Source organism: Lathyrus oleraceus, chromosome 2, assembly GCF_024323335.1.
Source record: "Lathyrus oleraceus cultivar Zhongwan6 chromosome 2, CAAS_Psat_ZW6_1.0, whole genome shotgun sequence".
Taxonomy (NCBI): domain Eukaryota; kingdom Viridiplantae; phylum Streptophyta; class Magnoliopsida; order Fabales; family Fabaceae; genus Lathyrus; species Lathyrus oleraceus.
The window spans coordinates 24463092-24533822 of record NC_066580.1 but is presented as its reverse complement, the minus strand read 5'-3'; the positions used below and the strand labels follow the sequence as shown (position 1 = coordinate 24533822).

The following is a 70731-nucleotide window of genomic DNA, read 5'->3' as shown; positions in this document are numbered from 1 at the left end:
GTTGTAATCAGTTAGAAATATTCTGTTTTCAGTTTGCTTATGTTGTAGTGATGTTTGTTGTGAACCTCGTTGTAACAAAAACTTAATGATATATAAAAATTGAAGGTTTAAAAATTCAATGTTACAAAAAGATTATGACCCAGATGATGCTCCTCGATTGGGACAGTTGTTCTTATTGTGTCCTGGTTGACGACATTTACTACATAGTCTTATCATTTTATATGCCGTATCCATTTCTGTCCTGATACGTGTGTTATTTGGCCGTCCTTTTTTCTTTTTACGCATCTCGTCATTGTGCCAAACTATGTCACATTCATATGGAGGCCAGTATTCCTCCATTGGTAGCACCGAGAAGCTTTTGTTATAGACATTCATGATGGTGATGGCCTTGTAAACATCAGATAGATGGTTGTAAGCGTGCTGACGAGTATGTGCGCATGCTGCAATGACATGAGAGCAAAGAATGCGGAAGGCCTGGATATTTCCATAGTCGCACCAACTTCTGTTTAGTTTCACAGCATAGGCTAAATTTGGTCTCCCCTCATTTTGGTCCATTGTTTCCTGCACGCTGAAATTTTGCCTATGACAATCAAAGACGGTTACCACGTATGTGCTAGCTTTGATGCTCTCCTCTTTCGTTACTTTCATGCAACACTCACTGGATATTTTCCCAGACATTAACACCGCACTCCATCTTTCACTTCTGGTTACGAAGATAGAAGCCAACTCATAATAGGTTGATTTGACCAAGGCGGTTATTGACAGATTTTTAATGCATTTGAATACTCCGTTCATGCATTCCACAAGGTTTTTTGTCCTGTGGCCCCATCGACAGCCTCCGTAAAATGCCCTTGTCCACTGCTCTACTGGTATGTTATTCAGCCATCTTATTGCATCTTCATTAGACAATCTAATTTCATCACGGTAATATTGAATTGACGGTTGAGTTAGAGCATACCCAACATTCACCACTTTCTTGCGAAGGTTCTTATCTTTTATTGCATGCATGAAGTTTTGTGTGATATGTCTAATGCAATAGACATGGGTAGAAGGAGGATCATGTCATTCATTGTCATGGTTATTATAAGCACTCTCAATGGCAGCATGACTATCAAAAATCAAACAGAGATTGGCTTGTGGAGCCACGTGTGTTCTGAGATGTCAAAGAAAGAAACCCCAACCACCAGCAATTTCACCTTCAACCAGAGCAAAGGAAATGGGAAAGACATTGTTGTTGCCGTCTTGTGCAACCGCCATAAAAAAATCACCATTATATTTGTCGTATAACCGTGTTCCATCAATTTGAATAATAGGTTTGCAGAATGCAAAACCTTTGATGCATGGGTCAAACGCCTAAAAGAGACGGTGAAAAATTCTATTACCAGTAACACAAGTTTTGTCTGACGTCATTGCTGACAATGTCTCTATAATTGCAACAGTTCCTGACACATATGTTTTTAGTGCCCATAAAAACCGTGGCAATTCTTTGTATGAATCCTCCCAGTTGTCAAATACGTGTTCAACAACCTTTGTCTTTGCAATCCATGCTTTCTTGTAATATGGAGTATAATTATATCTTGTTATGATATGAGATGAAATTATACTCACCTTCACTGATGGGTCTTTGTTAACAAGCGGCAAAATGTCTTGACATACCAAAGTACCACTTAATTTACGGTGATCTTGTTCAACGTTAGTTGCAATGCAACTGTGAGGTGGGTCTATTGAAGCTATCTCCCAAGAGTTGCTTTTCTTTTTGTGAGACGTAACCAACTGAAACTTACAAAGGATGTTACAATATTCGATGACATACCTTTTCGAATCAATGCGTTTCACTATGAAATCAACAGAGTTATTCATGTGAAATTTTTTGATAGCTCGCACACATTCTTCTTTAGTGCGGAACATGTCTCCCACCTTTAACTCGCCTTTTGATTGTGGATACGAGTTATAAAAAACACTGTTTGATGTTTCATCGTCATGCAGATCCATGTTTGTCATATGTTAAGGTGGATTGTAGACATGACTTGGAGGTAATGGCGACGGTTGATCATCATCTTCAATGTCATTATTCAACATATGATCGACCTGTATCTCGGTCTCTTGTTCTTCTTCATCAACGACGTTGACTTCTGCTTCTGGGTCGACGTCATTTGAGTATTGTGAATCAAATTCATCCTGACTAGTTATTTGAGATTTCTGAGATGGTATACTTGGTTGAAGAGTAATATACAACTCAATACAATTGCAACCAGAATGTTCGTGACTAACAAACATGTATTCAATATCTTCATCATCCCGTACCTTTAGCGGGAAAAACTTACATTGACTATTCTAAAAAAATGGATTTTGACACGTGATCTTTGACATAATACCAGATCCTATGCAGGATTGGATTCGTTTTTTCAAATGCAAGAAATTTGCATTTCTCTTGATCGTAAGTCGAATGGTATCGGTGTTTTGAAAATAAAACCCGTGTAACTCAGACTCGTATGTCTCACCATTGTAGTGAACATTGACACTATATTTCGGTGAAGATGACATTGTAATATTTCTGGTGCAGATGAAAATTAATTTCTTGTTGCAGATGAATGTGTGTTGATTGTTGGATGTTGATAGTAAGACACTTAAATAGGTAAGTGATTTGTCTAACATGCAAGCAAGTCCTAAGTGATGTGTCTAACATGCAAGCTAGACAAAAGTGATGTGTCCCGCATGCAAGAGAGAGGAAAGCCATGTGTTACACATGCAAGCCCTATCTCCAAATGAATTGGCGCCTCCTTGCAATCCTTGCACATGGACGCCATTCCATTTGGCGACACCATGTCTTGCATGCATGCATACCTCGTAACCAAGCATGCAGAGCTAGACGTGTCATGCATGAGCATAGGGAGGTGCCAATTTGAATGGCGCTAGCATGTAGAAAATGCACATGGGCGCCAATTCATTTGGCTACCACATGCAATCATATTTTCCAAACTTCCACACTTTTGCATATAAATAGGAAGGTGACTCTAACATTTCTTCCACACCATCACTCACTACTTCCTATACAACATCAAATCTTTCATCTGCAATAACCTTTTTCATCTACACCAACCTCTTTCATCTTCGACAAAATGTATATCCTCACAATGGGCGAATCGCACAGAGGAACAGTTACAAACATAATAACTTATGTAACCGTTTAATTCTTTTGTTATTTGTCTAAAGTACCTTTTAATAACATATCAACTTAGTAAAATATTTTGTTATTTGTTTTATAGGATGTTTCAAGGTTCCATACTCGGGTCCACGAATATGTCCACATGGACCCGATGATTCAACCGTATGTCAAACTCGACGGTTTTTGACATATAAGCAAAATTATGTCTTGGTCGGTGGATAATAAATTCATTCTTGCGTTATATGAAAGATGGCGTCCCGAGACACACACATTCTGGTTTCCAACCGGTGAGTGTACCGTGGCGTTAGAAGACGTTTACATGCTATTGGGACTGCCTATTGAAGGTAAAGTTGTAAATGGTAAAACCAACTATGCGAATTCAATTTGCATGGACCTCTTGGATACTGATTTGTTAGATGATAACTCAAGAAGTCAAGGTATACTCCTTTCACGCCTTAAGTCATACTATAACAGTTTACATTTAGATGAACATTCTATCGAAGAGGCTCAAATAATAAAAACTAGGTGTTACATTATACTTTTAATTTGTTCTTTTTTATTTCCCGAAGGTAGTGGTTTTAGTATGCATGTTATGTATTTACCTTTACTAAGACATGTAGATAGAATAGGAAGTTACAATTGGGGATCCTCTTGTCTGACCTATCTTTATAGCTCTTTGTGTAAAAATTCACACAAAGACACATATACCTTTTCTAGATGTGCTGTTTTTCTCCAAGCATGGGGTTGGTCAAGACTACCGTCCCTAACGCCCGTCAACAACAACCCTTTCACATTCCCGTATGCACACAAGTAAGTTGTTTAAAATGCTATATATTTACTTACTTTAACGATTATTATCTCTAACTAATATTTTTACCTTTATGGTGCATATGTTCGGCACATGGTATGAGTTATAACATATGTCCTATACACGGTATTACCCAGTATCGCAATCTCTTGGATCACCTTCGACCGATAGAAGTATGGATAATAACTTAATTATTTCGTAATAATTTGTTAATTTCTTCTATCAAGTTTATAATCTAACATACATTCACATTTCAGTTCATTTGGCGTCCATACCTAAATTTGGACCATGACCATGAAATCAACGAAGAAGACGCAGCCGTATGGACTACATGCACACCGATCATAAGATTCACAACTGTGGAGATGCACAACAATGATCGTGTGAAATTGCAGTTCGATATGCTTCAACACATCCCAAATCCCCCAACAAACCTATAAGAGTGATATATGCGCAAAGTTAACGACCAATGGAACTTCAACCCATGGCAAAGCTTCGCTAGATCTGAGCGTCGCAAATGGAAGCACCGCCATGACCATGTCTTAACTGACACAATGATGCCAAATGAAGAAAAACCAAGTCGTACTTATATGGCTTGGTACATATCGATTGGTTTTGAGTTCATCGCCGAGGATATGTACCTATACGACCCACACCAACAAACTTACACACCAGACGCCTCAACATCTAACCCCCAACAACATTGTCAGACCGGCTACACACAACCCCCTATCCGTTAAACTTTCCGTTCCACAAACACACAAAAATACAACCCTAACATGGCATACACCCAACCACAATACCAAGAGCATACCCCGTACCACCACCAACAAATAGATCATCAACTAGAGACCCAACATCACTTTGCATCCAACATATCATTCTACCAAAGCCGCCTTAGCTAGAACACTCAACGATCATTTAACACCAACTGTCCCTCCTCCTACCATAGCCAAGAAGCCCAAACCTCACAAAATCGAAACCTTCAACAACCCTATCTCTACCAAACACCACAACAATCTTTCCAACCTTTCCTCGATGCATCATCCACACCAATGTCTCCCTTCAACCATCCCGGTCGCCCATCAACAAGTCAAACACAACCCAACTACTTTGGCATGAGTCATGAGCTCAGTTATGGCGGTACACCTTCGATGCATACTCAAGACTACGCTGATTTGTCTGACTATTTCAACAGGGTATCTCCTGTAGTTGGTAGTGATGTACCTGGCCCCTTAGATGGTCAAACACCAGTGGTGAGTCATCAACATGGGTTAAGGCCACAGGTTCGGGTAGCTAGGGGATATGGGACCAGAGGTCGGTTAGGTGATCCCGGTCATCAACATTAGTCTTTTTTGTGTAAACGAGAATTTATATGAATATGAATTGGTCCTATTTCGAAATTATGTATCACGTAGACTGCTTTTGAAAAAAATGACAAAATACACTGAGGTGCCAATCCAATTGGCGTCTCCCTTTAACCCATACACATGACCGTCAATTGAATTGACTGCACCATGTGCCATAACCAATCCAATTGAGGTTTCCTCTCTAATTTTAAAAGGAAACGCCAATTGAATTTGCATCTCCTCCTAAAAATGGGATAATTTATAATTTTTTTTAAAATCAAGATTATTTTAAAATTTTCTTTGAAAGTTAAGGATATTTGGATAAAAAAATCCTCCGGTGAAAAAAAAAACCTCTAATATAAACTCAAATAAGAGCTTTTTCTTTTTCTAATACATTTTTTCTAATACATAGATTCAGAGACAAATAGTATTGCATCCTCCTCGAATAACATTACAATTCTTAAACATGCATAAATCCTTCACATTGCGGTTCCTAAACGGAAGACTCTCTTTATGGGCCCACATGTTTTAAAAATGAGAAAATACAACATGTGAGGGCGCATGATATCCAATAGAAGTCCCGCACGCACTCGATTACCATCTCCGAAATATCTTCTTCTTTGTTAAATTAAACCATTTTCATTTCTCACAAAACCCTAAACCCACGATTCCATCTTTATTACAGTGTTAGGGTTTTTCATCCTCCGCCATCACCATGATTACCGCTATTCTCCGAAGAGCTTCTTCAACACTCTCAAAGCGTGCCATCCCCGCCGCCGAGGCTCTCCTTTCCTCCACCGCTTCCGCCGAGCTCCGACAACTCACCGTCCTATCAGCCAGGTCCTTCCACTCTAAATCAGAACCCTTGCTATTTCGCGCCTCTTCGGGTTCTCGTGCTGGTTACGCCGCTGAAGCTTTTCCATTCGAAGAACCAGCGAAAGCGAACGGCGATGATGGTCTCGAGATCGCCAAGCTTGGGATTTCTCAGGATATTGTTTCTGCTTTGGAAAAGAAAGGAATCACTAAGCTTTTCCCCATTCAGGTTTGCTTCCTAGGGTTTTGGAACTAATCGTTTATGAAATATGAAAATTATGATATTTGATTAATAATTAATAATTAATAAATTCAGTTAATTTAAGATGTTGTTAACTTTAATTATTGATTTGTTGAATTTTATAGAGGGCTGTGCTGGAGCCTGCTATGCAAGGTCGTGATATGATTGGTCGTGCTAGAACAGGAACTGGAAAAACTCTTGCTTTTGGGATACCAATCATTGATAAGATCATTCAGTTTAATGCTAAACATGGGTTTGTTATTTAATTATTGTATCATATTTAGTTGAGTCGGTGTCCTGTTTTTTGTGTGTGTGTGTGTTTTTGAATTGAAGTTATACATGGTCTAATCGATGTATTTAACTGTGAAAGTTTATCTTCTTTTGTGGTTGATATGGCAGGCGAGGAAGGGATCCTCTGGCTTTGGTTTTGGCTCCGACTAGAGAACTTGCAAAGCAGGTTGAAAAGGAATTCTATGAGGCAGCGCCTACTTTGGATACTATCTGTGTTTATGGAGGTACGCCCATCTCTCAACAGATGAGGCAGCTTGATTATGGTGTTGATATAGCGGTTGGTACACCTGGAAGAATTATCGATCTTCTTAATAGAGGTGCTCTGAATTTGAAGGAAGTTCAGTTTGTTATTCTTGATGAGGCTGATCAGATGCTTCAAGTAGGCTTTCAGGAAGATGTGGAGAAGATCTTGGAGAGGTTGCCTGCAAAGAGACAAACTCTTATGTTCTCTGCAACCATGCCTACTTGGATAAAGCAGTTAACACGGAATTACCTAAAAGATCCCATAACTATTGATCTTGTAAGTTATTTCTGTTCTAATTTTGGCACTGGGATAATGCCTTTAGGCATTGAGGATATGCATTGTTGAACTTTCGTCTAATGTCTAGTTTACTTGAATAGTCACCAGCCATGATTAAAATATTGAAAATTAACCTGTTAAGTGTAGTAGTAAGCCACATGATGAAATACAGTGGATATTGTAACTTTTGAGCAATAAGTTTATTATTATATGTAAACTATGGGAAAGGAGTGTCTAAGCGCGTCAATCATACACCAAAAAATTGGGTTTCAAGGAAGTTGTTTTCATCCTTCATCAGAAACATGTAGGTTATATATGCATTTAGGAAGCTATAAAACATGTCTATGGTCATTTAGAAGCTCAGGAAGTCATACTGTTTGAGATCAACACAGTTGGTCATTTTGGTATGTTTATTATTTAATTGTGAATTTATTTATACATAGGTTGGAGATTCCGATCAGAAGCTGGCAGATGGAATTTCACTCTTCGCAGTTGCATCTGATGCATACGTCAAAGCAGGAATTCTTGTTCCTCTAATAAAAGTATGTCTTCTGATACTATCTTTCCTTGAGTTGTGCTGGTTCTATTAATGATCTAAATTTTGCTGCAGCATATAGATATGTTTAATGCAAATATCTATTTAAAGAGCCTCATCTTGTATTTATTTTGTTTTTTCTTCGAAAAATTTATCGTATTGTAGGAACATGCAAAGGGAGGAAAGTGTATTGTTTTCACTCAAACAAAACGTGATGCCGATCGATTATCACATGGCATGTCAAAAAGTATTCCATGCGAGGCATTGCATGGAGATATATCACAAGCTCAGAGAGAAAAAACTCTTGCTGGATTCAGAAATGGTCATTTTAATGTCTTAGTGGCAACTGATGTTGCTTCACGTGGGCTTGATATACCTAATGTTGATCTTGTAAGTTCCATTTTACCATTATTCCCGGTTGAAAATCACAGTCCCAACAATTAAGAAAAGTATTTGGATTTAAATCATGTTGACAGTTTTGTTATTGCGTAAACTGGATAATTTTTTGGAAGTTCAGGGCAAGTAACTGGATATTTATTGTGTAATATATCACATGCATAAGCAAATACTCTGTACTTCAAAGCAATAAAGCTGTTATTTTATTTTCTATACATTTGTAAAGTTTGAGCCTTTTTCCCTGTAGGTAATTCATTACGAGCTTCCCAATAATTCAGAGATATTTGTTCACCGATCTGGAAGAACAGGTCGTGCTGGTAAGAAAGGAACTGCTATTCTCATTTATTCAGAAGATCAATCCAGGACTCTTAGGACTATTGAGCGCGATGTAGGCTGTAAATTTAAAGAGGTACTCACTCTCCTTGCATCCTATTAATTGAAGCTGTACCTTGTTTATTGCTAGTTTTCTGGTTGTGTAAATTAGGCTACATTAAAAGGGTAGCATATCACCCTGCCTTATTTCCCAGCCTGCCTGTTGCTCCCAGTGGCACTGAACCTGTGAAACACTGTACTGAGAAACTATAGTTACCGAATCATAGTTTTGTCTGGTACTCGTCAAGTCTCTAGTTATAAAAGTTCCTCCCTGTTTTCACATTATATTCTGTCTGTAACGTTTAAAACTACTAGCTACAGTCTTTTAACACATTCATTCTTATTGGTTGAAATTATGACTTCAACCAATAAAGAGAGAGCCTCTTAGATGTTGTGTTGCTAGCTTTTCTCTTAAAGTTTTGTTCAGGGATTGCTGAAAACAATGCATCACCTAAACAGAACTGTAAAAAGAAAGTAATAGCACTGTAACAGCCTAACAGGGTCCTTGTATATCTACGTAGCTGATTTACACTGTGGACTGTTTCTTTCCCTCCTTGTAATGATTAATTTGTTTTTTTCATCTGTCTTGTGAACTTATGATAATGATCACTCTTATTCACGTTTAACAGTTACCAAAGATTGCTGTTGATAGTGGATCAGTGTCTGCATTTGGTAGCATGGGTGGTGGCCGATTTGGTTCATTTGGTGGAGGTTCGAGTAGCCAATTTGGTGGTGGAGGTTTTAGCCGCGGTAGCCGTTCTGGGGGCTACGGTAATTCAGGTGATAGGTTTTCTGGTTCAAGACCATCTGGAGGGGGGTTTTCAGGCAATTCATCCGGTGAAAATAGATATGGCGGATCAAGCTCTGGGCGTTTTGGCTCCTTTGGTTCAGGTGATTCAGGTAGTAGATCTGGTGGATCATCCAGTGGATTTAACTCTAGCCGGCAAGGTGGTTTTGGCGGATTCGGTGGTTCTGATCGCTCCAGTGGTTTTGGAAATTTTGGGTCGGGTAAATCTAGCGCATTTGGGGATCGTCGTGGCAGGGATTGAAATGATAGAAAAACATTTTAACTTCATGAAATATCATAATATCACCATCCTCATTTCTTGATGGTTTTAGTTGTAAAGTTTTTAGCATTTTAATTTCCTCTTAAGTTTACCGGCATGTAGGTTAATCTTATTCCTATCACTGTGGATTGGAGGTTATATCATAGAAACACAAGTTCTATGGGTCCTACTTTCGTTCAGCTTCAGCAGTATTGGATTATGCTTCCATCTATCAAGAAGAAAAGGAAAGGAGGGCTTTAGAGGCAAAGCTTTGATGATGCAACCTTTCTGAAGTGGTTATTCAAGGAATAGGCATATAAAAATTTCTTAGAAAGGTTTAGGGTGTTCTATTTTTTATTATTACAGTTTTGTGGAAGAAAACTTCATATATTATGTAAAATTTACCTATTATTAATTTGTTTTTTTGCACTGCCCACCCTTCATTATTTCTCGGGGTCAAATAAAATAAACTACTGAAAATAGTTTCTACATTTTGTTTGTATTCTTTAGGGAACGTTTTACTGCTCAATTATTGAACTTTTTATCTATAATGTATGACAGAAGAGCTCTTAAAAAAAGAGTGATCACAAGAGCTTAAAATTATGAACAAGATAAAATTACGAACAGAAAGTATTTTTTCGCACATGTTTATAGTTTTTTTAACATTTACTTATATAATAATTAAATAATTTAGTTAAGTTCTCATTCAAAAAGTAATTTGGAAAACAATGTCAAGATAAAACTTGAACTGATATGATTCATATTATAGTCAGATTGTTTATATATTGCAATAGAGTTTAATCTATTTTTTTAAATATATGAATAATATTATAAAATTGTAAACATAATAATTTAAATGAAAAATAAATTTAAAGAAAAAATATGACACGAAAATTAAGTATTCCTTTTACACACTTTTTATATCTGAGTGTAAATATTATTATTATTAGTAGTAGTAAGTTATATATATTTTTGATTTTTGATTTATTTATAAGTATCAATGTATTATTAATATTATTTATTATCAAATAAGAAAATATAAATAAATACTGCAATCAAACAACTGTACATATACTTTGATCATTTTGATTATTAGAAGTGGTGGAACTTTTTTGTTGTAATTTTGACGACTACTTCAAACTCTATTTATTTTGTGAAGTAATCTATTACTACTATTATGGGCATAAGATGTTCATAGTCAAGGTGATGTCATTGTCCTGAGAAGCTTATTTGGGGCATGATGAAGGTCAGCGTGCTTCTGGTACTAGTCACACTTCTTAACAAAAGCGATACTACCCTTCATCAAATTGAGCCAATAGTATCACGCCCTTAATAATTTGTGGGTGACGGATTTTTCACCGATGTGACTGCCGCAGGTTACTTTATGTACTTCAACAAGTACTAGGGCAGTTTCATGCTTGCCCAGACATCGTAGCGTTGGAGAAGTTCTCCCCATTTTATAAAGCTTTATCGAGTGAAGGGTGTACTTAGAAGTATACTTTTAAATTATCCTTGCTTCCCCCCTCGTCCAGTAGGAGTTCGTCTGCCTACAGGTAACGCAATATGAGTGACATCCAACTAGACTCACAGACAACTTCCAAGGAGTAAAACTTGTTTGCCTCAATGCTTGGGGAAACGAGAGTCTTTTGGATCACTGTTATGTTTGTTGTCTTCGAGGTGGCAAGTTTGGACAAAAGGTCTGCTATGAAGTTTTGTTTGCGGGAAACATGTCCTATTTCAAAAGAAGTAAAGCGAGAGGATAAACTTCATACCTTTTGCGGATATCTTATCAGTTGGGGCTCTTTTGTCTAGTATTACCCGAAGACTTGGTCGACGACTTATTAGGAGTCGCTGTTGGCTTTTAGTATGGAGGCTCCCATCTATAAGGTGAGAACCATGCCAACAATAAGGCCTCGTATTCTGCCTAATTGTTGCTTACCGTGAACTCAAACTTCAATGCTTGCTCGATGAGTATGTCACCAAATCCTTCTTAGACTATCCTAACACCACTCTCTTTCACGTTCGATGAGCCATCAAGTGATATCGCCCACTCTCGGGGCGTCTCCTCGTTTACATGCAAGCTAAGTTCTTCCACGAAATCTGTCAGGGTTTGGGACTCGATGCTTCCTCTTGGGATGTATTGGATATCATATTATGAGAGTTCCATCAACCAATACACTATCCTTCCTGCCAAATTTGGATTCTTCAGGACATGTCGAACAAGATAATTAGTTTTAACGAGGATTTTATGACCTTGGAAGTAAGGTCTCAGTTTCCTCGTCGCGACGAAGACAACCAGTGTCAGCTACTCAATCTTCTAATAACGCATTTCGACACCTCTGAACACCTTGCTTCAGAAATATACGGGCCTTTCAGCCTTATATGTTTCTTGGACGAGTACTGAGCTCGTCACCTGATCTATTACCGAGAGATAAAGGAGTAGTGGTGATCCCTCCCTGGGGTGAGTGAAAACGATAGGCGATATGAGGAAGGCTTTTACCTTCGAGAATACCTCATCGCATTCTTTTGTCCACTCAAATATCTCTTTCTTCTTCAGGGCGACAAAGGAAAGGAAAGAATTGTCACTCGCACATGAAAGGAAGCGAGACAGGGTGGCGATGAGACCTATAAGCTACTGCACTTCCTTGACGTTGGTGGGGCTTCTCATGACGATGTATGCCTGACACTTATTCAGGTTGGCTTCAATGTCTCTTTTCATCATCATAAACCCTAGGAGCTTTCCCGCTTGAAATTCTAAGGAGCACTTAGTGGGATTCAAGCGTATATTGTACTTCATGACTGACTACACAACACCCTATAAATTGTCAGCATGGTTGCACCCATTAGTAGTCTTTACAATCATATCATCAACATAGACTTTCATGTTCCACCTAATTTGGTGGGAGAACATGGCATTCACGAGTCGCTGGTAGGTGACACCAACATTCTTGAGGCTGAAGGGCATGACATTGTAGTAGAAGTTATCGTGATTTAACTTGAATGTGGGTTTTGGGGCGTCTATGCGATCCATCTGAATCTGGTTATACCCCGAATATGCATTCACGAAGCTCAACATGAGTTAGTGGATACGAATAATTGGGACAAGTGGAATTCAGGTCGGTGAAGTCCACACACATGCGCCATCTATTGTTTTCTTTCCTCATAAACACCACATTGGCTAGCCATGTAGGGTATTTTGTTTCTGTAGTGAACCCGACGTCGAATAACTTTCCTACTTCCTTGTAATTGGCGATCCTCTTCTACTTGCCAACTTTCTGCTTCCTCTATGTCGCTGGTTTGGCAGAGGGGTCAATGGTGAGGTGATGAATCACCACCTAAATGTTTATCCCAAGCATATTAGAGGGAGTCCATGCAAACAAGTCACTGTTTTTAATGAGTTGGTCGACTAGCCAATGTTTATCTTCCTCGATACGAGAAACCACTTTATTTGTGACCTAATGGGCTGAAGGGCCTATTCGAACTCCTTCAAGTCCTTCGTGGGCGTGATCCTTTCAACGTCCGCACCCAACCTGGGATACCGATAATCGATGTCTGCATTTGGGGCTTCAGGAAAAGGGGGAGGGTGCCTACAAGGGTGAGCTATTCCCTTTCTTTCGTCGAACTATTCTGATAACATTCTTGAGAGATCTAGAGTGAAGGAGAATTGCGACCCAAAGCGCAGCGGAAATTAAAAATTTCTCCTTTAGAGATCCTTACGAATGGTCATGATCAGTGATAGAATATTTACCTCTTATGACGGTTGAAACCTTTGGTGAAGATCTCTTCTGACGGTCAAAACCCTTTGATGCAGATCTCTTGTGACGATCAAACCCTTTGATGCAGATCCACTAAACGATCACGAACGTTGAACGATGACAACGTCTCTACTCAGTCCACACGAACGGTTTCCTTCAATCTCAGTGCTAGCTGGTACGAATGAAGGCTTTGAGTAAGAGAGAGAGAGAGTGAAAACGAAAAGAATGCAACCGCAATGAATGCTTCTGCACAAGGGTTCTATTTATAGAACCACTTGTGTGGGCTTCAAGCTAAAAGCCCACTTAAGTGTATTTTGGCCCATATCTTATAATATGCCCAAAATCACTTAAGCCCATGGTATCTTACCATATTTCGTATTCTACTCAAGTACACCGTACCTTACGATGTTCCATAACTCACTTAAGGGCACCGTACCTTACGGTATTCCTTAGTTATCCTATCTCTCATCAATCCGTCCTTTGTGTGTGACCCTGTAGGTTTTCGCGGCGTTGGCAATCATGTATTTAACATAATAAACAGTGAGCGGTATCTAGCAACACATCACTGCTACCCAAGACACGAAAATGTCATGTGATCTGACAAAACCTTCTGTGATAATACTTATGTGTATAATTACCCTTTTGCCCTTATGTCTATATTGAACACAAGGTATAGACCGTGTCATCCTTGTCTAGTTCAATATTGGGCCCATAGACATTTATCCTGTTACGCAGGATGGGCAAATTCCATCTAGGACACTCATGTCCCTCAGCATGCTTTGTGGAGTACCCATCAACTGTCTTTATGGTTATCTAGTTACGGACAACGTTGGATCAGCAATAAAGCACTCGACTCCACACCTAGGATCCATAGTGGTTTCAGGTCGAAGAGTGGAATACACTATTATCACCATGAGAATAACTTATGACACTTTGCATAACGTTCTATATAGTATTCTCATAGCGGGTCAATCCGGTATAAATATTACTCCTAATATTCATACCTATGTTTAAGACTTGATAACTCTTTATCCATGATCCATGAGATGTGATCATCAGTCTACAAACATAATAGTCTTAATGCTTTAATGTTATCCCACTTCACACTAAAGCTCGACTACGGATACTTTAGGAATATTGTCCTTATGTTTAATGTGTTCTCATGATTAAGTCACACTTAATACATTAAACGGACTATCTATTCCAGGGACTTTATTAATCAACCATAATAAAGAGAATGCCTTTTATTATTCGATACAAGTACCAAAATGTATTGGCCTCTAGGGCTTACACCAACAATCTCCCACTAGCACTAGAGCCAATCAGGCATACCCCGTATGCCCATTGATCTAGTATGGCCATCATGCTTCTGCTGCGCAAGAGGCTTTGTCAGTGGGTCAACTATATTGTCAAGTGTAGGTACTTTTCATATTTTCACACAACGCCTAAGTATGTGTTTGGATCGTCGGTGAGATCTAGGCTCCTTAGCTTGTGCGATAGCACCATTGTTATCATAATAGAGACCAATGGGACCCACAATGCTAGGGACTATGCCAAGTTCACCAATGAACTCTTTGATCCACACACATGCGCCATCTATTGTTTTCTTTCCTCATAAACACCACATTGGCTAGCCATGTAGGGTATTATGTTTCTGTAGTGAACCCGACGTCGAATAACTTTCCTACTTCCTTGTAATTGGCGATCCTCTTCTACTTGCCAACTTTCTGCTTCCTCTATGTCGCTGGTTTGGCAGAGGGGTCAATGGTGAGGTGATGAATCACCACCTAAATGTTTATCCCAAGCATATTAGAGGGAGTCCATGCAAACAAGTCACTGTTTTTAATGAGTTGGTCGACTAGCCAATGTTTATCTTCCTCGATACGAGAAACCACTTTATTTGTGACCTAATGGGCTGAAGGGCCTATTCGAACTCCTTCAAGTCCTTCGTGGGCGTGATCCTTTCAACGTCCGCACCCAACCTGGGATACCGATAATCGATGTCTGCATTTGGGGCTTCAGGAAAAGGGGGAGGGTGCCTACAAGGGTGAGCTATTCCCTTTCTTTCGTCGAACTATTCTGATAACATTCTTGAGAGATCTAGAGGTCTCCTCGAATCGTACTAACTCGCCCTATAAGCTATGGGTACTTCAGAATCAATTATTGAGTGGAAATAACCACCCCTATTGCATTGATGGTGGGTCGACCTAGGATAATATTATAGGGTGACAAGGCGTCCATGATAAGATAGACATAGTCAATTTCCTTGGTGTTTTCTCCTTCGCCACATGTTATCTCTAGGGTCACGTGGCCTCTTACTTGTACCCGTCCGTCTGTCAATCCTATTAATGAGCTACTGAACACTTTGAAATCGTTAAGATTGAGCTTAAGTTTATGAAAAACATCCTAGAATAAGACGTATGCAGAGCTTTCAGGATCTATCAAGACTCGTTTGATATCCTAGTTTTCATGTTGCATAGTGATGACTAGAGGGTCATTATAATGAGGGTTGACTCTGATGGCATCCCTTTCGAAAAAGGTGATGTTAACCCCTATTTCCCCTCATTTGCCCCCGGGGAAACCAGGAGATATCGCATTTGCAGGAAGCACCTTCCTTGTGTATTTCCTTCGGGAGGAGCTGGAACTACGTACACCAACGAAACCCCTAACTATCGTATTTGTGTTAGAGTGCAGAATTTTATCGGCCATATTCAGAAGGGAGATGGAAGGAACGAGAATGAAAGAGGTGTGACCCATGTTAGTTTATCGGGGCCCCACGCTAGGCGCCAATGTACTGGTCAAAAAGTACATATGTGCATGGTATCCTTTCAAGGGTAGGGGATACTCAGAGGCCTTAGTAGGTTTATAAAAATTTAGGGAGGTCAGGGTTTGTCAACGGCGGTGAGAAACCTTGTAGGGTGATGTTACAATGGTTGTGAGAGGCTCTGTATATCAACGTAGTGCTTAGGTATGAGTGTGTAAGTTATGATCTGTCATTTTTCTTATTAGAGGAGAAGTATTTATGGAGGCCTTCGGCCTAAGGTTTCTTGGGAACGGTTACCACACACTCAGTCAATGGTGGACCATTAAATCCCTATTTCTTAGGGAGACGTGGGCCAGCTACCGACCCTGACTTCTCTCTTCCTAAGAAACGTCTTTTCCCACGTTTCCCATATATGGACGACAATAAGGTATTTGGGGTGAGGTGGTATCTCCTTGAAGGCGACATATGGTCTTCGCCCTTTCCAGGGGTTGCACAGCTCCCGCCCTCGCCAGGTTTTTTACAAATTTAACATTACAACAAACAATCTTTACAAAACCCCAATTTATCTATGAAAAGTAAAGAAACATCTGTTATGATTTTCTTGCATGCATTTATCAAAAATAGGTGAAAAGAGCCGGAGAAACATAAATCAGCATGAAGAAAATAGAAAAAACAGAACCCTAAGGAAACAATGCTCGCTATGCCCCATCTATAGGCACGTTAGGCGCAAAATAGGGTTAGGTGGCAACACAAAGTGCAAATAATTCATGGTGAAGCAAGGGTTATCGTGCTAGTCAAAGGGGTGGTGCGTTAGGAAATCTAAGACAACCAAAGACACGTGGAAGTCATGCAAGCGTTTCTTGTTGAAGAGGAAAGCAAGCTGATTAAAATGGTTGGAGCACGTTATGCGCCAATGGCAAAACAGAAGAAACATGTCAAGTATAGTATGCAAGATTTGCAACTCCTCTTCAAAATTCTCGCCGGTTAGGTTGGTAAGATAAAAGCAATATTATTACAAGTTAAACACGTTATCAACGATCTAGATTGCCTTAGGAAGACACTCGAGTGTTTTAATTTCCAAAGATCATTATGATGGAACCTACGAAAAGACCTCTGAAGCATGTGGTGCAATAATGGCGCGAATTCCCAAGGATATCAACACCACCTCTTGGTTTTCATTCCATCAGAATATGGCCTATATGAAGATTGAATGCGACAAAACCCTCACACTGCCAAGCAAAACAAGGGCTTGAGAGTATCTGTTCTAGGTCGACCGTAAAAGCCAGTATGATTGGCCTAGAAAGCTAATGATTCATCTAAATCGCTTGCAGCATATGCATACTACCATGGGGAAAAGCATAAAATATTCAACGCCATGATACATCCACGACTTTCCATATTTCACGCCTTAAAGATAACGAGTGGTTGCAACTTCCCCTCTATATAAATGGAAAGCTCATCATTCTCAGATACACAATTTTAAATTCAAACATTACTCACTCATCTCATTCACATACTAACTTGAGCATTGAAATGCTAACCTTGTAGGTCAACCCCTCATTCACCGCATAAGAAGTTCAAGTTTATCGTGGCACATCACAACCACCATTCTTCGATCAATTTTGGTTCCATAACAGAAACAAATTCTTGGCATTATCCATCATCATCTCGATCTTCTCCATTTGTGTTAAAGTGAATGGCATCAAAGTTTTACCTCTCAATGTATTTGCACACTTTTTTTGAATTAAAATTACTTACATTTCCACTTTTCACAACTTAATATTACTATCTCTAGAAAACTTCTCGATATCTCGTTTAGAATCCATGTTGCTCACTTATTAGCTTAAATCCTATCATATGATAGATGCTACTTGTTGTGAAATGAAATGATTCAAACACACCAAAATCCACCACGTATGAGATAAATAAAAATGACAATCAATACTAAACAATCTCAAGCAATAATGATCTACCAACTAACACATAAAGAAAACCACAATAATTAAAATAAAATAAAAGATAACAATAGAAGGAAAACTGTTTACGCAATTCAATATAAAATGATTCACTATGGGGGAGAGAGCATCTCTCTATCCTCGGCCGGTCAAAAGTTTTAACAAAAAAAAATTAAGTGAGTTATAAAAAAATAATTCTTCAAGTTCATAAAAATATCTTCTATTTTCTATCCAATTTATAACTCAATCTCTTATCTTCTTAGAATTATAAATTTGAAGTAATCGATCTATTTATCTCTCTAAATTTCTCTCACTAGAAAACTCTCTTATCACACAAATGACACAAAAACTTACGTATGATATAGGTTCTGTGACAAAACTGTTGGGACTGTGTCAGTTATTTGTGGAACAAGTATTGACTTATTCAAGTTAGGGTTAATTGTTTATTTTTTTAATAAACCTATTCTTTAGTGGTAGGATACTTTGCTGATTTATTCTTCCTTAGAATTAGTCATAATATAGTCGTTTAAATTATGACTCCTTATTTTTCTCATTTTCAGTTTCTGTATTGTACTGGCTATATTAAACCATTTAACTCATTAAATAAACCAAGCTTTAAGAGCTACAATCTAAACTTATTAGTGGTATCAGAGCGCGCATAAGGGCCTGGTTTTTAGAAATGACAAAAAGAGAAATTGAGTGAAACACAGGAGAGGAAGCGATAACAAGTCATGGCTGACGACAATAATCTTATCAGTATTCCGAAGTTTGACGGAGACTATGATCACTGGTCCATGCTAATGGAAAACTTGTTGAGATCAAAGGAGTACTGGATCTTAGTGGAGCAAGACTATGAAGATCCTAAAACACCAGAGTCACTCACAGGAGCAGCAGAACGTCGAACCTTGAAGGAGAAAAAGCTAAAGGACTCGAAGGCAAATTATTATCTGTTTGAATCTATTGACAAGAATATTTTGAAAACGATCACCAACAAAGGCACCTCCAAAGCACTCTTGGATTCAATGAAGCAAAAATATCAAGGGAATGCTCGTGCTCAGCGAGCTCAACTCCAAAGGCTACGCCGGGATTTTGAAATTCTGGAAATGCAAAACGGTGAGTGCGTGAATGATTATATTTCTAGAGTCATGTTAATTTCAAATGACATGAGAGGAGTAGGATGGAGGATAGACATATTGTTGAGAAGATTCTGTGCATACTTTCTGACAAATACAATTATATTGTATGCTCAATCGAAGAGCCCAAAGATATCAATAAGATGACAGTAGATGAGCTGCACAATTCATTGCTTGTACATGAATACAAGATAAAACAGAAGGAAGTGTCTGAGTAAGCATTGAAGGTTACAAGAGACAACTCTAATTTACCAGCTGACGAACGATTCGGTGACAAAGGCAGATGGCGTGGTGGACACAGAGGTAGAGGCAGAGGTAGAGGAAGAGCATTCAATAAATCCACATTTGAGTGCTATCGATGTCACAATCTGGGACATTTCCAGTATGAATGTCCCACTTATGCCAATTATGCAGAACATACAGAGCTGGATGAAGGAGAAAAGATGTTGCTTATGTCATATGTGAAAATGCAAGGAGCCACGCGAGGTGATGTATGGTTTATGGACTCCGGATGTAGTAATCACATGAGCGGAAATAAGAAATGGTTCACTGAATTTGATCAATCATTTAGACACAGTGTTAAGTTGGGAAATGACTTCAAATTGACTGTCATGGGAAAAGGCAACATCCGAATGAAAATCGATGAACAAGTTGTGGTCATCACCGAGGTATTTTACATTCCCGAACTCAAATCAAATCTTCTTAGCATTGGTCAACTTCAAGAACGAAATCTATCCATAGTGATTAAGAATGGCTGTTGTAGCATATATCATGATATTAGAGGTTTGATCATATGGACTGTGATATCCGCAAATCGTATGTTTGTGCTTTTGGCATCTATTTCAACTGTCGCTGATAATATATCAAAAGTATCATGTTTTAGTGCAACCTCTGAAAATGTAACAAGCTTATGGAATCAAAGGTTCGGTCATCTCAACATAAAAGGATTTCATACTCTTGCCTATAGGAAGATGGTTCGAGGCCTGCCAATATTGAAGAATCAATCCAAGGTGTGCACCATATGCATGACATGACAGGAAAGCAACAACACGATCCCTTTCCAAAGACAAGCACTTGGAGAGCATCCAGACCTCTACAACTAATTCATTCAGACATATGTGGTGCAATTACTCCTGAATCTCAGAATAATAAAAGGTATATCATTACTTTTATAGATGATTATAGTCAGAAAATGTGGTCCTACATGCAAAGTCCGAAGCTTTTAATACATTCAAAAGGTTCAAGTCATCAGTTGAGAAGGAAACATGATACAACATAATATGTTTGCGCACTGACAGAGGTGGAGAGTTCACTTCATCAGAGTTCAATGACTACTGTAGCACTAATGGAATCGCAAGACAACTCACTGTCGCCTACTCACCACAACAGAACGGAGTTTCCGAAAGGAGAAACCAAACCTTGATGAATATGGTGAGATGTATGCTTGCAGCACGAGATGTTCCGAAGGAGTTTTGTCTAGAAGCAACAGACTTGGCCACTCATGTTCTGAATAGATGTCCAACCTCAGCCTTGCCAAACATGACACCTGAAGAAGCCTGGAAAGAGAAAAAAACATCAGCAGAATATCTCAAGGTGTTTGGATGCATAGGACACATTCATATGCCAGATGTCACGAGGAAGAAGTTGGATGAGAAGAGCATCAAATGCGTGTACGTAGGAGTTAGTGAAGAGTCCAGAGATTTTAGAATGTATAATCCAGAAACAAAGAAGATCATCATTAGTCGAGATGTAGTTTTTGATGAAATGGAAAAGTGGGATTGGAATAAATCAAGAGAGATTAATTCTCTTGATCTTATATGGGAAGAAAATGAAGAGAATAAGGAGTCTGAAGATTCAGAAGATGAAAGAATCAATGTTCCTGAAAATAGAAGAAGAAGGGAGCCGATATGGATGAAAGACTATGAGTCTGGAGCCAGATTGTCAGAAGAGGAAAAAGAAGGAGTGGAACAACTCACCCAGGAAATGCAACAACTTGCTATGTTTGTGACAAGTGATCCCACCACCTTTGAGGAAGCAACCAAAATTCAGGTATGAAGGGATGCAATGGAGTGTGAGATTGCATCAATTGAGAAGAATGGAGCATGGGAACTAACAGATTTGCCAACAAGAGCAAAGAAGATTGGTGTTAAAAGGGTATTTAAGACCAAGATGAATGAAATAGAAGAAGTAGACAAATGCAAAGCTCGTCTTGTAGCGAAGGATTATGCTCAGCAAGCTGGAATTGATTACACTGAGGTATTTGCACCTGTGGCAAGATGAGATACAATTCGACTAACTTTATCCATTGCAGCTAGTCGAGGATGGAAAGTTTATCAACTCGATGTCAAGAGTGCATTCCTACATGGGGAGATAATAGAGGAAGTGTATGTGGCATAACCGAAGGGATATGAGGTGACAGGTGAAGAGGACAAAGTGTATAAACTAAAGAAAGCTCTCTATGGGCTTAAACAGGCCCCTCGAGCATGGTTCAACAAGATAGAATCATACTTTTTTAATGAAGGCTTTGAACGAAGCACGAGTGATCACACGTTGTTTACAAAGAAGGAAGGGGGAAGAGATGTTCTTATTATGAATTTGTATGTGGATGGCCTCATTTTTAGAGGAAGCAGTGAGAAAATGTTCCAAGAATTCAAGAGCTCAATGAAAAGGGAATTTGAGATGACTGATTTGGGATGTATGAGATATTTTCTTGGTGTGGAAGTGACACAAAATTCAAATGGAATTTTTATTTGTCAAAGGAAGTATGTCAACGAAGTATTGGAAATGTTTGGTTTACAAAATTGCTCATCTGTTACTAACCCAATTGTTCCAGGGTGCAAGCTCACAAAGGATGCTGGAGGATTAAAGGTTGATGCTACCACATATAAGCAAATGGTGGGAAGTCTTATGTATTTAACTGCCACTAGGCCAGACCTGGTGTATGTTGTAAGTTTGGTGGCTCGTTTCCTGGAAGCTCCAACTACTATGCATCAACAAACAATGAAGAGGGTTTTACGCTACTTGAGAGGAACTACTGAATTGGGGTTGTGTTACAAAAGAGAAGGAGAAGAGAATTTGGTAGCTTTTTGTGACAGTGACTATGCCGGAGACCTTGAAGACCGAAAGAGCACCTCGGGGTATGTTTTTAAGATGTCGAATGGATTAGTTGCTTGGAGTTCTAAGAAGCAGTCTGTGGTGTCACTGTCCACTACCGAGGCCGAATTTATTTCTGTAGCAGCTTGTGTTGCTCAAAGCATTTGGATGATGCGTATACTCGAGAGTTTGGGGGTTAAGCAAAGTAAGTGCATTATCTTTTGTGATAACAGTTCAACGATTAAACTTTCAAAGAATCCTGTTATGCATGGTAAAAGTAAGCATATTCATGTTCGATTTCACTTTCTTCGTGAGTTGGCAAATCAAGGAGAAATTGAATTAGTGCACTGTGGTACTAAGAATCAGTTAGCTGACATCATGACAAAAACTTTGAACCGAGAAGTATTCATGAAGTTGAGAGAAATTAAACTGACTATGATTCTTGAATAACAGTTCAGCTTAAGGAAGAGTTTGTTGGGGTTGTGTCAATTATTTATGTAACAAGTATTGACTTATTCAAGTTTAGGGTTAATTGTTTTTTTTAATAAACCTACTCTTTAGTGGTAGGATACTTTACTGATTTATTCTTCCTTACAATTAGTCATAATATAGTCGTGTAAATTATGGCTCCTTATTTTTCTCATTTACTGTACTAGCTATATTAAACCATTTAACTCATTGAATAAACCATTTAACTCATTGAATAAACTGTTTAAGAGCTACGATCTAAACATATCAAAAACGCTATGCGTTACTTCTACGCGCATCAAACATCTCTTCTGTGTTTCATCTCAAACGCCTTAAAATCCTTGACAAAAAAACTTAAGTATGATATAGGTTCCGAGAGACGCATCAAACATCGTTTCCAAACGTCCTGTGTTTCCCCTCAAACGCCTAGAACAATTCGCCCAAAAGCCTTACAACACATCACATTTCACAGGAACAACTTACATTCGAGACAAAGTAAAAAAGATGAAATCTTGAGTTTTCTTGAGACACACTCCTCAAAATCAAAACTAGAGCACTAATGAGAATTGGGTCAAAAAATACCCACATTTAACAAACATAATGCTTCAAATAGGACAACCAATAAGGAACAGGAAATATTAAAAACTAGAGCAAATCTCCTCAATTAGAAACCAATTTAACAACAAGAGGAATCTCTACGAAGAAGAAGAAAAGGCTCGCGAAGGACCTCTGCAATCAGTTCGTGGGTGACAAACCTCTCTTACGATTACACCATTTGATGGTAATTATTTACACAAGCATAAGTATGATCATAAGTTCACAAGAAAAACAGTTGGGGAAACTGTGCCTTACTTAACAAGAAGGAGGAACTGATTCCTACCAATGTGCCATTTACCAATAAAAATACAAACTTTGGATGTACATAAGCTATATGGCATATCAATTTCACTTTACAGCCAAGAATTGGATTCGTCGCTACCTTTTTCTCTTTCAATTTTGTTATCTTTTATTCCACTGAATCAAATTGTCAGCTGCTGCATAATTCCCTGTTATATTCTTTCATGAAAAAATTCCAAGCTAACCATGCTGCCCCAACAGCAGGCTCCACCTGTTTGCAATAAACCAGCGTTAAAATTTGATTCTATGATCAAAATTCTTGATAGAGTGAACTACTTAAATTGTTCGCGACTCTGTGCCAAATTGATCCAAATTGTTCGCTGACCTTAGGTCTAATGGGAAGCACCCCAGGAAAGTATTTGGAAATGCATTTCATTACTTCTTTCCCTACATCCCACCTTGTATTTGCTTCAAGAACACCGCCAACCATCACAAGCGGAAAAGCATCCTTTCCATCTGCCAAAATTATCGAAAATATCAGAATATGTTAGAGAAAAAGCTTCTTCGTATATTGAAAGTTTGACAAACTCTGCGAAGCCTTGATAATTTGAGTGTTAGAATATGTTCGATTAAAATAATATTTAACCTTGACCGCATAATCCAAGTCTCCCTACAACAGCTTTAACACTTGAAGCAAGTTCTTGTGCGGATTCTAGCAAGATCTTATTTGCAACCTCGTCACCGGCCTCGGCACAGGATACTACAACTGGAACAAGCGCTGCTATGCGGGCCCATGATGGATCTGCGTAGGTCCACCTGGTTTTCAATGAGACAAACAAAAGATTGTGACAAACAAAGGATTTCAAAATACTACTAGTTATTAAGTATTTACTCCACAGCTATATGTGGCATGAACAATGAATATATACCCAATCAATTCTTCTGCGGAAGAAAGACCAAGCGTTTGTAAAATACTAGTTGTCAGCATTGTGCTTGGACCGCGACCGTCATGTGCTCTTATTACCGCAGTTAATGCCTGTGCAGATATACCATATCCACTGCAAATATAAAAGCAAAAATCTCAACAAAAAAAGGATAGAATCAAGTTGGACATCGCATGAAAGAGCTTCCCTCCGGTAAGGGTATCAGGTGAGAGTAGGAAGTTTCACATTGGATGAAAATGCGTGTTGAATGACAAACAAAAGAGGCAATGTTGTTAATTGCAGATTGCGCAAAATAAGGGTTTGTTCAAATTCTGTTACACAACATTGCTAAAGTCGCTATTCGACAGAGGGGAACGCAAGAGGATGACCTGCCCCAGTCACCTAAGACAGGTCCTGCACCTGCAGCCCTTGCTTCTTTTCCATCTTCTGTAAATCCATACGCAATGGTTCCTGTGCCAGCAATTAATACGCATCCGCGAAGTTTACCCATTGTTCCGCTTGCAAGTGCAGCAACAGCATCATTCTGAACATATAACCTCACATTACTTGGAAATATATCCCTGTTAAAGCAGCAGAGAAAAATAACTGAGATAATTAAATAACAAAACATCTTTGAAGAACTGAACCACAAAAATGCTCAAATAAGTCACAGTTTAAGTATGTTACAAATCTTTAGAGTAATATTAGTAAGTAAAAGTATATACTTATCGTATCCAAAAAAGAAGAAGAAGAAAGATACAGTAATATAGAGCAACCTAAGCCAACTGAGAATTCTTTGTTGATCTGTAGGATGGTTAACACCAGAAACAGCCAAACAAACAGCTCGTACCGAAGATCGTTTTGAACCACACTTTGAAAGCGCATCAGCCATAACTTGCTCTAATGTTTCCCTTGCAGCAATTTCTGTAGAAAAAGTGATTGACCGTAGTAACTTACATTAGAATCAATTCCTCCAGTAAAAAAACAAATGTTGTTCAAATTATGCTCAAAATCCTCTAATTGCCTAAGCCAAAAGCAACATCCTCAAAACCTCCTAGTCAAATTATGCCATGCTAAAGTGCTTGCGATACACTATTTAGTACAAAGGTTTGTCAAATAGCATGTTGTTCAGACCATGCTATTGCCGCTATTTGACGAACCTCTGTCACTAACCAGCGTATCGCGAAACAATAACTATTTGCTCAAATTCCGCTACACGGCTATAGTCCACTATTTGACAACATTGAATCATCGCCACCCACTATCCCCAATCCATAAAAAAAGAGAAATTTGAGAAAGTCAACACTATACCAAACAAGAAATTATGAATGTAATCAACCAAATCATTGAAAATGCATAAACCCCAAATAAGTATTGCCACATAACAACAAACCTAGAAAACAAAAATCAAAACTTTAACTTGATCAATAAGAGAGAATCAATAACAACCTCCAACACTATTATGATTAGAGCAACCAGCAACAGCCCTTGAAAGGATAGGAAGAGATTGAAGCTGAGAATGAGAAAAATAAACCATTTTCATACAAATGCAGATAGTAGAAGTTGTTCCACCGTCCAAACCCAACAAAACACCATCTGAGACAGAAACAGATGTATCATCAATGTCATCCTCAAATTCCCAGGTTTCACCATTTCTGCGGCGCTTCATCTCTGAATCAAGACCCAATTGCTCCTTCTCCGGCATCATTGGATAGTAACTATTTATTTAAACTTTGAAGAGAAAAATCAACGCTGACGGCATAGAAAAGACAAGGATATGGAGAATGAGAACAAGGAGAAAAAGACTAGAAATTTGGGGTTTTTCAATAATGGGTGTACCTTAAATATGTCCCACTGTAACCACCACTTCCTTGTTCTTCTTCTGCAGAATAAAATACAGAATGAGAGAGATAAAGTTGAAGACTTGAAAAGCAAAATCACACTAATACCAAAAAAATAAAAATAATAATAACACATTTACTATATGATCTTTCATTTAATAAAAAAAAGGTTAAATACAATTTTATTCTATACAAAACAAATTAAATTTTAGATCTAAATGCATTTATTTTTGCAATTGTTGTGGTTTTGGTTATTTTTAGTAATTTTTATGCTTTTAATTTATTTATTTCTGATTTTGTAGACAAACAAGAGACCAATCTAAATTCTTGGATATATCTGAACTTTTCCATTTTTAAAATTTTAAAAGATAAAAGTGTTATTTTTTATTCATAATTTAGGTTTTCTAGTAGTTAAATTTATTATTACAGTAATGTTTTTTTATAATTGATTTTAATAGGAATATTATTGTTATTACAATTGTTCCTTATTGAATTATGATCCTATTTTTCTTATTTTCAAATAACCTTAATTTATTGATTATCTAATATTTTAAAAAATAAAATATTGATTAATAATTAAAAAAACATTTACATATTACATTTATGTAGTTCGGAATTTAGTCTTATCATTGTGTTTATTATGAGTTTTTTATATTGTATTTCCAACTTTGAGATAAAGTTTATCTAATAAGTTTTAGTTCAAAAATTAACCATTTTAAGTAATAAATGAACAATTGAATTCGTTTTGGGTTTGATAAATTTTACCTCAAACTTGAGAATACAATATAAAAAACTCATAATAAACACAATGATAAGATTAAATTTCGAGCTACCCCTAGTTGGGCTGGAGCGCATGGACCGCAGTTTGAGAATCATTTTCAAAAATCACAAAATCTAATTGCAACGGGTTGGCTGCTTGAACGACTTCTTTTATTGCCAGAGCTTTCAAAAATCACAAAATCTAGTTGCAACAGAATGACGGCTTGAACGATTTCTTTTATTGTCAGAGTTTCAGCTTCTATAATCAATAAGAGATCACCATCCCACAATATACCTCAAATGATGAAACTATAACGACAATCTCTAACACACCTATAATCAATAAGAGACCACGATTCCACACTATACCTCCAATGATGAAACTACCACGACAATCTCTAACACACCAACCTCTATTAATCCCCATCTGATTATTAAATCATGCATCAACATTACACTTCACTCACCCTTCATTAGACGACTTCCAACTTCATTAAGCGGCTTCCATATGATTTGGTTATTACGAGAAACTTCATCCACGCTTCCATATAATTTGGTTATTATGAGAATCAATCATACTTACATACATGTAAATCATATCAAATGTGGTAACCTTCCGGTCCTAACTTGGACTCCACATCTCTATTATTATTCCAATTCACATTATTACCTTTGTATCCATCCTTATTATTTGCATTTTATCGAATTTTATTGAGTTTAAATTAGGTTGGAGACTCGTCGTATGTATGTCCTAATATCAATTGCATATAAATTTTTATTTTTTTTTGGCATTTGATTAAAATAGAAGAATTCAATAAATTACAATTTGAGCTGGCTAGAGGTAGTTGACTACTATTTTTTCAAGGATAAGATTTTTTTAGTCACGTGGCTACGTATTAAAGAAACAACATAATATAAGTATATCACTTTAAATGTACTTTGTTATTTTATTAATTTTGCTACCCAATCTTCGACTCATAGTAGTTGTCTTATAGTATCCATACTTTTTAGGTCCTTTGAAATGAGGTGCCATAGAAATCTTACACCCTTGCTCCAAGTGTAATAACGAAACAGAAATTGTCAATATTCTTCTCCTATCATAATGGATTATTCATAAAATAATGCTAAGAAAACATTTACAACCTGAGTAGAAAATTTTCTCAGGCCATGATGATCAGGACTATAGTAAAGCCATTAAAACAGTTCTATCTATTGACATCTTCACAATTTATTCTTGTCAGCAAAGACAAAAAGTTAACATTTTGATATGTCAGATCTATGAGAAAGTAATGTAGGGAAAAAGGGTAACCAGTAACCACCATGACTCTATTGAAGTTCAAGCTTAATTGTCTCGACCTCTGATCTTATTCGGTAGAGTAGCAACGCCCTTACCTCTCGTTTGCCAAAACTTTTAAGTATTAAAATAAAGTTGTATAGGTATACTCAATTCATGTTGGTTTTTTGATACTCCGCCGTGACTGCTGTATATTCTTTTTTCGCCGAGATGGGGTATACAAAAGTTTCTCAATCTGCTTTTCAGCCATATCTCCTGACTTGGCCTGCAAATGCAAAAAAATTGAGTTTGAACTTGCAAAATCTGCTTCTCAGGACTATTATGCAAATATAATTTCTTTTGCTCTAAATTAAATTTTTTTAATATACTAGAATCATGTTATGTTTCACATGAAACACGCGATAACATAGACCACGCCAGCTTCTTATACAATAAATTCTCATATTTTTCTTAAAAAATCAAGAGCTAGATTACTTGATAAACATGTTCAGCAGGATGTTCAGGCGAGGAACCAAGACATCAATCTAAAATTTTGTACTTTACCTGGACTTTGAACGAAAAGCGATGAGTTTTTACTTCTTTCCCTGAGAAAACTCTAACATCCACACCTAGGCTATCAAGTCCAATCAAGTGTGCTTCCTGGAAGCCATTCACGATAGTACATTAAACATTGAAAATTAAAAACTAAAAACGTACCTAAATTAGCAAGTATTTTGAGCATTGTATGTTTCACCATCTAAGCATAGCATATTAATTTTTAAGCAAAATACACTACCACAAAAGAATAACTTGAAAACTCAAATATATAAATTTTGGATTACCTCAGCATCAAGACCTTTCTTTTTGCAAAACACTTGAAGAGCATCATGATAGTTTCGGTTGAAACGTTTGAGAAGTTCCGAATAAGTGAATACAAGAATATCAGGTTCAGCATCTTGAAACTCTAGTAAGCTAATTTCAGACTGCAATTTTTGGGAAAGGTAGAACATGCATAATTTGGAACTCAGAATAGATCAAGATCAGTATAACATCACTGGTTTCTAAATAATGCTTCAATTTATAGGAAAAAAAGCATTCAACTCGTAAAGGGAGTTTTGAGATACATGCCTGAGATCCATACACACAGTGTAGCTTGATTTGTTCGATCTCCAACTTATAGAACATAAACTTAGTCTCTCTTTCATCATTTATACGATTTGGGAAAAAACCTACACCAGCATTTCTTTATGTCAAAAACTAGAATCAAGAATAGGTAAGAAAACAACTTTTGTCAAGTAAACAATGTCTGTATGCAATAAAATCTTTAAATCCTAGATGTCAATCTTGACGAAATCAGATACCTTCCAAATCTGGCATATATCCAAGACCACTCATTCTTTTGTAAAACTCTTCATCAGCATAAGCTGGTGTAAGGTTCCCTAGAATGGAAACACCATTCGAAGGATGACTCATTCTCTTTTCACATTCCCTGTTGACAGCCTAGAAGAAAATTCATTTGAATCAGTATTCTTTCTTCCAGAGCTTATTGATTTGTTAAATCATTCTCGATTAAAACACTTGAAACTACTATGTATTAGTTCTTGTTATGAGAGGTGGAGAAACCTTTTCCAAGCACTTCGAAAAGTAAATTGGATTCACTAGAGCATTAAACTCTTCAATTTCGGGAACCTGATTGCAGAAGAATGTGTTAGTAATTTGAATTTCTTCAATGTATAATAGAAAAAAGAATCACTAAATTCTAAAAATTAAGCATTTGAAACTGCAAACCTCAATAAAATCATCATCAATCAGGAATGGATCAGGGATGCCACCATAGAAAATGTCATATTCATTAATTATCCTTGTATTATCATACATTGGGATGTCCATTCCAAATAAAGCATTCTGAAGAAACACAAACATTGAATATAAATTTCATAAATGTGAAACACAAAGACAGAACAAATAAATACCATGAGGTGAGCACTTGAATTTACCTCTTAACTACAATTTTTTTAGCTCTTTTAGCTAGCCATTTCACAAACACGGTACATAGTTTCTCTATCTGAATTAATAATTAATATAAATAACTTCGTATAATTTGATATGTAGGTATCTCTTTTATGACTGAGGCCTATAATTATGAGTAAATGTGTTAAACTTAAGAGGGAGAGTGCATATTACACCAGTCTAAAATTAAATGATGTGTGAGAGTCTCACATTGGATAGAAATATGCCCTGAACAATGGTTATAAAACCTCACCATATGAGCTAGATTTTGGGGTTGAGTTATACCCAAACCCAAATTCTAAGATGATATCAGAGTTTGCCTAAATCTATTTGGCCACTCGGAGATATGTAGTTTTATAAATCCCACACGTCCAGTCCTGGGGAGGGAAGGGAGTGTTGAGTGTTCTTCATTTGATAGTGGTATGACGTGAAAGATTGTTTTAAGTGAGGGAAAACCCTCACCGGTGAGCTAGCTTTTGGAGTTGAGTTAGGCCCAAACTCAAATTTTAAGAAGCATCAAGAGAAAACATAGGCATGGAAAAGTTAGAGGACTAGAACTGACAGCCTGAAGTTTTATACACAAAGATTGATAGACACATCACTGGATTACTTTATAGAAAATTTGGAGGTACTTAAAATGATTTCTGTTTGCAACTTGCACCAATTTTCAATTTATAGAGAAAAAATATGAAGATATTTTTTTAAAGCAACTATTATCAGGTGAGGGAAAAATTTTCTGAAGCAAGGCTAGCCAAAACCCTGGGGCAAAGGCCACAAAATTCTTACCACCGGATTATATGCCCCACGATCTGCCAAAAGGTTTTCGTCATCAAATATTCTAAAATATATCTCTAGAGAAAAAACAAACAAAAAATTTAGGTTAAAATTCTCAATGTTGATACTGAATCATTAATTCGAATCATGAATTCGCTAAGATAAATGATAATTCATATCTCATAAACAAAATATAGATCTATCAACAAGACAACAAACCTCCGTATTCATCAATAACAAATTGAGACTCAGCCCATGAAATCTGGTCATGCCGTTCAGAGTGTACCATACCAGGAAATATTAGCAAAGCGTCTTTAGTAGCCTAATACCAACAAAAGAGGGCATGGTGATGAAAATTTACAGATAATTACGACTTAAATATGTACAGTGAATACAAAAATACTATCATGCTTACTAGGTTTGTAAACATAGATATTGCAAATTAACTGGTTTCACATGCACGAAAGCATATAGGCACAAACCTCAATAGTAGTTCTAGCTATTTCAGCATAAGAGAGTCTAGCTGGTGGAACATCATTGGAAACTTTCAGTTTTTCAAGGGGATGGTATGAATCAGATAAGGAATCTGAATAGTCCGCAGCAACACAAATCTTTGAAAGGAAATCATGCGCTGTGGATAGCCAAAGGAAGCGCGGTGATCCAAAAAATGGACTTTTGCATCTAAAGATAAACAAAAGGAATGTCAATGAACGAAATGTGTTAGAAATGTTAGTTCAATCTGTTAGACAGTTCAATCAGCTAAAAATCAAATAATTAGTTAGGAGTTGGTTAACCATTGATGGTTAGTGATCAACAAGCTCTATAAATAAGGGCAAGTTTCATCTCATTTCCCTCCACCTCTGGTTTCCAACAAAGCATAAATAAATGCTGATACAACAGTTTCATGGACTTTCAACCAACATATTATGCGGAATGTTTGATTGCAGAATCATGAGATGTATAAGATTCGAGTCATTAAATGTTTTGTTACCAAAAGGAAAAGAGTTTAATTGCAGTGTCGTGTAAAAAGTTTTATACGGTCAGCACATGACAATCGTTCATGAGCATGACATTAGAGGTAACTTCGATAAAAGTTAGACATTTCTAAAGATGTTACGGCTGTGATTGACTGTATACGATTTAATCCAAAGTCAAATATTGCAACAAAACCAAAATCGGAGTATATCGGAAACTTGTGTTATGATTATAAAAAAAAAAGGACTCGACTTAACAGATTAAGCTTCTAGATCGAATGGATGGACAATATGTAGACAAGATCATTATAGATGCAAAACTAGATTATAATTATTTCTCTCTAATTTCCGTATTTCTAATTTCTAAGTAAATGACAAACCAAACGATCCCACATGCAACCCTATAAGCCAGAGAAAAGAGATCATGTTTTCAAACGCATCAGTCTAGTATCTTAACAAGAATAAGGATAAATAAAAAGATTATTCATTGAAGCACCTTGTGTTGGTAAGATCATGCACCCTTCGCCCATCAATAGCGTATTTGATTGAATTGCAAGTTACTCCATATGATAATGAGTAACATATCCCTTCTGCAAGACACAGATTATTGACTAAATATGAAAACCATTGAAGCTACGTTAATATTTGAATTTCATTTATCAATTTATTATTAAAAGAGTTAAATCGTTATCAAAACTATAGACTTTAATTTTTCATTGATAACATTGTTTTCGATACATGTTTAACCCTTTTAAATGTGTGAGATTTGTCTTTAAAAAATGTATAAGATACATTGAACCAAAGAAAAAAACAAATTCTGTTTTGAACACTTGTCTAAATTATCCGACACCTGTCATTTAAAGATTGTCGGAACAAAGAAAATAAATGATTTATTCAGGGACATTTGTCTTACTATTCCAACACGTGTCGTACGGGTCATACAAGTGTCTGACACCGACGCGTGACGGACACTGCGAGACGCCTACTCTTAGTGCTTGTGCTTGCTTCATAGACGGAAAGAGTTTAAAATATAGAAAAGAAAGAAAAAAAAGATCATATACAAAAGAAAATCGAAAAACCTACAAAACAAAACTATCAAATTCTTATACACTTGCGTAGCTATCAATAAAAAAAACAGTTTCCAGTTTCCATCAAAATTTAATGCCCATTCTCAAGATTAATTTCCTAAAATCTGCATTTAACCCAAAAACTTAAGGGCTCAATCACAATCTATACACACAACACAAACCTTTTTTAAAATTTTGCTCCATTATTCCTGTACTACACAGCAAAGCAAATTCAGCTCCATCAAAATTTTGCGCAGGATCAAAAACACATAGTTATTTCTAATGGCATTTTTTAAGGGTGAATTTGAAAAGCTCAATGAGTGATACACACGTTCACTATGAAATTAAGCTATGACATATTGAGAATGATAAGCTATTTTCAAACAAAATATTGAAGAATAATTAATCAGGCTACGAGAGCAAAACTACCCTAACTTGCAAATTCTACAAGACAGTGCATGAATGAAGATGAAACAGAAGAATGTAAGAGAATAGGAAGAAAAATTACTGACCAGCGGCGGAAGAAAGTAGCAGTGAAGAAGAAGAAGCTGCTACAATAGTCATGGAAATGAGAAATTTGAAGAAGTGAAAAAGTGAAAGCGATTTTTCAGCTTATTTGTGTTGTGCGGTAGAGTTGAGTAAAACGGAATATTTTTTGTTTGTTAGTTAGTTTTGGCTTTTTGATTATTGATTTTCTGACACCGATTCTGGGCGAGATAGTGAGGAAAGTGGAACTAATCTCTTTTGTTTTTGAAATTCAGATTATATACAGTCCAAACATGGCCGCATTCACATATTCAACATGTTTACGACCGTTAGATCAAGATCGAACGTTAGAGAGTTTAATATGATTTTTTATTAAACTTTAAATTTAGACGGTTTGATATTGATCAAACGATTAAAAACATGCGGAATATGTGATTGCGTCAATTTTATAACTGCAGTGAAGCATGGTGGTTATTTTTTCTTCTGCCCGTAAAACGTGCTCTTGTCGTTATCTGCATGCTCTTTTTTTATTTATTAAAATTGATTTTGAAGTAAATAAATAATTTGGGGTTTGAATAAAAGTAATTTACTTACTTGGAAAAATGTGCAAACTTACATATTAACTGAGTTAAATTAATTAGTTTTTGTTAGGATACAAAAATAACATGTAAATTTTTGTTATCACATTAATGGAATATATGAAGAATATCCAAGTATTCTACCCAATTCCAAAAAAAAATGGGCCATGAAGTATTTCTCCCCCTTAAAATGTTGATAAGCAACCATCAATTATTACAAAAAGAAGTGGCATAGAATGAAACTTCACTAATCCTAGATAATCATTTTTCAATTCAAAAAGTTCAAAAATAAGCAATAGTAAGGATTCGAATTGAACAACTTATCTATAACTAAAGTTCATTAACCATTAGGCTGTTTCGCCTTAATGTTTATTCAATGCTTATGACATTTATTTTGAGACAGAAGAAGTATAATCCTGACAATTTTCTCAATCTCTAGTAGCATTAGTGTTATCGGCACATGAACCTGACTGGTCGCTGATCAACTCGTTACAAGGCAATGGACTAACCCGACGAGCAACTCCAGACACCTCCGAACACTTCCAAGACGGAGTTCTACTTTTCGTTATATTCGTTCCGTGAAGGTTGATATCGGATAAACAAATATCAGTAAAAGGGGAATTTCTGATTCCTTGTATAAGACCAGCTTGCAAAACCTTCACACCCCATACATTCTTAACTGTGATACCCTTTACAATTGGAAGGGCATTATGGTCATATTTATCGTCAGGATGGTCACCAACACTACCTGAAATCTTTATACCTGTTCTTGCATTCTCTATATAAATAGTAGACAATGTTATATTCCTGATATACCCTCCCCTTCCGGTATTCGTCTTAATGTGTATACCGAATCCCATGTTGTAAAGGTTGATGTGTTCAGCCAACACATTCTCAACTCCTCCTGATGCTTCGCTGCCGACAGCAATACCGGCAAACGCAGACGATCCGTTGACACGTCGGATGGTGATGTTAGAGCTAGGACGGTTGTAAGAAATTCCGTATTCGTCCCATCTCTCTTCACTGCCACAATATCGTCTCCGTTGGATATGTATGAGTCTTCTATGCAGACATTTGAACTTGAATCTGCATAAATGAATTATTCAGACTATGATAATGCACATTTACAATTCAAGTGTCGGACACATATCCGGTTAATCATACGACTATTCTTGAAAAATAGTACTAACCTGGATCAACGCCATCAGTATTGGGAGAGTCGTGCGGAGCCAAAATTGTGACGAATCTAACAACAACATTGCTGCAAAGAACAGATTAAAATTTACTTGTTGGTCACATAACCACACTTATATTTGACCAGGGCCGTTTTCCAGAACGTGCAAAGCAGGCTACTGCACATGCCTTAAAATTTGTCACGGTTAAACCCTACCTAAATAGGACCTCATAAAATCCTTATCACGGTTAAAACGTGGTTAAATAGGGCCTCTAATTTTTTTTGTCGTGGTTAAATCGTGACTAATCAACACAAGGCTTCCAAAAACTTAAGACGGCTCTGTATTTGACATATACCTGCAATAAACCGGGTGTATGTTCCAGAATGGAGAATCCTTGAAGGTGACATTAGAAATAATGATATCTTTCGAATTCACGAATTCAACAAGACCTGGTCTTGTAAATTGAAGAGTTTTATTCCTCCACATGTTCCACCATTCATCTCCTTGCCCATCAATCGTCCCATTCTCGCCTATGAAATTATTAAACTATGAATTATATTCAAACATGTTATACTCTAGATGCATGTCATTTCGTATTGAATATCAGATACAGATACAGATACGGACCTGTGATTACGACATCTTGAAGTCCATCTCCATGGATGAAGCTCATATACCTTCCTCCAGGTCGCTCCCTTCCTCTTCCGTAAGATGGCAATGGTGCGATTAAAGGCCAGTTTGAAGAATTCTGAGGAATCAGGATAGGAAAGGAATTCAAAAGAAGAAAAAGTCCCCCAAAAGGAAATCAAATATGGCGGTAACTTGGAAAAGCCAAAATTTCTATTACAAGATGTTAAGATTAAAGAGTTGTAGTATCATCATTCAACAACTTAGTGCTGTTGTAGTAGTCTTTGCAACCGCTTCAGAAAACACTATGACTGTTCAAAAAAAACCGTCCAACCGAACCGAACTGAAGTTAAAATAACCGAACTGTTTTGTTTGATTAGTGAACAATCCTAATCACACGGGTGACCGTATTAAGAACAGCATCAGATAATTTCGGAATCGAAAATCTCAATCTTCATCCGACGCAATTACAACAACCACAACCACAATTGCAATTTAAAACCATGGTTAACAATACTACTATTACAACTATGATAATACATTTCATGATTGATTTTGCTATTCCAGAAATGAGAGAAATGTTGAAGAGTGAATTTATTTACCTGTATGGCTTTGATAACAGCACCAGCAGCAAGATGAAGAGTCATATGACTAGTAAGATTAAACGACTCTGTCAAGTATACCCCTGCAGGTATATAAAGGGTAGTCCCTCCTTCCCTTTTTGACAAAAGGCTAATTTTGTAAATAGCATCTTTGAAGGCATTGGTGTTAAGGGTTTTTCCATCACCAACAGCACCAAAATCTAGAATAGAAATGTTGTCGGTACGATGATTAAGTGGAACTATGTTGGAACATGTTACCACTTCACTAAAACACAAAGAACATGATTTTACAACTAAGATGAACAGCAACATTGCCTTAATGAGGATCATTTTGATTTTCTCTAATTCAGATGATAGAGAGAGCAATGAGAGTAGAAACTGTGCAAATTATAAGTTGGTTGTGTTAGAAGAAAGGGAAAAAAATATTGAAGTTGGTAAAGGCATTTAATTATGTTCATATCTATCTTATTTCCTCTTTAATTTTTTTTTCCACTTAATAGAAAAAATAAATTTCTGGTGACTTTTTGTCCAAATGTACATCTTTATGTTTTGTCATTTGTAGGGATTTAGTATTTTAGTTATTTTATTTTTGATATGTTTCTTTTAAGTTATTAATTGTTATAATGTTGCCCACAAAATCAGATTCTATTATGAAATATTGACATTTAAAATTTAAATGGATGGTATAATATATCAAATGCATTGATTGTACATAAAGTCAAAGGGAACAAAACTTTCTTAATTTAAGATGTACATTAATGTATTTTTGAAATTTGTATAGGTGTATCTTATAAAAAAAATAAGAGAGATAATGACATTAATGTTTTCATTTATCTAATATAAATATTTCTCAGATAGAAAAAACATATATTTCATTTTAGATAATGCTAACTTGTGTCATGGATACATCTTAAAAAATTTATAAATAAAAAATTTATAAATAAAAAATTTATTTTGAAAAAATAAATAAAATTATTAATTATAAATTTATAATAAATTTAATATATAATTTCAAAAAATTTATTTTTTTATTTATCTCTTAATTATATATAAAATCTATCAATTTAATTCATACTATCACAATGTTAAAAATTAAATTTTAATATATCTTCACTTAAATTACTTTTAGGTGTACACAATAAACAGATATTAACTAAATTGATAAATTTTCATATTATACATTAAAAATTAAATCGATAGACGTTAGAGCGCCGCCGTAAAAGAGAGCGCCGCCGTGGTTCTGTATTTCTATCGAGTTGCATCATTCTGTATCACGACCCAAATCCCTTTTTCTCAATTAGGGTTAGTTTCCTAACTCAAATCTCTTACTTTGATGTTGAAATCACTCAAATCCTCAATTCATATCACTAGAACTCTTCTAGTTTGCATAAAAATCTCATCTTTTCCACTATGCACAACAACATCATTTGGAAAAACCGATGAAACAGAAAGTGACACAGAATGGGAAAACTTGCTCAAACCTTTTGACCTGAAACAGCTTCAAAGGTCACTCAATCCAATAACCCCATCTCAGCTTTGTAAATTGTTGGAACTCCCTCTTGATATTCCCACTTCAATGGAGTTGTTTGAAAAAGCTGGTTCACAAAGAGGGTATTCTCACTCTTTACATGTTTATTATCTTTTAATTGACAAGCTTGGTGATGCTGGTGAGTTTAAAGTTATAGATAAATTGTTGAAACAAATGAAAGAAGAAGGTGTTGTGTTTAAAGAATCGATTTTTATTTTGATTATGAGGTATTATGGGAAAGCTGGTTTACCTGGTCAAGCAACTAGGGTTTTGTTGGATATGTGGAATGTTTATTGTTTTGAACCGACGTTTAAGTCGTATAATGTTGTGTTGGAGATTCTTGTTGCTGGAAATTGTCCCAAGGTTGCACCTAATGTTTTTTATGATATGTTGAGTAGAGGGATTTCGCCGACTGTTCATACGTTTGGTGTCGTTATGAAAGGCTTTTGTATGGTTAATGAGGTTGATTCGGCTTGTTCGCTTCTTAGGGATATGACAAAGCATGGTTGTGTTCCGAATTCGGTTATTTATCAGACGCTGATTCATGCGCTTTCGGAGAATAATAGAGTGAGTGAAGCAATGAAGTTGCTTGAGGAGATGTTTTTGATGGGTTGTGAACCTGACGTTCAGACGTTCAATGATGTTATTCATGGACTTTGTAAAGCCGGTCGGATTCATGAGGCGGCGAAGCTGCTTGATCGAATGCTTCTTCGAGGTTTCACTGCTGATGCTCTGATTTACGGGTATTTGATGCATGGTTTGTGTAGGATGGGGCAAATTGATGAAGCAAGGGCGTTGTTAAGCAAAATTCCTAACCCTAATACTGTGCTTTATAACACTTTGATTAATGGTTATGTTGGTAGTGGAAGATTTGAAGAAGCCAAGAATCTTTTGTACAATAACATGGTAATTTCCGGGTTTGAGCCTGATGTATTCACGTTTAACATAATGATCGATGGACTTTGCAAGAAGGGGCATTTGGTCTCTGCTTTTGAATTCTTAAATGAGATGGTAGAGAAAGGTTTTGATCCCAATGTGATCACTTACACTATATTGATAAATGGTTTCTGTAAGCAGGGCCGGTTCGAGGAAGCTTTTGAAGTTGTGAATTGCATGTCATGCAAGGGTGTTAGTCTGAATACTGTCGGCTACAATTGCTTGATCGGTGCTCTTTGTAAAGACGGGAAGGTTCAAGATGCCTTGCAGATGTATAATGAAATGTCAAACAACGGATGTAAACCCGACATTTACACATTCAATTCTTTAATATACGGACTATGCCAGAACGATAACATGGAAGAAGCGCTGGGTTTGTATCGCGACATGTTCTTGGAGGGTGTTATTGCTAACACTGTAACATACAATACGTTGATTCATGCATTTCTTAGAGGTGATTCGATTCAACAAGCGTATAAGCTTGTTGATGAAATGCTATTTAGAGGGTGCCCCCTCGATAATATTACATATAATGGCCTTATTAAAGCTCTTTGTAAAACCGGGGCAATCGAGGAAGGTTTGGGATTGCTCGAAGAAATGCTTGGGAAAGGGATTTTTCCGAGTATTAACTCTTGTAATATTCTGATCAATTCCTTCTGTAGAACTGGAAGAGTAAATGACGCTCTACAGTTTCTTCGAGATATGATTCATCGCGGCCTGACACCAGATATAGTTACTTATAACTCCCTGATTAACGGTCTTTGCAAAATCAGTCGCGTTCAGGAGGCTTTGAACCTTTTTAACGGCCTTCAAGCTGAAGGAATTCGTCCCGATGTGGTTACATACAACACACTGATCAGTAGGTACTGCTACGAGGGGTTGTTTAACGATGCGTGTCGGCTTTTGTACAAAGGTGTGGATAATGGTTTCATACCTAATGAAATCACTTGGTCGATATTGATAAACTATTTTGTAAAAAAGTATCAAAGGGAGTAAATAAATACCTTGCTCAAGGTTTACCATTTCCATGGTATGCTTCATGTGTCAAAGATGGTGAATGTACATTAGTAGTCCATGTGGCTCTTTAATGTGCAAACCTGAAAAATATTGGTGATTCGAATAATTCATCGCCATTTTCTGTGTTGGTACCATGGCCACTGTTTTACAGGCTGCTGCTTCAACCAACAGAGAAGTAGATGCACATATTTCTCATTTTGTGCAGATTCTACATCGCTTTGATGTACTGGATGCATCCTTTTTGCCTGTTTCAGGAAGTATACAAGGCCAAACAAAGGTTGGTTTCACTGATGAATTATTTTCACATGTATATAATGTTTTAGTTGTTTTTGCTACAGATGAACTAACATTTAATTTGTTAAAGAAGAGAGACATCATCCCCTTTATTTACTATTTTATTTTTAACATATATACTTTTGCAGCTAATCTCCTATTTATTTGTATTGAGAAGGATTGTACTGAAGGTTACTACTTTTTTCAGGTTGTTCTTTTAGAATCCCGCGATAGAGTTGGCGGCAGGATTCACACTGATTACTCATTTGGTTTTCCTGTTGACCTTGGTGCATCATGGTAAAAATTATACTCTTGTCCTGATTTTTTTTTCTTCATGTTGAGCAACACTTTTGGTTTAGCATTGCAAGTGACTGACTATGATTCAGGTTGCATGGAGTTTGTAATGAGAATCCTTTGGCTCCGTTGATTGGGAGGCTGGGACTACCTCTTTACCGTACTTGTGAGGATAACTCTGTCCTTTATGATCATGATTTGGAAAGCTATGAATTTTAGGTTAAATGTTAATGTAATGATGTAAGAATGCTAGATGTAAGGGATATAAAAATGAGATTAATAAGTGACTCCATATGGTTACATTACTCATAATATGTTGTACCTAACTTGTTAATTACTATGTGCATTAACATTTTTATTTATAACTTATCCTTGTCTCTATATATCTGCATACAGGAAGAATTGCTCCCTGGTGGTCATGGTCTTATGGTCAGGGGCTACTTGCCTGTTATGCATACCCTAGCAAAGGGTCTTGACATTCGACTGGGACACAGGTAGATATTGGTTTGAAGTTTTGTTTTGGATGTCTTTGTCCCGTTTTGTTGGTTAGCTAAAGATAGATAGTACCTATTTTCAGGGTGACAAAGATAGATAGGCGATTTAATGGAGTAAAGGTGACTGCTGAAAATGGGAAAACATTTGTTGCTGATGCTGCTATCATTGCCGTACCCCTTGGAGTGCTGAAAGCAAACATCATAAAATTTGAGCCAAAGCTTCCAGAACGGAAAGAAGCTGCGGTTGCTGATATTGGGGTTGGAGTTGAGAATAAAATAATATTACACTTTAAAAATGTATTTTGGCCCAATGTTGAGTTCCTGGGAGTTGTTGCCGATACATCTTATGGATGCAGCAACTTTCTTAATCTTCACAAAGCTGCTGATCACCCTGTTCTTGTTTACATGCCTGCTGGGCGGCTGGCCAAAGACATTGAGAAAATGTCTGATGAAGCAGCTGCCGACTTTGCTTTCACGCAACTCAAGAAGATCCTTCCAGACGCCTCCCCACCGGTAACTATAATAGTTTTAATTATTTATTTAACTATTTTTTATTATGGAATAAAAGTAAGAGGTTCAAAGTGAGTGGATTGAAACAATTGATTTGAAAGATCATTACTAGCATTTTACTTTCTAATGCATGCCCTTTAGTTTAGAGGAGCAAAATCTTTAGAACCATGTTTTGCAGGCAACAATATCCTAAAAATTTATTCCATTTAATTCCCTTGCCTACATTCTCTAGTGATAGTTATATGACTGAATTAAGTGTGTTTGTTTCCTTCATGCAGATTCAATATCTCGTGTCGCACTGGGGTAAAGATATTAATTCACTAGGTTCCTATAGTTATGACGCAGTTGGGAAACCGCATGGTCTGTATGAGAGGTTGCGGGTTCCTGTGGATAACTTATTCTTTGCAGGGGAAGCAACGAGTGTATTATATACAGGGACCGTTCATGGTGCATTCTCTACTGGAACAATGGCTGCCGAAGACTGCAGAATGCGTGTCCTAGAAAGATACGGCGAGTTAGACATATTCCAGCCAGTGTTAGATGAGGGTTCAGCCATACCACTTCTGATATCTCGTTTTTGATCATTTGGATGCCTTGTGCTGCTGCCCCCTTATTATATTGTCTTTCCTCAATGTTGTTTTGAATAATAGACTGGTCAATCTCTGTTTCTCTATAGTTTTGTGATTCCTAGAGGTTGCATAATATCATGAGGTGTTTGGAAAGACCATTTTTTGGGTAATAATTTGGAAACAACATTTAGTTATATATTCCACTATACATTTTGTAACTTTGGTGTTTTCTCTGTTTAATCTCGATCGGTTTTTAGCCGCCGAACTTGAAATTTTGTTTTTCTGGAGACTGAGTATTGTACTCTTTTTAATGCAAATTTTTATAGGATCTTGCTTGCAATATTGGTTAGGGCACTCTAAGAATTCTTAGAAAAACATTTAAATTTCCAGTGATATTGATAGGAATCCAAAGTAAGAGAAAAGAGAAAATAGTATTATTGATTGAAGGTGAAACTATTACAGAAGAAGATCCCTGTAATCCCAGAGCTAATGCTCCCAAATTCTAACAACCTACCATGCCATATCCAGCTTAGTTGAGTCCTATACGTAGAACAAACCAAACCTATCCTTTTGTGCTGCTGCTAAAGTCTTGTTCCATGCCTGGCACAGAAAAGTTATACAGTAAGAGAAATGCCTCTATATGTTGGCAACCAGTTGATCCAAGGTATCTTCAGCAGACCTCTTGACACGAACAACAGCCTTTTCAACCTACAAACAACATCATAGATCGATTCACACCTTCCCACGCAACAAACATTAATTCAGAACATGAAATAGAAAAATCTTAAGTCTTGATTACCTCTGCAGTCCAATCTGTTCTTGCCGTCAGAATGATCAGTGTAACAGTCTGTATAAAAACTCCAAGGATCATTCCCCACCAGATGCCCTACAGAATCCAAGATTGCATTAACTCCATAACTTTGTACAAATTACAGAACTATATAATCAATGAGAGAACAGTTTTAAACTTACAGCTACTCCTAAAGAAGTTTTAAAACCAAGAACACATCCAACAGTAAGACCAATAACATAGTAACATGCCAAGTTTACATAAGCCACTAAAGCTTGCCATCCACTTCCAATTGCAACCCCTGAAAATTTCCAACAGCAAACAAAAGGAGAAATCAGATTCAGAACTAGGAAAAACCGAAACCGGTGCATGTGCTTGTGCTTATATCTTTATTACCTGACAGTATAGGTTGAATGCCATTTAGTAGGACAGAAATGCAAAGCAATGGAGTCAAGGCAGATACTTCATCAATGACTTCAGCATCAGAAGTGAAAAGCTTGCTCAAACCAACCCGGAATATCAAAATAATCGCGGAAAGAGCTATGCTAATGAGGACGCTATTTCCATTCACTACATAGACAGAAAATTTTGCTACTCTCGGATGAGCTGCTCCTAGTTCATTGCTTATTCGCACGCTGCAATCATAAAAAACCCACTTTAACATGTTTGCGCGGAAGTTATTTAAACAAAAAACATCGTTTTCGGTCAATTGTCACTAACCTGGTTGCTGCACCTAGACCCAACATAACTTGCAAATCCCAGTTCATGTAATTCATACTGAAAATGCAAGTATCATGGTTAGATAGATAACATATTGGCAAAAATAATAAGAAACATTATTCTAAGAGAAATTGTTAACATACCAAATGGAAATAGAATCCAATGCCACTGTTGGATTAGAAAGCAACCCTGATATGAGTACTAGTCCTTGATTGTACCATATCTCCAAGCTACAATCAGATACATTTCGTATTATTAAAAATATACCGAGATAAACTCGATAGGATCATGTTCGGACGAACATCTTAAACATGCTCAGAGCTATGTCGAGTGAAAGGAAAGATAGTCATACCATAACATGACAGCAGAAGCAACTGTTAGCTTGAAGTAAGGCCAAATTCCTACAAAAGCTCTCGTAGTGAAACCCGTCCAAGTTTCTCGGCATTTCGGGCTAAGAATGATGTACAATCCATTTAACAAAACAAGCATCCACCAAGAAAAGCTGAGAGTAAGAGACGCCCCGAGAAGTCCATAGTCTAGAACATAAACAACTAGCCAGCTAAGAAGCACGTGAAGAACGAATACTCCAACCGCCATGTACGCCAGAGGGTTAACAATGTTCTGCGCTTGTAGAAATCTCTGCATTGGACAGCTCAATGCAAATGCATACAGTTGAGGAATAAGACCGCGCGCGAAAACTTGGCCTTGCAAGGCTATGCTCTCTACCTGTCCTATGAGTTTCAGAAAATCGCCAGAGAACCAATAGAGAAACGTGAGAATCACCGCTGCTCCCAAATGTAAAATAATCGCTCGTTGCAATGTGATGCACATTGCTGCATACTTTTTCGCTCCGTAAGCTTGTCCACACACAGTTTGCACCGCACTCGCCATTCCCAACTATTCAATATATCAATATATCGAAAAAAATGATAGTTAGGTGATAAAATACATAATAAGAGAATCATATTGATATTCGTATTCGTACCATAATTCCATACGCAAGACCTTGAATTCCGACATTAGCTATAGATGCACCAGCAAGCTCTAGTGAACCCAAATGTCCACTAAACACCAAAGTAGCAAAGCTTAGCATATAATTGAAAAGGTAAACAACAATAGAAGCACCAGAGAGGATCCATAGGAGCCTTGACTCCCAAGCAACAATTTTAAGCCACCATCTCAATCCAATAGGCCTATGTTCCAAGAATTCTTCTATAGCATCTGATGACAAATCTGCAATGTTTGAATGTGACTCAAGCCCCAACAACAACGGTTGGTATTCCCTAGAGCTCATGGTTATGTGCCTTACAACTTGTCTTGCTCTTTAAGGTTTCTCCAATCAAAATATTTATAGTCATTCACATTTACTATAGCTACCCTTCAACATTTTGTTGTTGGCAATGTGAAAAAGCATTGATTTTTTGTTGCTGTTTTATTATTCAATTACTACCTACCCTTTTTTCTAGCAATCATGATTTCTAACAACACAAGTTCACTTGAATTTAAAAGATGGGACACTTCATTCTCTCACACAAACCTTTTTGGTCTCTCTCTCATGGAATCTAACTTGTTGAAAGTGACTTGTGGTAGTGACCTTTAGATATATGAACAAGACTTTTAGGTGGGTCATTGTTTTGGGGTACAGAAGTGTCTGTCACATGGATTTCTTAGACACACAGTTAAGAATGTTGGAATCTATTATGAACATTTGTATTATGTAAAGGTATTATTGTTGCTAAAATTTAAATGAGTTGTGTTTTGTTAATGAGTATGTGTTCTAGAATAATAGATTGTTTTTATTGATGTATAAATTGATGAAAGTAATATTTAATACTCCTTTTAGAGGCTTGAGACTATTAAATGGCACCAAACCAAAGTCATGATAAATTAAGTTGAAGATAATTATGTAAAAAAGTTTGATGTTTATCAAAATATAAGCAACTATTGACGAGTTTTCAAAGATATATATATATAAAATACCATTAATGGTTTATTTAGTATTGTAAAATAACTTAGAATTTGATATAATTTTTTATCCAAAATAATATTGTTTCGAACTTGTCATAGGTCTAGAAATAGGTGGTCCGATCTAAAGGCACGTATACTGAATTGCTGAAGATTGAGGGGTCCCGTAATCAAGAAGCTAACACCCAACCTTTATCCTCAGATGAATGCACACCATCAAATTTAATCAAAGGGTTCTCACATTTAACTCCAGGTGTTCACAGTGCGGTTTGGATCGATTTTAAAGCAAAATATCATCTCATTCAAAAATAAATTTATTTGTGATTCGGTTTGATTTTAGATGATTGATACAAAAATTCTGATTCGATCCGATCGAATTTCACGCGGTGTGATTTGGATTGATTTTTTAGATATCCAAATTACAAATTAATTAATATTATAAAACACTAATAAATAGTAACTTTGATATAATATATAATATATGAAATAATAAAAATAAGTATATTAAATTAAAAGAATAAATAGTATTTAGAAAAATAAATATCATCTAATAATAAATTAATACAACAATATCATATAAAAAATATACAATAATCTGAACTCCGATCTGAATCGAGCTGTTAAAATGACATCCAAACACATCCAATAATTTTTTATTTTTTATTGTTTTTTTTATTGACTTGCAGTTTTTATTTGGATCGATTTGAATTTGAACTCTCTTACTATGGTGTCTTATGTGGGAATCTGACATCTGACTTTTGTGAAATTCCATGAGAAACCACTATTTCTTCACCGTTGTACGGAAAACATCCATTTCCCGTACGGATCACCGATCTCTTTCCTTCACAAACCACTGGCCAAGCTCGTAAAATGATAGCAACATTGCAAACTACTCGATCAATCGTTCAATGCAACACTCCCACCGCAATAGTCAATATTTCTGATCTCACGAAGGAGACTCTGCTTCCTCCTATGGTTGAAGACGATCCAATCCTGGTGACTTCTCCTTCCTCTTCTACACCACTAAATCCAGTTCCTCTGATGATCGGCCAAAGCACATTCCAAACCCTCACAATCTTCCAATCTTTTCAACAACCACTCAAAGGCTAGACCTCAAAGGAGATGCGGTGATGTGGTTCAAGGCCCTTCTTGACGAAAGCATAAACTCATAGAAGGAACTGTGTGAATCTTTTGTTGATCAATTCACTACTCAAAAGCAACAACCACTAAGGCATTTGTACTCAGTGGAAATCAATAGAAGAAAAAAGAGACTATACGAGAGTACATTGATAGGTTTATTAAAGTAGTAGTATAAGTGAGGGGAACAAATGATGGATTAAATTGTTGGATATTTAAAAAGGAATTCAGATCAATGTGCATATTCCGTGAGAAGTTTGAGCTAGAAAGGGCTGATGATTTAAACGGTATCTTGACTAGGCTTAACTCTACAACAGTTATGAAGAATAACTCATAGCCAAAGAGGTAGAGAAATGCTGGGGAGCAAGAAACCATGGAAGCAGCCGACAATTGGGGAGAGACAACAACCATTGTCGGGACGATTGAGACACAGGGCTTCGAGCCAGGTTCTCTTCTTATACTCCATTGAAAACATCAAGGGAGGAAATTCTACAAGATTATGCAAATAACAACATCATGGAAGTCAAAATAAAAAAACTCTATCCGACGAGGGAATCCGCCAAGACCGACAAAATAAAGTATTCTCATTTACATAATGGAGGTCAACACATCCCCTCTTAGATAACAATTGGGAGAGATGATGGTCTTCTACCTAAGGAAAGAACCGGAGCACCCACCATGTATGCCATAAATCATTTTAAATTGATAAGTGCAGGAGCTAATGTGAATAAAGACTAAAGACGATCATGATATACGGTACTAAGATCCTTGTAGATCAATAAGTAACGACATAGTCATTTGGTTAAATATCTCTATTTCACATGTGTAAAATCTACTCTATATCACTATGTAATATTTATTACGTGACAATAAATAAAAAAAATTCACCTAATTTTCTTCTTTATGATAAAAAAGGATACACATGACTAACGGGTGATGTCATAAACACCACAAATGTATGACTAATGCAATAAAAACTATGTTGTCAAAGTCACAAAGATAAAGACAGCTGGCCATGAAACAGAGTGGTGTTCAAGGCTCACACACTCCTCTATTGGTAGCTAGCATCTATAAAGTGCGAGAGGTTAATCACCGTAATGTCGTCCTAGAACAAAGTATAAACTCGGGGCCAGGGAAAACGGAGCAAGCCCTTCTCTGGGCGTTCTCCTAAAAAACGTCCAATAAAACTTCTGAGCACAAACTAAGTTATCTGCCAATTCCCATAGAAGCGAACTTGAGAGTTTAAGTTGTGGAACCTTGTTTATCAGGTTACTATCAAGGAAGTTCCATTAAAGAAAAACATGCTTTTGATAATGATAACTAGTCCTTGATGGCAACGACTAAAGTCAAATTTAAAGCAGTTAAAGATGTAAACTAGAACATTAGGGTTTGATGCACTTGAATCTCCAATGATGGCAACCAAATGGATTATAACTCAAGTCACATCTCAAGTGAACTCAAGCAAGTGTTCACAATATAGAAACATCTGACAAGACTTAAAGTATGTGAAAGAACAACCTAAAGATTTGAGTGAATATATATATATATATATATATATATATATATATATATATATATATATATATATATATATATATATATATATATATATATATATATATATATATTCTATAAGCATTAGGGCTTTCTTACAAAGTATACGACCAATAACACACACACACAGAAACATGCGCGTGCACGCGCGCGCGCACACACACACGATCACACACACGTACACATTTTTAAACTTACTTTTATCAAGAAAATACTTTCAAAAATACCATTAAATCATGCCAAATGAGTTGGAAGATATCTGAAAAACTCTGGGGAAATTTTCGTCTTTTCCAATCGATTGACACCTTAAATCAATCGATTGGATAAGTTAAAAAATATGCCCTAAGAGATTAGGACAATGACTAAATATCTTTCATTTCCTTTTTGAGGTTATGAATTTATTAATTTAGGCTTACCAATCAATTGGTGCATGATGTCAATTGATTGACTTATCATTTATGGCCTTAAAACTTTTCCTTTTTTGTACGACCTCTGCCTATAAAAAGAGGACCCTTCCCACATATTTCAACATCTAGAAAACGTGATTTAATTTTTCACTTCTCACTTTCTCTCCATTTTTTTTGCTTACTTTCTCTCACTAAAATTTTAGCCTGAGTGTTTTTTGAGAAAGTCATTTTGTGAGTGAGAAAGTTGTAATTCTATAAGGGTAAAATTGTAAAAGTTCACCAAGAGAATTTTTGTTTTTACCTTGGTTGAACAACTTATTCATTTAGGTATTGTTTGGGTTCGAAGCTAAACCCTTAAAAAGCTTTGGTTTGGGGATTGTGTGATCAAGTCTCCGTTTAGGTTCAAAAGTCCAACCTACTCAAAAGCTTTCATAGTTCTTGGTTAGACCATGATAAAACCAAGTTCCAGTTCAAGCTCATCCTATGATAAAAGCTTGTTTCATTTTGAGATCTGCCTGGTGGAAAAATCTCATAGGTTCTTGATCAGTCTGATATAAAACCAAGTTTAGGTTCGTGAGTTCAGCCCTAAAAGTTCTCTCAGGTTCAAGATCAGCCCGTAATAAAATCTTTGTTTGAAGGCTCAAGACTAACAACCACTCTAAATTTCTTGTGGAAATGAGACTAATCGCTTTGATCCATCGTTTGGAAGGAAGACTCACTGCTTCTCTCTCGTATTTACTGTTTGGTTGAAAGCTAGCCACAATCTTTATTTTTCTTGTATAATGGGGTTCAAGAGTTCAACCAAATAAAATCTCTTAAGTTTATTATATACTCTCAAGAATAATTCTTGGGGATATGATTATGTCTTTTCATTTGACTGAACCTCTATAACCTATGGTGTCTTCTCTCTTCCCTTAACTTTTATTTTCCGCACTTTATTTTATGGATTTTATTTTTCTGTTGTTAACTCTAAAAAATTTATAAAATGTTTTCAAACTCTGGTTTTGATCCAATTTTTTTTCAATCGTAAGTTTTTATGAAACACATAACTCACCCCCATCTTGTGTGTGGAGTCAAATGTCCAACATAAGCAACACACATAACATGTAGAAATAACGACAATCAAATAAATAAAGAGAACTGAAATAAAGACATTAATTATGAAAATTAATTCATTTAACAAGCGTTACATCTGACAAGAGCACCCCGATAAAAAAACACTATGAGTCTGACTCGACATTGACTGAACTCTCGTTCATTATCTCTTTTCCAAGACAAATCTATTCCCTTGATATCTGAATCCCGGGATGGAAAAAATCCACATTCCTTAGTGCATTTTCAAAAGAAACATGTAGAACAAAATAATTGTCTTCCACCGACTTGACATACTCCTTGGATAAGTCAAGGTTTTCAAGGCACATCACCCTTAAGTGATCTTGATAATTCTTCAAAATCTTTCGAGTTTTAGTCAAAAACACCTTTAACTCATTTACCTTCCCACGGGAGGAATCTAATACATGGGTCGCCTCGCCAAGGAAGCCTCAGTTTTGGATAATGTCGCCAATGTCGCCTGAGCAGACGTCAAGACAACATCCTTCTTCTTTATCTTTAGAGCCAACAACAACACCTTTTAATCGAATAAATGAGAATACCTAAAATATTGTATATCGTTCCCCATTTCTATCAATAAACCATTCATTTTTAGAGCTCCTCCAAAAAGTTGATTCCGCTCAATAGTAAGAACACTAACATGTTCGACAAGTGCCTTTTTCTCTCTTTGAAGATGGTCAGACAGAAGGACATCTTCTCTTGGTGGCACTGAAGTATGGGAAAAAGGTTATCTACACCCTTACTCTAATAACCCTAAAAAAAATGTTACGCAAACCATATGTTATGAATTATGTGCATAACTACAACAAAAACAACCATCTCTTTAATAACACATACAATTTAGAAAGGAGAAATTACCCTAACTTTTCTTGGATCAAATTAATAGGCTTAACCAAGGCTTCAAGCACCACCTAATTTCACTGTAGAAACCCAAAAATTTCACTTATGGCAAATAACTCATTGTATTCCTTAGTAAAGTCTTTATGACAGAAATCAAGACCTTTATAGCCGAGGTAAAGATTCAAATCCAAACTTAATTAGTGAATATCAAAATTTTAGAAAACTAGATTAAGGAAATTGCAACTCAATTAATTGTATAACTCAGTGGATCTTTGCCTAGCATCACTGAAGTACCCATTTCCATTCCAAATCCTAAAAAACAAGGGCCTGAAGTGCAATGCTGTTTCGTTTAAGTATAAAAGATTGTTGATCTCACAGAGACTGGTTGATAAGTATCACTATCTATTATTACTTTGTATAATGAGCTATGAATCAAACTTAATTAATCGAAACTTTGGCTTCCGATTTCCAAATCGACTCACACAAATTTGAAATTAATTATTGTAATTAGAAAATTAGATTGTAGAAATTGTTCAACTAGTAGCAATGCCCACTTTGTTTTCATTTTAAAATAAAATTTCGCACTACGCAAATTGGCAATTGTCTGACTTTTCCGACACGTGTCGTATGAGTGTCATAAAGTGTCAATGTCGGATGCTGACACATGTCGGGCACTGCGCACACCTACTCCTAGGGATGTCCGTGCTTCATAGGATATAACTTACCCTCTTATGACAAGTAACATTAGCTGTTTCAAGAATTGATGTTATGTAGAAATTAATAAAATTCAACAATATAAAATTGGCCATAATTCTAGTTCACAACTGTAATGTCTCTCTTTGTGTTCAATATCATTTGCTTGAATAAGTGATTTGTTACCAAGATATAAGATTACATTGTTATATGGTTGAAAATTGTGTTTTTCTCACACTTATGAAATAGCATGTAGTTGATATCTTAAGACTTCAACCTAATTCCTTGGTTTCCTTTCCTAATACAGAGCTGATTCCAAACTTGTTCCTCAGTTGCTCAACATGCTTGACACATGTTTAGAGGAGAAAATTGTCATTGCTATCATTGTACTTCTCGGTCAACTTGGGAGGTAAATCTATTATTATGAAATAATGGTTTATTTGAGATAGTAAGAGTTTCTTCATAAAAAATAAAATCTATTAGTATGAAATCAATTGGAAAAACAAACTTGTATGCTTTGATTAAGGCATGTTCACTTTTTCCCTAAATAACAAATAGATTTGTCACAAAGTTGAAGTGTGGTCTTGGCGGCCCTTGTAACTCTAATGCTTAGTCTATTGAAGATTGACATTGACATGTAGTTAATGCACCTAGATCGCATGGCCCTCTTTCACAATAAGTATACCTAATTGTAAAACTCTCTCAATTCTCTCATGTTTCTATCATGCTCATATATCACATTGCCAACCACAAAATGTTGAAGGGTAGCTATAGTAAATGTGAATGACTATAAATATTTTGATTGGAGAAACCTTAAAGAGCAAGACAAGTTGTAAGGCACATAACCATGAGCTCTAGGGAATACCAACCGTTGTTGTTGGGGCTTGAGTCACATTCAAACATTGCAGATTTGTCATCAGATGCTATAGAAGAATTCTTGGAACATAGGCCTATTGGATTGAGATGGTGGCTTAAAATTGTTGCTTGGGAGTCAAGGCTCCTATGGATCCTCTCTGGTGCTTCTATTGTTGTTTACCTTTTCAATTATATGCTAAGCTTTGCTACTTTGGTGTTTAGTGGACATTTGGGTTCACTAGAGCTTGCTGGTGCATCTATAGCTAATGTCGGAATTCAAGGTCTTGCGTATGGAATTATGGTACGAATACGAATATCAATATGATTCTCTTATTATGTATTTTATCACCTAACTATGATTTTTTTTGATATATTGATATATTGAATAGTTGGGAATGGCGAGTGCGGTGCAAACTGTGTGTGGACAAGCTTACGGAGCGAAAAAGTATGCAGCAATGTGCATCACATTGCAACGAGCGATCATTTTACATTTGGGAGCAGCGGTGATTCTCACGTTTCTCTATTGGTTCTCTGGCGATTTTCTGAAACTCATAGGACAGGTAGAGAGCATAGCCTTGCAAGGCCAAGTTTTCGCGCGCGGACTTATTCCTCAACTCTATGCATTTGCATTGAGCTGTCCAATGCAGAGGTTTCTACAAGCGCAAAACATTGTTAACCCTCTGGCGTACATGGCGGTTGGAGTATTCGTTCTTCACGTGCTTCTTAGCTGGCTAGTTGTTTATGTTCTAGACTATGGACTTCTCGGGGCGTCTCTTACTCTCAGCTTTTCTTGGTGGATGCTTGTTTTGTTAAATGGATTGTACATCATTCTTAGCCCGAAATGCCAAGAAACTTGGACGGGTTTCACTATGAGAGCTTTCGTAGGAATTTGGCCTTACTTCAAGCTAACAGTTGCTTCTGCTGTCATGTTATGGTATGACTATCCTTCCTTTCACTCGACATAGCTCTGAGCATGTTTAAGATGTTCGTTTGAACATAATCCTATCGAGTTTATCTCGGCATATTTTTAATAATATGAAATGTATGTTTTTGTAGTTTGGAGATATGGTACAATCAAGGACTAGTACTCATATCAGGGTTGCTTTCTAATCCAACAGTGGCATTGGATTCTATTTCCATTTGGTATGTTAACAATTTCTCTTAAAATAATGTTTCTTATTATTTTTGCCAATATGTTATCTATCTAACCATGATACTTTCATTTTCAGTATGTATTACCGGAACTGGGATTTGCAAGTCATGTTGGGTCTAGGTGCAGCAACCAGGTTAGTGACAATTGACCGAAAACGATGTTTTTTGTTTAAATAACTTCCGCGCAAACATGTTAAAGTGGGTTTTTTATGATTGCAGCGTGCGAATAAGCAATGAACTAGGAGCAGCTCATCCGAGAGTAGCAAAATTTTCTGTCTATGTAGTGAATGGAAATAGCGTCCTCATTAGCATAGCTCTTTCCGCGATTATTTTGATATTCCGGGTTGGTTTGAGCAAGCTTTTCACTTCTGATGCTGAAGTCATTGATGAAGTATCTGCCTTGACTCCATTGCTTTGCATTTCTGTCCTACTAAATGGCATTCAACCTATACTGTCAGGTAATAAAGTTATAAGCACAAGCACATGCACCGGTTTCGGTTTTTCCTAGTTCTGAATCTGATTTCTCCTTTTGTTTGCTGTTGGAAGTTTTCAGGGGTTGCAATTGGAAGTGGATGGCAAGCTTTAGTGGCTTATGTAAACTTGGCATGTTACTATGTTATTGGTCTTACTGTTGGATGTGTTCTTGGTTTTAAAACATCTTTAGGAGTAGCTGTAAGTTTAAAACTGTTCTCTCATTGATTATATAGTTCTGTAATTTGTACAAAGTTATGGAGTTAATGCAATCTTGGATTCTGTAGGGCATCTGGTGGGGAATGATCCTTGGAGTTTTTATACAGACTGTTACACTGATCATTCTGACTGCAAGAACAGATTGGACTGCAGAGGTAATCAAGACTTAAGATTTTTCTATTTCATGTTCTGAATTAATGTTTGTTGCGTGGGAAGGTGTGAATCGATCTATGATGTTGTTTGTAGGTTGAAAAGGCTGTTGTTCGTGTCAAGAGGTCTGCTGAAGATACCTTGGATCAACTGGTTGCCAACATATAGAGGCATTTCTCTTACTGTATAACTTTTCTGTGCCAGGCATGGAACAAGACTTCAGCAGCAGCACAAAAGGATAGGTTTGGTTTGTTCTATGTATAGGACTCAACTAAGCTGGATATGGCATGGTAGGTTGTTAGAATTTGGGAGCATTAGCTCTGGGATTACAGGGATCTTCTTCTGTAATAGTTTCACCTTCAATCAATAATACTATTTTCTCTTTTCTCTTACTTCGGATTCCTATCAATATCAGTTTATTTAGTTCACTGGAAATTTAAATGTTTTTCTAAGAATTCTTAGAGTGCCCTAACCATATTGCAAGCAAGATCCTATAAAAATTTGCATTAAAAAGAGTACAATATTTGGTCTCCAGAGAAACAAAATTTCAAGTTCGGCGGCTAAAAACCGATTGAGATTAAACAGAGAAAACACCAAACTTACAAAATGTATAGTGGAATATATAACTAAATGTTGTTTCCAAATTATTACACAAAAAATGGTCTTTCCAAACACCTCATGATATTATGCAACCTCTAGGAATCACAAAACTATAGAGAAACAGAGATTGACCAGTCTATTATTCATAACAACATTGAGGAAAGACAATATAATAAGGGGGCAGCAGCACAAGGCATCCAAATGATCAAAAACGAGATATCAGAAGTGGTATGGCTGAACCCTCATCTAACACTGGCTGGAATATGTCTAACTCGCCGTATCTTTCTAGGACACGCATTCTGCAGTCTTCGGCAGCCATTGTTCCAGTAGAGAATGCACCATGAACGGTCCCTGTATATAGTACACTCGTTGCTTCCCCTGCAAAGAATAAGTTATCTACAGGAACCCGCAACCTCTCATACAGACCATGCGGTTTCCCAACTGCGTCATAACTATAGGAACCTAGTGAATTAATATCTTTACCCCAGTGCGACACGAGATATTGAATCTGCATGAAGGAAACAAACACACTTAATTCAGTCATATAACTATCACTAGAGAATGTAGGCAAGGGAATTAAATGGAATGAATTTTTAGGATATTGTTGCCTGCAAAACATGGTTCTAAAGATTTTGCTCCTCTAAACTAAAGGGCATGCATTAGAAAGTAAAATGCTAGTAATGATCTTTCAAATCAATTGTTTCAATCCCCTCACTTTGAACCTCTTACTTTTATTCCATAATAAAAAATAGTTAAATAAATAATTAAAACTATTATAGTTACCGGTGGGGAGGCGTCTGGAAGGATCTTCTTGAGTTGTGTGAAAGCAAAGTCGGCAGCTGCTTCATCAGACATTTTCTCAATGTCTTTGGCCAGCCGCCCAGCAGGCATGTAAACAAGAACAGGGTGATCAGCAGCTTTGTGAAGATTAAGAAAGTAGCTGCATCCATAAGATGTATCGGCAACAACTCCCAGGAACTCAACATTGGGCCAAAATACATTTTTAAAGTGTAATATTATTTTATTCTCAACTCCGACCCCAATATCAGCAATCGCAGCTTCTTTCCATTCTGGAAGCTTTGGCTCAAATTTTATGATGTTTGCTTTCAGCACTCCAAGGGGTACGGCAATGATAGCAGCATCAGCAACAAATGTCTTCCCATTTTCAGCAGTCACCTTTACTCCATTAAATCGCCTATCTATCTTTGTCACCCTGAAAATAGGTACTATCTATCTTTAGCTAACCAACAAAACGGGACAAAGACATCCAAAACAAAACTTCAAACCAATATCTACCTGTGTCCCAGTCGAATGTCAAGACCCTTTGCTAGGGTATGTATAACAGGCAAGTAGCCTCTGACCATAAGACCATGACCACCAGGGAGCAATTCTTCCTGTATGCAGATATATAGAGACAAGGATAAGTTATAAATAAAAATGTTAATGCACATAGTAATTAACAAGTTACGTGCAACATATTATGAGTCATGTAACCATATGGAGTCACTTATTAATCTCATTTTTATATCCCTTACATCTAGCATTCTTACATCATTACATTAACATTTAACCTAAAATTCACAGCTTGCTACTCAACAATTGTGTCTTTCAATAATGTGTCTAGCACAACAAATCAACAACAAAGCGCTGAAATGAAAAAACCATGCATGAATACTCGGTCCACTCCACCACCTATAAATGACTTATGCATTTCAATTCAAATTCCAATGATAGAAACTTGAAATGGGTGATACAAATATTAGAACCAAAACACGTTGAACTTGGTTTCTTCCAATTACCTGGTCCCAACATTTTAATGATATGGAATCAGAATCTGCGGCAAACCAGCCCTCCATTCGGCACAAATACCATTGAAGCACCTTGTGTGAAAGGCCCTCCAACCTGCATCCAACAGTGAAAATCAAATTATATATACACAAGATGAGCTTCAAAAAAGAGTGGTGGTGAAAGAATTTGAATTAAATGGCAATAATGACCTGAGTTCTGGCCTTCTTTCAAAAACAATTGAAAGTGCTCGTTGAATGGACATGTCTTCACTGTGTTCCTGTCTTACATTATCCGTCTGCATTAACAAAATGCCAATTGTTAGATGAGAAGTTCATAGTAAACAGAAAGTTGAATCAAACATTTGTGCATTCAATTAGAAAATTTTGTATTCCTGAAAATCTGAATTCTATAAAAACAACGCATCATATAAATCTAATAAATAGAAATAACAAATGACATACCTCTTGCAAAATTGTTTCAAAGATTTTACCAACTTCTTTAACCAACTCTTGTGGAACTTGATTTCCATCCATATCAAAGAGTGCATAGCTGTAAAAAAAATTATGAACTTCAATTAAGAAATCAAATACCCAATAATGCATACTATTCAAGATGACCCTAGAAAATTTTGAAGCATGCAATATAATCTTCAATTAATTACAAAAGCTCAGAACTACTCGCATATAACAACAAAAGAAATGCACTTACCTTTCCAAATCATGATCATAAAGGACAGAGTTATCCTCACAAGTACGGTAAAGAGGTAGTCCCAGCCTCCCAATCAACGGAGCCAAAGGATTCTCGTTACAAACTCCATGCAACCTGAATCATAGTCAGTCACTTGCAATGCTAAACCAAAATTGTTGCTCAACATGAAAAAAAATCAGGACGAAAAGAGTGTAATTTTTACCATGATGCACCAAGGTCAACAGGAAAACCAAATGAGTAATCAGTGTGTATCCTGCCACCAACTCTATCGCGGGATTCTAAAAGAACAACCTGAAAAAAGTAGTAAACTTCAGTACAACCCTTCTCAATACAGATAAAGAGGAGATTAGCTACAAAAGTATATATGTTCAAAATAAAATAGTAAATAAAGGGGATGAAGTCTCTCTTCATTAAGAAATTATATGTTAGCTCATCTGTCACCAAACGGAAAAGACAATCTGTCTCAAATGTGTGGTTTTGTTGTACGAAAGTACAATACCAATCCAATTTTAAACCAACAAAGCAATCAACTGAAGTTGTCTAACCCAGGATAGCTCACCAGGAACCATAAAATGCTTTTATACAACTATTTTTACCTACAGAATACAGATGAGCTACAAATTGAGCCAAAACAAAACAACTGCAATAAGTAGATAAAGTTACATTTAGTTCTAAATGTCATCAATTAGTAGGTATTAATTCCTCACTGAATATAGGACCCTCCCGAGTAAATCAAGGGAATCAATAAAGGTAGTGGTATAACCAACAAGCCGTACAGAAACACGGAATAATTATAGCCATATGAGCAGCCAGAGCCAGACTCAGAAAACAAACATTGTATATTTGCACGGCATGTAAACTCTTAATAAACTGAGATTAAGTAAAAGAAAATAGCTAACTACATTATTCGTTTGAATACCTGAAAAGAGGCATCATGAAGTGCCCGGGCAGCAGCAATCCCGGCCATGCCACCGCCTATGACAATAACAGACGGCGACCTCACAGACTGCTGGTCAAAATTCGCATAGAAAAAACCTACAGTAGCAGAACACCAACACAAAAAACTACAAGTCAAAAACAAACACAAGCAGCACATAGATAGAAGCAAAACTTGTTCAAAAGACAAGTTTCTATTAGACACAAAAACACGTCACGTCTCTATTAGAAACACCACCAACACAACTCTTTGCACTCGTCACTTAGCAAATGATAACAACAACCCAATAAGTCATATCAGTTTTCAAACTCAATTCTCGTTTTTAAACAATAAAAAAATTACAATCATCAAAAAAATTAAAAATAAAAGCATCGAAATTATATCTGAATTACACACAATCCTAACACCAGATCTATAATCCAAGCAATATATCATAATTACTACATTGATAGAAGAAATAAAACAACAAAAATTATAGAGAGAAAAGAAAATAAACCTTTGCGAGAATTGGGATTCATCTTAATTCGTGACTCCATAGTTGTAGGAAGAATCAAAATTACTAATTAGATTACGATTACTATTAGAATTCGAATTTGATTGAGGTGAGAAATGAAGAATAAAAATCAACAAAGAAGTAACGAAGTTAAACGAATTGAGGTTGGAGAATAAACGCAGTTTTCCAAACCAGCTCATGCAGCTAAATTTGTTGAAATCTCAACAACGATTCACTCTTTTTTTCTCTCTTCTCAGCTCGATTGGCGAAGAAACGAAGCGAATTTCGCTGTTGACAGTGGAGATCGGAGCGAGGAGAGGAGAAAATTGGGAACGGAGGAAAATGGAGAAGGGTTTGGTTTAGGGTAGGTTTGGTCGGTGTTTGGTTTTTGATTTTTAGGGAGAAAGAAAACGGAGAGAGGAAAGTGAAAATAAATAATTCTTTTTGGTGGTTGTGGTGTGTTTATATATAAAGTTGGGGGTTGTGGTTAATAACGAATATGCCTATGTATATGATAAACAGACGCGTTGTATTTTATGGGTATTTCCGTAATTTCGTTTGGTTATTATTTGGAACTTTAAGTGACGTGACTAGTTACGACTGGGATGTCAATTTTCGTGGGACCCATTTAACATACAGGGTTGGAAAGAAAAAAGTGAGAGGAGAAATATGTAATTGTATTCAAGAGCTAAGGTTTTTTTTTCTATGTTTTAAGAATTGAATTCTTTATTGATTCTATCAAGATATTGAATTTGTATTTTTGGTTGATTTGATTTGAATTATATTTAAAAAGTAAAAAATTTATATGACATAAATTTCTTGTGTATTTGACCTCATTGCCACTTACATGAAATTTTATTTCCAAAATGCCACCTTGTGAAAATAATATCCTCAAATGCCATTTTTTTTGTCATTTTTTATTAATATTTTAAGTATTTTCACCCTCCGTCTTAGATGGCGGACATCCCAGAAGTGCAGTTGGTGTGCGCCATCTAGGATGAAGTATTTTATTTTTGCTTTTTTGTTTTTTAATTTCTGAATTATTTTTAAATGATTAAAATTATTATTAAATATTAATTAAAATATTATATTTAATTTAATTTAATTTTAAAAAAAAATTACATAATATTTTTTTAAACAAATTAAATAAAAAATTTAAAAATGAATTTTAATTAAAAAAGAATAATTCTAAAAAAGAATATTTTTTTTAACAAATTAAATAAATTATTACATAATATTTTTAATAAATTTTAAATATTAAATAAAAAAGATTAATATTTCATATAAACAGAGGTGGCTAATATTTAATATTTCATAATATATTTCGTACTTAAATGTGTAATATATTTTTTCCCACACAAATAATTTTTCGGTACAGTTTTTTCCCGCCTAAACAATGTTATAATATTATTTTTTTATTCCATTAGATTTTCTATAAATAGAGGTGGCTAAGACATATGAAGATATTAGTTGTATTAAACCATTGTTCCACATATTTGTGAATCATGTTTGTGTGTTGTATTGTTTTTTTTAAACAGATAAGCACACGAGGGTTTGTTTGAATCCATAATGGAAATTCAGATAATTGGTTTATGCCATCAACGCTAATTTTGGACAGTTGGGCGGTCCGATTCGACGTGTTAGAAAAATTTAATATTATTGTCCTTACATAACTTTGACGGATGCTAGCCCAGATGGTACATACATGCATTATTGGGATCGTGTAGAAAATGATATGGATGTTACTTGTATGTTTTCTGCGCATAATTGAGAAGTTAGTCGAGGCGTTGAAGATCCACTTGTTTTAGCTGTTGTCGTTTAATATGATAATATGATAAAAGGTGTTGGAGTGATTAGTTGTTATAACGTGTTGGAATATTTGATGTGTTTTATCTTTATTTGAAGTTGTTATTATGTTGTCACCTTTTATGTGTTGTAGACGGAAATGTTACGCTCTAAATAAAAGTTGTTGTCGAAAAAGAAAATACACGAAATATAACGACGATTGAATAGACTAAAACTCCAGACATAACTAAGTAGAAGGGTCAGTTTGGACATTTTATGCGCATATGTCTGATTTCTCGACAAATACCACACCTCTTTTTTTCTTTTTCAATGTTGTCCATTTCAGTTCTAATCCGACAAACTGTTTGGGTAACCTTTCTTTTGTGAGGGCAAAGATGCCTGGTTCTTATTTTAATAATGTCAAACCTTTCTAGTCGCCCATAACGTGTACTTTAGACGGTGTCATCATATCATAGAATACATCCATCCTCTAACATGTTCAAAGTATAAGTTCAACGTGTCCATGCATATAGGAGCATATCATAGATGTGAATCATGCACTTGATCATCATTAATACCCTAGGTTCATAAGAGATTGGTTTAAATTGATCAAAATACATCTTAAAACTCATTTTTGGCAGTTTAAGAATTGTGAGTCGACTCATGACTCAAAGCGTAATTTTTGGGTCTGAACAGGTCGAGTCACATGTCGACTCAATCTTGGGAAAACTGAATGAGTCGACTCATCCACATGTTGCATCAACTCATTGCCTATTTCCATTTGAACCATGTAGCCACGAGTCTGAACAGGTCGAGTCATAGGTCGACTCAACCCTGGAAAAACTTTGTTTGAGTCGACTCATCCCCTGTTTGAGTCGACTCATCGCCTGCTTCACTTGAATAATTTTGCCATGGGTCTGAACAGGTCGAGTGGTTGCTGCTTGGACTCAATTTTCTACTGTGTAATTGTGCAAAACAATTATGTTATGTCTGTTATTTGGTCCATGCATCATATAAATATTCTAGAGTCTCTTCTTTAACAATTAACAAGAAAAGTGAAAGATATACACCAAAGTGCTATTCATCTTCATTCTCTATTGCATTTCTCAACAAATACACATAACAATTTTTGTTGATCATTGTGCATTGTTGTGGTGATAACGTCCAAATAGGATTGTGTAATCTTAGTTTGGGTTGAGGCTTTGTGTGGGTTTTTATTGAATAAAACCATTGGGGTTTTGTCCTCCAAGAATTGAGGTTTTTTTGCACTAACATTTGCTTCCCAGATTCTGCCGAGCGAAAAGTTTGAAGAACGGTGGGTTCGGTCAAACAAGTAATGGTAACGGGAGGATTGTGAAGAAAGCTTAGAGTTCAAGCGACTTGCAATCGAAATCAGTCGAGCTGAAGTTTTGGAGAACGTGGAGTTCTTGCAATAAGGTAGCTGTAACCGGAGGTTTGCTCGAAGCGCTTGAAGAACTTGGTTCAACTCGAATCAAGGGGAGAGAAGCGAATATGATCTGCAACAACACTAGGGGTTGATTGGTGGTGATCATTTCTTCTCTTATATCAACTTTGCAACTTAATAATAAATATATCTCAATTCTAAATTTAGAATTGAGGGCAGACGTACCCTAAGCGAGGACGGAATGGGAACTACCTAAACAAATCTGGTGTTGTTCTCTCTTTCTCTTAATTCTTTAAATTCTGCATTAATTATATTTTGTGTGAAATTAATAGTAAAATCAATCTCGCTTGATTGTTGTGCATAGTAGCTGTTCGATAAATTTGTGCAATCACTTTGATTGCAACTGAGTAAAATTCTACACATTCAATTTGAGTGAAATTGAGACTTGGTGAGGAGTGCTCACCAAGTGTTCGATAAAATTAATCTCACACAAATCTATTAATATTTTACTTGCTCTCTTATTGTGTTAACGCATTATTAGAGGTAACGATATCAAGGATTGTGGTAGTTAATCGATTGATTTAGATAGTGGTTGATTATATCTATCGTAGTTATTCCATTCGGTTTCACGCATATCCGATTTTTCCATTAACGGGTCGTTTAGACGGTTGTAATCTAGGGAGCTTTCGCAACCGTTGAAAACATTTTTAAAAAGCGCTAAATTTCAAATATTGATTTATTCAACCCCCCTTCTAGATCGGTACTATCGTCTAACATCTTTTTTCTCTGCATGCTCTCGTTGTGGCAAAGCGTGTCACCTTCATATTGCGGCCAAGTTTTTTCGGTCGGGATCCCGAGGAAACTCTCCTCGTAGACCTTAAATACGTTTACAACTTTGAACACATCAGCTATATACAAAGAATAGTCTTGTCTTATGCTTGAACACGTTGCAATAACATGTGATCAAGGGACATGAAATGTTTGGAATCTTCCACACTCACACGTCAGATTCCTAAGGTCGACGTTGTAATGGGTAGTCGGCCTGTCGTCATTATGATGCACAATTTCTTGGACCAGGAAGCAGAACCTCTGACGATTAAATTGCATAACCACGTGGCTATTTGATTTGATTATCTCATCCTCAATTCCTTTCATGCAGTTATAAGTATACAGTTGGCCAGAACCCAACATTTTAGTTCAGGCATGTCCTCTTTTCCCAAACAGTGTGCCCAATCGATAATATGTTGATTTTACCAAAGCAGAAATAGGTAGGTTGTGTGTGGCTTTTAAAATCGAGTTCATTGATTCAGCAAGATTGATAGTCATATGACCCCATCGTTTCCCTCCATTGAATGATCTCGTCCATTTTTCTCTTGGAAAACAGTTAACGTTGATGTTAATGGTAGGGGGTGTTATTCTGCTACAAACATGGGGATTTACACGATTCCCATTTATAGCACCAATTAGTTCAGTCGTTCCAACTCACCCATATGCATCAATGTAAGTTTAAATTTATTCATGTAAATCTATTATTTTTAATCTGTGTGTTTCAATATGTTAATTTTTCAATGTAATGTCAATTTTTTTAGATGGGCTTCGACCAACAAGAAAAAAAATTGCTCTAAAAATCCTCGCCATTACCTTGACGATTACTGTGTCATGTTCGATCACATGTCGTCAACCAACGTAATATTAGTTTCTCTACTTTTTTTATTTCAAATCACTTAAACAATAAATGGTACACTAACATATATTTTGTATACATTAATAGTTTATATGGAGGCCATATCTTGGATACCCCCCATTGGAGAACGATGACCATTTGATTTGGAGTGCAACAACACCTATCTTGTGCTTTTGGATCTTTGAAATGCATCAATCGGATAGGATAAAATTGCAATTTGGGTATTATCAAGAGATACCCAATCCTTCTAAATGCCTCCAAGAACAACATACCATGACTATGCAAGAGTCATGGAATTATAGCTACACAACGTTGAATAGAAATGAACAACAACTTTGGGAAAACCGACACCAATTGTGTTTGACTGGGGTAACATTTCAGGGAGAATTGAAGCCAACCGAAGAATATTTTAATTGGCTTTGAAATCTTTCATTACAATACGCGTCAATAGAATAACCACTTATTGACCCCGTCAGCACTGTTCCGCATCACAAATGTCGACTCCACCATGACCACAATTAACAAACCCCCAAACATCGACTTCCACCCAATATGAACTACAGACTCAATATACATAACATTTCCAACAACAAACACAATACACCTAATACCATCAACCAAACTATCAAACCCAAACACAACGCACCTCATACCAACAATTAAACTACCACACACAAACACAACAAACACCAACTAATTACCCATATTAAACACCACAAAACCCTACAAACTACCCTTCTCAAACCCAACAACAATCATACCTACGCCCCCCAGATAACTACACACCCATCCCACCACCTAACTTTGATTACTCAAATACCCATCAACAATAAACAACCACCGATGTGAGCGACTATTACATCGCAACCATAGAACCTTCAAACCCAAACCCCGCCTCATTTACACAAATATTAAACAACTTTTCTCCTAATATGGATTTCGAGAATTTTGAAGCATTCAAAATTTTTCGTGAACAACCATCAATTTTTCAAACCACTACTTATCCTTCCACACATCAACCCCTCATATACCTACCTCAACACAACCATTAGGTCGTGGTGACCGGGTTCGAGTTCGTGCAAGATGTGGAACCGGTAGTCATTTCGTTGATGAAGATCCCAATCAACGTAGAAATTAATTTATTTTTAATTTCTTGTAATTTATAATTATACTTTAATAATATTAAGAATGTAAACATTGTAAGTATCGTTTTTAATTAATATTATATGAAATATTAATTTTTTTTATTTAATATTTAAAATTTATTAAAAATATTATGTAACAATTTATTTAATTTGTTAAAAAAAATTATTCAATTTTATTTTTAATATTATTTTTAATTAATATTAAATATTTATTATAAATATTGTATAAAAAAGTATTTAATTTATTAATATTAAATAATTATTAAAAATATTATGTAAAAAAGTATTTAATTTATTAATATATTTTTTAAATTATATTAAATATAATATTTTAATTAAAATTTAATATTAAATAATAATTTTAATCATTTAAAAATAATTCAGAAATTAAAAATAAATAAAAAATAAAAAATAAAAAAGAGGTACTCCATCCCAGATGACGCACCCCCAACTGCAGTTCTGGGATATCCGCCATCTAGGATGGAGGATGCTGAAAATGCTTAAAATATTGACACAAAATAATAAAAAAGATGACAGGACATTATTTTTAAAAGGTGGCATTTTGGAAATAAAATTTCGTGTAAGTGGCCATGAGGTAAAATTCTCTAAATTGGTTATCTTGAAGTATAGTTACTAGTTTGTTTTTTTATCCTTTTTTGAAAAAATAAAATATAATGATTTTTTTATAAATTTCGTATCTTAAAGTATAAATAATTGCTAAGTTTGTTTGTTATTTTTTTATAGGGCAAAAACGCCCCCAAAAGAAGATTATATTGGAATCAACCTGGAAAAAAAATATATCCAACAAATCATTTTTGAAGAAGTTTCTTTTTGAAAAACAAAACATAATAATTTTTTCTAAATGTTGAATATCAATATTAATTGCATTGATAAGAGAAAGAAAATATAAGAGCGGTTTGTTTCAATTTTTTTATTTTTTTATAGAGTTATATATTTATTTAAAAAAATGATATAACAATTTTTTAAGAAATTCAAATAAAAAATGTTTGAATAATTTTGTATAAAATATTATTTTAAGTATTTTATTTTATTATTATAATTTTTTTAGTATCACAACTTAAAAAGTCGCTTAAATTTGAAAAAAACTCAATAATTTTTCATAAAAACTATTTTTGATATTTATTGTTTTTGAAAAATTATGTGATTTTGATAATATTTTAATTTTTAATAATATAATTTTATGTTATAGATGTCAAGATTAATTTTTAATTTATAAAAATAAAATATAAAAAAAGGTTTGATATTTTAAAAAAAGTTTTTATAAAAATTATTTTTAAAAATTCAAAGTAATATTTTTTTTTTAAAGATAAAACAATCATATCTCTAACCTAATTGGTAATTATAGAGACATAAAATATATAGATACGAGTTTGAATTTGTAATGTTTTATGTATTTATTTTTAAGAAGTGAAATTTTAATTATTTTATAAAACAAAAAAAATATTAATTTATGTAAATTAAAAATGATTTAGTAGTTGAGTTAATGTCTCATAAACTCTTGGTCTTAATATTGACCATATGTAATGTCCATTTTCAAAACAAAATTTTGTGTCTAATAAGGCAATGTGTAATGTGTAGGTCTAGTTCTTGAGCGCAGTTTGAGTTTTAAATTAGATATTTTTTTTAAAAAATAAACACAAAGTTAGATATTAGTACTAACTATTGCATTAATAAACCTATTTTTTTACCAAAACTTTTAATTGTGATTATGGACTTATTTGATTCATCTTTAAAATGTTTTTTATAATATTATATATTTTTATTTTAAAAATACAAAAAATAAAAGTTTTAAATAAAAAAATAGTTTAAATAATTTTTCATATAATGTTATTTTAGATATTTTATCTTTTTATTATAACTTTTTATATATCAAAATTTTAAAAAAAATCATTCAATTTTAAAATTATTTTGAATAGTTTTTTATAAAAATTATTTTGATATACATTTTTGAAATTTTATTTTATTTTGACTATGTTTTTAATCTTTAATAATATATTTATGTTATTGGATGTTAAAATTAGTTTTTTACTTTTAAAATTTGAGTTTTTTATTTATAATTTTAATAAGTATTATCATAAAATGATTTTTTTAAATACAAAAAGAAAATATTTATGGAAGAGCTAGTCATTACAGGTGAGATTGTCCATTGCTTATATAGGATAAAGGAAATGGTCAATAAAACAAGTCTAGAAAGTTTAAAAGAGCATACATTACATGGGATATTGATAGTGAATCGTCCAAGGCGGGTAGCTCAAGTGAAAGTGATGAAATGACAAATTTTTCCTTCATGACCAAGCAAAAGAAGAAGAATTTTGGTCATTCCAAGCACAAGAAGAAGAATGCAGTTCATTCTAAATATGAAAATATTGATGAAATGTCTTATTCTGAATTAAAAGTTGCTTTTGCGAATCTATACGGTGAAGTTGTAGATGCTTTTAAAAGGTTAGTTTCAAATAAGAAAATATTTTCATATTATGAAGCTAAAATTTTAGAAACGGAAAAACAAATGAAAGCTCTAAAGCAAATCATGATAGATGCTCAAAAAGATAAGATTTAGGATGAGAAACATTCTTGGGTTGGTTGTGAAACTTGTCACATTTGGCAAAAAGAGTTCAACACTATAAAATCCAAATTAGACAATGCATTAGAACCAAAGGTTACCTTCGCTATTAATCCTACAAAATTCAAAAGATCTTGAAATGTGCCATACAAGAAGTACAATTATGTGGAAAAGGAATCTAATAGCGAAAGTTACTCTCATCATCATTTGGTTTGTCATTATTGTTGTAAGAAAGGTCATACCATTACTAAATTCAAATTTAGGAGATTTTTTGTTCCTAAAGGGTATTTCAATGGTTGCTCAAATGCAACAATATGTCCACTCACTCTCAAGGACCTAACGAGAATTTGGTACCTAGCATTATTGATTAACTTTTTAGGGAAAATGTCTTGACTCCTTGAAGAGAGTATGGGATTTTAACAAGGGAAGCTCAAGGCATATAAAGGTAACATCTCATTGTTTATTGAATTTGTGTTAAATAAGAAGGATGTTGTGACCTATAAAGTTATCAAACATCTGTGCTAAATCATGTAATAAGTAGTGTATGTAAATCCCCATTTCACTACTATTTTTTATATTATAATTTCTTGAAAATACTTACTATTATCTAGGTTAAATACATCACTTGTAATGTATTGTATCCAAGAAACATCAAGAAAGTTCTTTTGATGTAGATGAATCTTTAGAAGACATACTCAAAGTCACCAAAGATGGATTGATCTCCCATAAATGGCTGAACTTGAGGAGGAGAAAAGATGACCATCAATTTAAGAGAAGACGAGTCTTCTACAATATCTTGGAAACTTTACCAAAAGCGTGACTATACGCTTTTAGATAAGTATTTTCATTTATCTCTTAAATTGTGTTTCAATTCTTATCTTAAATCACTAATTTGTTCTCTTTGATGAGCATTGGCCTAAGGGCATGTTATTTTAGTTAAAATCATTGTGTGGGATTTTGTCCTACATTTGCGAGATCATCAATATATAGGTACCAATTTTATTTATGACAAAAATTTGGACAAAATCAAATTGATAACAAAGGGATTTCATCATTGACTATATAAGTAAAAGAAGTGTAAGTGATCACTTCCTCCGTCTTTCATTCATGAGATAATAATGTTTCGCTTCTTTCTTTGTGCATAAGTTTATTTTAAAATACATGTACTACTTGTATGCCATGTCTTATGCTATTGTTTATTATGCTTTAAATATTTCAAATTATTTCAAATTTATGTTGACTATATAATATTTGGTTCTACTAACATGCAACTAGTTAAAGATTTTCTAAGCATATGCATGGTGAGTTTGAGATGATTCTAATGAGGGAGTTAAATTACTTTCTTGGACTTCAAATCAAGCAGCTTGAGGAAGGGACATATGCGTGTCAAGCTAAATATTGGCATGAGTTCCTTAAACGCTTCAGAATGGTATATTTGAAGTATATTGACACTCCAATGTCCAAAATGGAAACTGGGACAAGGGATGAACATGGTAAGGATATTGATGTTAAAATGTAGAGGTATGATCAAATCTCTTCTATACCTTACTGCATCAAGGCCTGATATAATGTTTAGTGTGTGCATGTATGCTTGGTATCAATCCACTCCCAAGGAATTACACTTAAAATCCGTAAAGCGCATTCTTAGATACCTTCATGGTACATCTAAGTATGGGATTTAGTTTTCCAAAAGGAGTGATTGCAGTTTGATTGGTTACTCCGATTCCGATTTTTCCAATTGCAAATCGGATAGAAAAGTACTAGTAGAACATGCCTTTTATTTTCAAACTTCTTAGTTAGTTGGCATAGCAAGAAACAAGTCTTTATTGCTTTATCAACTGTCGGGGCAGAATACGTCACAGTCGATAGTTGTTATGCTTAAATTCTTTGCCTCAAACAATAACTACTTGACTTTGATATCAAACTTGAACATATTCATTTCATGTGTGACAACACTAATGCGATCAACCTAACCAACAATCTGGTATTACATTCTCGTGCTAAACATATTGAGATACGTCACCATTTTCTACGAGACCATGTTGAAAAAGGCGATGTCGTGTTTGAGCATATTGATAAAAAAAATCAACTTGCGGATATTTTTATAAAACCACTTGCGGCTGGGCCATTTTTCAATATTCATCGGGAATTGGGCATTCTCAATATCTCAAATATTGCCTAACATATGTTGTTGCATGCACTTTCTATATTTTGTTTAACTTTTTTCCGAAAGTTCATTTTCATGTGAAGTGCATTCTTTGTCTCATCCTATGAGGTAATATTGTCATCTATTTGTCTCTTTGACCTTAAAGTTTCTATAAAATATGTTACTTAACTATGACTAAATTGATTGCATGCTTATGATCCATGATTATGTGATATAAATGATGAATCATGAAGTTAATATGTGTTCACTTACGAAAATTTCAACTGATTACACATGAGTTTTCAATTTATATGCTTATAGTGACATCTTGTTTGATCTCTTCATCATATGTATCTCATATCATTAATGTCAAATATTTGAAGTAGTTATAATGATACGTGTGGGTTAGCACGTTATTTATCTTTCCCTTGCATGAAAAATGCATTTATGCTTTCATGTCTTTTTGTTTATTGTATTCTCATGTTGCAACCTTTTATGAAAACTGTGGTTTGGATATTATGTTGTTATAATTGGTTGTGTATTTATGATTAAGAATTTTTTTCAATTTAACGTAATTCTAAGTGAGTGCACGTTATAGTTGATTTGCTTAATCTTTGCAATGCCTCTGAGTGAGTTATATGTTGTTGTGTAAATTTCATTATGTTTCTCACGTCTTTCGTCTTTGTCTCTTTCTGATGTTGTCAAAGGGGGAGAAACACAAGGTTGATGCACATATTCAGGGGGAGCTTTGCCAAAGACATCAAGAGTGCCTAGTATGTTTTGCCATCATAAAAAAAGGGGGAGTATGTGAGTGCAACATTCTCTTAGATATGTTTTGTATGATGTCAAAACTAGGTAACTTAGCTCTTTATATATGTTGGACCTTATAATATTTGTCTAGATGTGCATCATCATTATAGGACATGTAAAAATAAGTTTAATAGGCCATAACATGATAAAAATATGATTTTTCATGAAAAAGCAATAAATGAGTCGATACATACCAAGTTGAGTCGATACATACTGAAGTGATTTTCAAAAGAAATGATATGTCTTGTATGTATCGGTACAAGCTGAGAATGAGTCAATACAAGTTGTGAATGAGTCAACTAATCTGTGGTTGGATTTGACTCAATCTGAAATC

The 70731-nt window shown here is 35.5% G+C and overlaps 8 protein-coding genes and 2 pseudogenes across 13 annotated transcripts; 5 read left to right on the top strand and 5 right to left on the bottom strand.

The window, feature by feature from the left end:
• Positions 1-5938: 5938 nt before the first annotated feature.
• Positions 5939-9973, top strand: LOC127117820 (DEAD-box ATP-dependent RNA helicase 53, mitochondrial). Its single transcript, XM_051047935.1, has 7 exons — positions 5939-6365; positions 6503-6630; positions 6777-7188; positions 7632-7730; positions 7889-8113; positions 8367-8528; positions 9121-9973. The coding sequence occupies exons 1-7, from the start codon at positions 6039-6041 to the stop codon at positions 9538-9540; spliced, it is 1773 nt and encodes a 590-aa protein (XP_050903892.1). The 5' UTR covers positions 5939-6038; the 3' UTR covers positions 9541-9973.
• An 11235-nt stretch (positions 9974-21208) lies between these two features.
• On the top strand, positions 21209-22687 carry LOC127121718 (uncharacterized mitochondrial protein AtMg00810). Its single transcript, XM_051052164.1, has 2 exons — positions 21209-21400; positions 21617-22687. The coding sequence occupies exons 1-2, from the start codon at positions 21209-21211 to the stop codon at positions 22685-22687; spliced, it is 1263 nt and encodes a 420-aa protein (XP_050908121.1).
• Positions 22688-23448: 761 nt separating this feature from the next.
• Positions 23449-26463, bottom strand: LOC127117819 (uncharacterized). 3 transcript variants are annotated; one of them, XM_051047933.1, is made up of 8 exons: positions 26305-26463; positions 25915-26217; positions 25242-25389; positions 24855-25046; positions 24472-24600; positions 24189-24358; positions 23928-24058; positions 23449-23813 (listed from the first exon to the last, which is right to left on the bottom strand). In XM_051047933.1, the coding sequence occupies exons 2-8, from the start codon at positions 26171-26173 to the stop codon at positions 23733-23735; spliced, it is 1110 nt and encodes a 369-aa protein (XP_050903890.1). In that variant the 5' UTR covers positions 26174-26217; positions 26305-26463; the 3' UTR covers positions 23449-23732. The 3 variants fall into 3 exon arrangements, with proteins under 3 accessions (XP_050903890.1, XP_050903891.1, XP_050903889.1); XM_051047934.1 differs by having other exon boundaries at positions 25915-26196; positions 26305-26435; XM_051047932.1 differs by having other exon boundaries at positions 25915-26393.
• A 1697-nt stretch (positions 26464-28160) lies between these two features.
• LOC127117818 (uncharacterized protein At3g49140) lies at positions 28161-33881 on the bottom strand. 4 transcript variants are annotated; one of them, XM_051047925.1, is made up of 13 exons: positions 33676-33879; positions 33346-33372; positions 32593-32686; positions 31605-31803; positions 31342-31444; positions 31135-31199; positions 30127-30243; positions 29962-30027; positions 29700-29838; positions 29467-29567; positions 29181-29321; positions 28903-28998; positions 28161-28624 (listed from the first exon to the last, which is right to left on the bottom strand). In XM_051047925.1, exons 1-13 carry the CDS (start codon positions 33725-33727, stop codon positions 28514-28516), a joined length of 1311 nt encoding a protein of 436 aa, XP_050903882.1. In that variant the 5' UTR covers positions 33728-33879; the 3' UTR covers positions 28161-28513. The 4 variants fall into 4 exon arrangements, with proteins under 4 accessions (XP_050903882.1, XP_050903885.1, XP_050903884.1 ...); XM_051047928.1 differs by having other exon boundaries at positions 33346-33377; positions 33676-33792; XM_051047927.1 differs by lacking the exon at positions 33346-33372 and having other exon boundaries at positions 33676-33881.
• Positions 33882-34388: 507 nt separating this feature from the next.
• On the bottom strand, positions 34389-37062 carry LOC127117816 (probable polygalacturonase; annotated as a pseudogene).
• Positions 37063-37794: 732 nt separating this feature from the next.
• On the top strand, positions 37795-40145 carry LOC127117813 (pentatricopeptide repeat-containing protein At5g64320, mitochondrial). The gene has a single exon (XM_051047923.1). It carries the CDS (start codon positions 37965-37967, stop codon positions 40089-40091), a length of 2127 nt encoding a protein of 708 aa, XP_050903880.1. The 5' UTR covers positions 37795-37964; the 3' UTR covers positions 40092-40145.
• Positions 40146-40177: 32 nt separating this feature from the next.
• On the top strand, positions 40178-42470 carry LOC127117815 (polyamine oxidase 2-like; annotated as a pseudogene).
• Positions 42471-42664: 194 nt separating this feature from the next.
• On the bottom strand, positions 42665-45184 carry LOC127117814 (protein DETOXIFICATION 41). The gene is made up of 8 exons (XM_051047924.1): positions 44748-45184; positions 44115-44659; positions 43906-43992; positions 43763-43819; positions 43439-43677; positions 43225-43343; positions 43052-43138; positions 42665-42960 (listed from the first exon to the last, which is right to left on the bottom strand). The coding sequence occupies exons 1-8, from the start codon at positions 45054-45056 to the stop codon at positions 42889-42891; spliced, it is 1515 nt and encodes a 504-aa protein (XP_050903881.1). The 5' UTR covers positions 45057-45184; the 3' UTR covers positions 42665-42888.
• Positions 45185-52212: 7028 nt separating this feature from the next.
• LOC127117811 (protein DETOXIFICATION 41) lies at positions 52213-54707 on the top strand. The gene is made up of 8 exons (XM_051047921.1): positions 52213-52624; positions 52713-53257; positions 53380-53466; positions 53553-53609; positions 53695-53933; positions 54029-54147; positions 54234-54320; positions 54412-54707. The coding sequence occupies exons 1-8, from the start codon at positions 52316-52318 to the stop codon at positions 54481-54483; spliced, it is 1515 nt and encodes a 504-aa protein (XP_050903878.1). The 5' UTR covers positions 52213-52315; the 3' UTR covers positions 54484-54707.
• Positions 54708-54914: 207 nt separating this feature from the next.
• LOC127117812 (polyamine oxidase 2) lies at positions 54915-59287 on the bottom strand. Its single transcript, XM_051047922.1, has 10 exons — positions 58845-59287; positions 58331-58446; positions 57614-57702; positions 57412-57525; positions 57165-57252; positions 56913-56998; positions 56715-56817; positions 56212-56309; positions 55699-56128; positions 54915-55423 (listed from the first exon to the last, which is right to left on the bottom strand). Exons 1-10 carry the CDS (start codon positions 58882-58884, stop codon positions 55121-55123), a joined length of 1467 nt encoding a protein of 488 aa, XP_050903879.1. The 5' UTR covers positions 58885-59287; the 3' UTR covers positions 54915-55120.
• Positions 59288-70731: the final 11444 nt, after the last annotated feature.

Excerpts from the sequence above, each read along its gene's own strand:
- LOC127117819 (XM_051047933.1), bottom strand. The coding sequence starts at position 26,173 with ATGATGCCGGAGAAGGAGCAATTGGGTCTTGATTCAGAGATGAAGCGC. Across the intron at positions 25,390-25,914 it reads TAATCATAATAGTGTTGGAG|AAATTGCTGCAAGGGAAACA; the intron begins GTTGTTATTGAT and ends CTTTTTCTACAG. Across the intron at positions 24,359-24,471 it reads TCCGCAGAAGAATTGATTGG|GTGGACCTACGCAGATCCAT; the intron begins GTATATATTCAT and ends ATTGAAAACCAG.
- LOC127117820 (XM_051047935.1), top strand. The coding sequence starts at position 6,039 with ATGATTACCGCTATTCTCCGAAGAGCTTCTTCAACACTCTCAAAGCGT. Across the intron at positions 6,631-6,776 it reads CAGTTTAATGCTAAACATGG|GCGAGGAAGGGATCCTCTGG; the intron begins GTTTGTTATTTA and ends TTGATATGGCAG. Across the intron at positions 7,731-7,888 it reads TTCTTGTTCCTCTAATAAAA|GAACATGCAAAGGGAGGAAA; the intron begins GTATGTCTTCTG and ends ATCGTATTGTAG.
- LOC127117811 (XM_051047921.1), top strand. The coding sequence starts at position 52,316 with ATGAGCTCTAGGGAATACCAACCGTTGTTGTTGGGGCTTGAGTCACAT. Across the intron at positions 53,467-53,552 it reads TTGGATTCTATTTCCATTTG|TATGTATTACCGGAACTGGG; the intron begins GTATGTTAACAA and ends TTTCATTTTCAG. Across the intron at positions 54,321-54,411 it reads GAACAGATTGGACTGCAGAG|GTTGAAAAGGCTGTTGTTCG; the intron begins GTAATCAAGACT and ends TGTTGTTTGTAG.
- LOC127117814 (XM_051047924.1), bottom strand. The coding sequence starts at position 45,056 with ATGAGCTCTAGGGAATACCAACCGTTGTTGTTGGGGCTTGAGTCACAT. Across the intron at positions 43,993-44,114 it reads GCTTCTGCTGTCATGTTATG|CTTGGAGATATGGTACAATC; the intron begins GTATGACTATCT and ends ATCTGATTGTAG. Across the intron at positions 42,961-43,051 it reads GAACAGATTGGACTGCAGAG|GTTGAAAAGGCTGTTGTTCG; the intron begins GTAATCAAGACT and ends TGTTGTTTGTAG.
- LOC127121718 (XM_051052164.1), top strand. The coding sequence starts at position 21,209 with ATGGAGTGTGAGATTGCATCAATTGAGAAGAATGGAGCATGGGAACTA. Across the intron at positions 21,401-21,616 it reads CTGGAATTGATTACACTGAG|GCCCCTCGAGCATGGTTCAA; the intron begins GTATTTGCACCT and ends GGGCTTAAACAG.
- LOC127117812 (XM_051047922.1), bottom strand. The coding sequence starts at position 58,884 with ATGGAGTCACGAATTAAGATGAATCCCAATTCTCGCAAAG. Across the intron at positions 57,526-57,613 it reads GTTGACCTTGGTGCATCATG|GTTGCATGGAGTTTGTAACG; the intron begins GTAAAAATTACA and ends ACTATGATTCAG. Across the intron at positions 56,129-56,211 it reads GACATTCGACTGGGACACAG|GGTGACAAAGATAGATAGGC; the intron begins GTAGATATTGGT and ends ACCTATTTTCAG.
- LOC127117818 (XM_051047925.1), bottom strand. The coding sequence starts at position 33,727 with ATGACTATTGTAGCAGCTTCTTCTTCTTCACTGCTACTTTCTTCCGCC. Across the intron at positions 29,322-29,466 it reads ACTGTGTGTATGGATCTCAG|TCTGAAATTAGCTTACTAGA; the intron begins GCATGTATCTCA and ends CAAAAATTGCAG. Across the intron at positions 28,999-29,180 it reads AGAAAGGTCTTGATGCTGAG|GAAGCACACTTGATTGGACT; the intron begins GTAATCCAAAAT and ends AATGGCTTCCAG.
- LOC127117813 (XM_051047923.1), top strand. The coding sequence starts at position 37,965 with ATGTTGAAATCACTCAAATCCTCAATTCATATCACTAGAACTCTTCTA.